The 72089-nt window shown below is 38.0% G+C and overlaps 1 protein-coding gene across 1 annotated transcript; it reads right to left on the reverse strand.

Moving 5' to 3' along the window:
• Window positions 1-14665: 14665 nt before the first annotated feature.
• Window positions 14666-41344, reverse strand: il1rl2 (interleukin 1 receptor-like 2). The gene is made up of 11 exons (XM_081367724.1): window positions 41250-41344; window positions 40709-40817; window positions 39517-39736; window positions 32527-32689; window positions 31533-31692; window positions 21228-21284; window positions 20799-20913; window positions 20562-20701; window positions 20344-20484; window positions 16232-16390; window positions 14666-15679 (listed from the first exon to the last, which is right to left on the reverse strand). The coding sequence occupies exons 2-11, from the start codon at window positions 40764-40766 to the stop codon at window positions 15300-15302; spliced, it is 1593 nt and encodes a 530-aa protein (XP_081223850.1). The 5' UTR covers window positions 40767-40817; window positions 41250-41344; the 3' UTR covers window positions 14666-15299.
• Window positions 41345-72089: the final 30745 nt, after the last annotated feature.

A 72089-nucleotide genomic window follows, 5' to 3' on the forward strand; every position in this document is an offset into this window, starting at 1 on the left:
ACCGTGTATAAGCTACAATGTGTATAACTTGCAATATAAAAAAAAAAAAAAAAAAAAAAGATATAAAAGATTGGATGACACGCAATTTTCTTTTATTAAATCCAGACAAGACAGAGGTACTACTTATCGGTTCAAAAAAACACCCACAAAACCTCTCACAATACAACTTTAACATAGTAGGATGTCCTGTTACTTTATCCCAGGGATGTCCAATCCTGCTCCTGGAGGGCCACTGTCCTGCAGAGTTTAGCTCCAACCCCAATTAAACAGACCTGAACCAGATAATCAAGGTCTTACTAGGCATTCTAGAAACTTCCAGGTAGGTGTTTTGAGGCAGGCTAGAGCTAAACTCTGCAGGACAGTGCCCTCCAGGACTGAGTTTGGACAACCCTGCTTTATCCTCTACAGCAGGGGTCAGCAAGTAACTTTGGCCGCGGGCCAATATTTTTTTTAGCCAGTAGATGGCGGGCCAGCTACACAGAGTAGGCCTATGGATACAAATTAAATAGGCCTATGATCGCGGAATATGATGGGTCGTCACAGTCCGTGGATCATTCGTTCAATCGTTTTTTCAAATTAAAACCAAAAATAAAAAGATGAAAAACGACTTGTTTTTCCATTCCTGAACTAAAATGAAAAAACGAATAATGACGGGTTTTCTGATTGTGCTCAGATCAAAAATAGAAAAAAATAATTACTGGATTAGACAAATTTTAATTTTGATTTTTAATTTTTAATTTAACACCTTTTAAACAGATCAAGTACTATTGTGGTAACAGATTACATCCATTTTAATAAAGGTGTGAATAGCAATCATGCCTCATTCGCTTACTTTGGTGACTTTTGAACTTTATTCCTTTTTTTTATTATTATTTATTTGGGACACACACATACACACCTAAGGTTTAAGGATGTCTGCGCGGGACTGTTTTTTTTTTTCCATCCCGCTCCCACGTTATATTCAGCAACCGCTTAAAATACACTCGTTGTTCACCCGCTTTATTTCCCTGACCTGACGGGTCTGCATAATTTAGATCTCGTTTCCATAATCTCATATTCAAATGTCTCTAAAAGAAAGTCTCGGAAAGAAGGAGATTAAGTAGCCTATAATAATTATAAATGCTATACAAAAATTGTGTTCGTGTCAATATAAATATTAGGCTATTTTAACATTGTAGGCCTACTGTCAGCAGAGAAAAAAAATGCCACAGAAAAAAATTATGAAATATAAATAACAAATTAAATAGGACAAAGCCTATCACTCAAATTTCTAAGCAACATAAACGAAAATCATATTGCCCTACTGACAAATGAAGCAGGCTATTTTCTTTCGAACTATTTCAAACATCCTTGCAAAAAAAGAATGTTGTTGACTGACAATGGTTTCAGTACCAAACAGCTCCTCAGAGCTGGTGTACAGGCGGTCAGAATGAAGTGCGGATACGCTGTCAAAAGATGTCGGGAGTGGGCTATTGTCAGTCAGACCGCCCGCTCCGTCCAAAGTACACCAGAGTTCTGACCGCTACCGTCTTTTGACGCGCGAATGAACACAAAGTGATAAAGCGTATAACTAGACGCGGCAGGCGCGAATTTGACGCGCTATTCGCGTCCGGTGGTATACTTTAAAATGTAATCCCGCGCCGCATTATTCCCTATGGGCGTTTCACACAATATGCGGCTGGTGAAATCGCCGCGCGACTGCGGCTTTTCTCAAGTAGTGGAAGAGTTTTGTGCAGCATTTAGGACTTCCAAAATATTCCGGCGGGCCAGAAAATATTGCTGGCGGCCCAGTATTGGCCCGCGGGCCGCCAGTTGTCGTTCCCTGCTCTACAGTAAAAGACCTGGGTGTTATATTAAACTGCAACCTGTCTTTTGAAAATCATATTTCATATGTTACAAGAACAGCCTTTTTCCACCTTAGAAACATTGCTAAGCTACGTAACATCAGTTTCTGACGCAGAAAAGTTAGTTCATGCATTCATGACCTCGAGACTAGATTACTGTAATGCTTTATTAGCTGGTTGTCCTGCAACCTCAATAAACAAGCTACAGTTAGTCTAAAATGCCGCCGCTAGAGTTCTAACTAGATCAAGAAAATATGATCATATAACACCGATTTTATCATCACTACATTGGTTACCTATAAAGTTCCGTATTAATTACAAGGTATTGCTACTGACTTATAAAGCCCTAAACGGCTTAGCTCCAGTTTATTTAACGGATCTTCTATCGCCCTATAATCCATCGCGCTCTTTATGATCACTAAATTCAAGGCTTTTGGTCATACCTAGGATATCCAGTTCCACCAAAGGAGGGAGAGCATTTTCACATTTAGCTCCAAAACTCTGGAATAGTCTTCCGGATACTGTTCATTGCTCAGACTCGCTCTCCCAGTTTAAAACTAGATTAAAGACGCATCTCTTCAGCCAGGCATTCATATAATACTTTTAATCTTACAGTTAAATCCGACCTCTAGTTCATAAACGCCAGAGGAGAACTGGCCCCCGACTGAGCCTGGGTTCTCCCAAGGTTTTTTTTTTCTCCATTAGGTCACCTGATGGAGTTTTTCGGTTCCTTGCCACTGTTGCCTTTGGCTTGCTCAGTTGGGGATATTTTATTTAATTAATCAATCAACAATACTATTGATCAGCATTACCAAACGTGGACGTTCCACTAGAAACAAACATTGATGTATTCTTTTAATTTAATACTGTGAAGCTGCTTTGATACAATCTATGTTGTGAAAAGCGCTATATAAATAAACTTGACTTGACTTGAAAGCTAATGCCATGCTTCCTAATGATATCTCCTAATGGTAGCATGTACAGAGTGAACAGCAGCGGTCCTAGCACTGAACCTTGTGGTATGCCATACTGAACTGAACTTAAAGACAGGCTGTGTTACAAATGTGTGTAGGAGTAACAGGAATATTGGAAAATTGCTCACAACAACTCAAAACTGTACCTCATTTTACACAATTTATGGTCAAATGAGAATTGAAAAACTTGGAATTATGGTTTAAGACTTAATTAAATTGGTGGATCATCCACCAACAAGTCAAGTAGCCTTCCATCAAGAATGGAGAATAGCAGCACATACAGCCTTTTTTCAGTTTACCAGGAGAATAATAATGCAGCATTAGTAATGCCATTAAGAGTTATTGCACAGAAGTTTAGTTTCACATATTACTGAAAATGGAAGTTGGCTGGGATCATGTTGTTTCTGTGTCCTCTGGCCGACTCCAGATCTCAGTAAAATCCAAAACTAGCTGGTGTGGCTGGTGCTGGAAAGAAGTCAGCACTGGGACACAACCTGAAACAACCAGACAGATGAAGAAAGGCATAAAAAAGATACTCAATTTTCTTGTCTCCACACAAGGAGTGCTTCATAACAAAGGCCGAAAATCTTGCAGAACGTATGCTCCATTTAAGTGCATTCTAGGATGTTGTTCTAGACGACTTCAGCTGAGAAACACTGCTATAAGAGACAAGCACTTAAAAAGCAAATTGATAAGAATAAATACATACTGGTTGCAAAAGAGGTAAATTAACAAACTGACATTAACAAGCAACCATCAATGTACCTATGATCACCATCCCTAAAGTTCTTTAGTGTGCACATTGATAAATGGATCTAATTTCAACTATTAACAATTTTGGGCCTCCCTTATCTACCTGATATCTGAGCTCCAGGGAGACAGACGCCTTTCATAGATAACATGAGTACCTGCCGGTTATGTCATGATCTCACTGGAACAAAAATATCAATTTAAATAAGTTAATTGATTAGAGGCACATTGGGCATATTTGGAATACATGCGTTTAAAAAGGTACACAATACATTGTAATGAGATAGTTAGTTGGACATGACATTTGAGATATTTTCACAAGTGACAGACACTGTCATTTTCTTGCCTGAACTTCCAAAGACCATAATCAGACCCCATTAGATCTCAGACTTATATAGAGAAAATGAAGGAAAAATGTTTAACAACTTTTGAAACCATACAATTTCCAAAATCTGTGTGTAAGCAGCAAGAGACAAAAGAAAAACATTTAAAGAATGGCGATACTTTGGCAGAGCCCAGCTGCTAAAAGACTGTTAAACACCCTCATTTATGCTACTTGGGGTACAACAAATTTTAAAAACATATTTTTCTAATGACATTATGAAGCAGCAGTAGCATAACAAGTGAAAAATCAACATTAAAACATTTCTCCCTCTCAATAATTTCTACCTTCAAGAGCTTTTTTCACAAAGTGACAGTACTGTGGATGTTCAGCTAGATGGCATTTATGGACACAACCAATGACAAACATGCAGACACCAGAAATTAAATTCACAAGATAAACAAACTTGAATATTACTTGCTTTTTGTAAGTTCTATAACACTTGTCTATAACACTTCTAAAAAAAAAAAATCCCCTTCAACCCCCAGTTTGTCTTCTCCCACCTCCCATGATGCACCACAGCATAGATATAAAAGACCATTAGAGATACCACTCTGGTTTTTCAACTGGCTCCAGCAAGCTGTCAGAGCTCTCAAACAGACTGATTTTGATTAGTGATAAGTAGAGCGAGGATTCATGGAACACAGAATAGTAAAACAGAAAAACTTAAGAAACAGTTTAAGCTAATGTGTCTTATGTAGAGGCACCCGTCTCCACGGTGTCACTTAGTGGTCAGAACAGTGGAAAGCAACAAAAACTCAGGCCAAACATGCATAAAACACCTTTTACAAACCCATTGCAAATGTTTTATTGAAAGTAAAATATAATCAAATGCAATTAATCTAATAAGTGTCTGTGTAATACGTGTTCTTTTATCAAGTTTCAGGACTTGTTTGGTTTGTTCCAGGGATTGCTAAGATTACAGACCAATAAGAGACTACTAACCCTTTTAATTATTTTTTTTTATTAAACATTTATTTACAAAACACAATTTACAAAATCTCTTGTTGTAACCCTTTTAATTACACTAATGTCTAATTTAAATGTGTACAAATGTATAAAACTGATCAGAGATCAGATAAAACTTGAGAACCACATGATTCATGGGTTCACAGCGATCGCCCACCAGCTGTGAACCATTAAAATTTCAAAACGTTTAGAAATAGTTATGACGTAACACAGCCTCGTTTACAGAAATCACGTGACTTTGGCAGTTTGACACGCACTCTGATCAACTGATTCAAAAGAAAAGATTCATAAAGTGTTTCTGTCAGGATGTACCAGCAGCGTAAATTACGTGACCGGGCAAAAAAAAAAAAAAAAAAAAAAAAAAAAAAAAAAAAAAGTTCAGAGTGGTTTTAATTCCCAAAGATGCAAAAACATCAATATATAAAAGCAAGTCAAATTATAATACAAAAGAAAATAAATTCAAGAAAGTATGCATGTTCTTTCCCTGTATCAGCCATGTAAGCTTTGTCACGTGACTTATGCATCATCACAAGTCCAAAATTTAAAGAGGCCAAGCTAGATTCACGCAAACACCTTCAGTAATTACATGACAGCCTTACCTGCCGATTTGTTTCCAGTTTTAATTTTTTTTCATGCAATTCCAAACATCAGCACAAAGGAGGCATCGGGCTTCTGCTTGAAGAGCACACCTTTGGAGACTTTTTTGGTTTTTGTTTTCTAATTAGACAGATATATCACATCTGTCATGATACAGAAGGAGAACACAGATAATATCCCAACTTAGTTTATTTAGAAACAAGATGCAAGATGGCAGGCAAGTAACTGGTTGGAAGATATTTAGTGTGCTACAGAATATGAACAGTTCTTATCTTGATTGTGGTTGCAGAGGATGGCTGGCAGGTGAACCAGAAGACTGGAGATGAGTAGCAGACAGAGGACTGAAGAAGTCTGAATATGGGGTAGTTCAGGACTGGAACATTCAGGTGTGTATCCAGAGGTAGGTAGTCAGGTTGGTGTTCAAGTTAGAATGACGAGACCAGACAAGGGTGAACTGAGGTAATTGTGCTTTTATGGTGCAGTGATGATTGGATGCACGAGGTGCTATTTAGTAATCAGGTGATTGGGAGTGTGCATAGGAATCTGATGCTTAGGGTGTGGCTGACTCTGTGACAACATCATGGCAATTTATTGTTGAATGGACAATACTTAACAATAGGCAATGTGAGTAAAATTAAATATTTTCAAGAAAGATGAATAAAGATGACTTGTTTTGCTAACAAAAACTAAATATGAATAAAATGAAAGAAAAAAATTAATAAAAAAAATCCAATGAATAAATAGTTATACACAAGTATTAATTTAACACAACATGAATCGAAACTTAAACTGCACAAATGTACTGTTCTAACAAAATATGTTCATATCAACAGATGGTGACCCCCACATCATCTTATTGCTATCTGAACAGAGCTGACCTCCGTTCTGACCACCTTCGTTCTCGTCAGTCCATTATGTCCCTCACTGCTGCAATTAGGCTGGATTCCGACCATGAAAGGGTCATTGAGGTGCTGCTGTTTCTCTTCCGGCTCGGTCATGCAAGCATCCTTCAGGGTGGTGTCTCGGTCCTTTGATATCCCTAGGTCCTTTGTGCATGAAGTTGTGCACAGAGTGAGCCCTGCAATCACCAGGATTTTGAGGAGGGTGATTGCTTTCCCAACCGGAGATGATCTAGTGGCCAAGGTGCCTAGAAGGTTTTACCATCTGCCTCATCACCCCATACAGAGAGCCTGTACTGAACCTCGCTCTGTTTTCTTAAAGGCCATGGAAGTGAGCCCTGGGTTCGTGCCAGAAGTCATTGCAAGGGCGTAGGTTTGATTTTGACATGAGTGGGGACATAAAAGCTGCAAAAATTTAAAATTGACATTTAGGTTTTTAGTCAGTATTGACTTCAATTAATCTGAGGATGAAGAGACCACAGTAAGGGCAGGTGGAGTGATGGAGGATCCATATCAGGATCCAGGATCCATGTCTGAGGACACTTCAGATCCTACAGAAATGTTACAGAATACAAAGTCACACATTTTAATTACACAATTTAAATAGTCATCAACTGTTGTATAGTCGTAACAAAATCATTAAACTTTATATTTCTGTTTAAGGTTTTTCCTTCTTTTTTCTTTTTTTTTACAAATGTTACTTTTGCCTGCTCCACCACAAAAGCTCTGCAACAAGTGATAAGAAATCAAGAATCAAAAACTGCTGTAATAACTCTGGTTAATATAACAACAAATATATATATTTTTTAATAATTATTTTCTATAGTATACTTTGATCACAGCATTCCTCTTTCCAGTGAAGAGAGCTTCATTAGCCACTGGATCAGGCTGTGTGTGTGTGTTCAGCGGTCCTTGTAACCAGCTCTGCTGCCGCTCCAGGCTAAACACGATCGTGCCGACCCCACGCCCCACCTCACACTCACAATTAGGTACAATCTTTTTATTAATCTTTTTACAATCTAATTACATCCTCGATTTAAATGTTTTCAGCAAGTTAGTGCTCAATTCGTAGACTGCTGATTGATGCTGCTGTAAGTGCCATGGGGTGAGGGCAGGGAGTTTTTATTCTAAATCAACGAACAATAACGGCCTGTTTATTCTAAGCTCGCACGCTGCGGTTTCAAAATGTGTATAACGTCATTGAACATGTTTTTGCTGTTCTTGTTGCATTTACATGTCTTAAAACCAACAGATGTCCTCAGCATGTTGAGTTTTGAGTGAAGCCAGCGCAATCAATCTAATAATCTAACAGTGAATTTAGATGACATAGTCAATATAGTGGAATAAAAACAACACCTTGTCTTTTTCAACTTCAAAGGAAGCAAGACAATATTGTTGAAGTGAGTGCTGGATACCTGAGGTGATACTTCTCACCATTTATTCAGAGGGTATGAATGATTGTTTTCCATATCAATTTTCAAACAGTGGTGGATTGTTCTGGACCTTGGCGATTAACTTCTCCACAATGTCTGCCATTTTAAATGTGCAAGCCTTTTAAATTCAAGTGGATTCTGATTGGCTGTCAGTATTCTATCGTTCGATAGCTGGGAAATTTTTTTTCTGAAAGTGATCCCAACTATATCGTTCCTCATATCTTTATCGTTATAGTTGTGGTGTGAACTCTGCTATTCTTTTAATATGGAGAACAATTTTTATCGTTTTCTTTATAGTTATAGTCCTTGGTGTGAAAGGCCCTTAACGCTCCTCCAGCATCTGCACTGATTCAAGCATCAGAGTTACTAATCTACTAATAAATATTAAGTTTATTTGATGTTGTGAGTTCCATTTTCAAGCTCCTGTCCATCTTGTTTCTTTGAAACTTGTTGATCCTACCCTGTTAATTCCACAATTAAAGTAATAAAGAATATTTTGATTGTATTGAACTGTCGCTCCCCATATTTAGCAGAAATGTTTGACTACAAATTCTGTTTTTGATTGACGTTGAAGTTGGTTTGTAAATCTTCTGCCTGCAGGGGTGATAGTAGAAAAAAATCCTGAGCCTGAACTTTTTTCCCTGGGAGGTAAGCGCTAAGCCAAGATATATGCCCTGATCAACATAATTGTCAAGCGGGATCCAGGGGTGTGCTCCCCAAGGAGAACATTTTGATAAATAGTCCCTTAAATGATAGAGTCTTGTGACTTTTGTGGATATAAATGGACATCATTCAGACATGAGATGAACAAACCCAATACAAGCCTATATTACAGTAGCAGGTTTTAGTAAGTCAAATTTAAGACCATTTTAAGACATTTTAAGACCATAAAGATTGAAATTTAAGACCTACGACGCATTGCCAAAAAAATATTCAAATCGAAGAATTCATTTTATTTCAATGAATTCATTCATTGAAAAAAGCATTTATTTAATTTACAGATAAAGCAATCACATTAGTAACCTTCCACACCCAACAATGCGAGTCAGGGAAAAGAACAGAATCAGATATAAAAAATGGGTAAAAAATATCGATTTCTCGATTTTAATCGATTCTCATTTTTACGAACCGATATCGATTCTTAAATCCCAAGAATCGATTAGTCATCCTGTTTTCAGTTGATGAATGAATATAACATGTTGCGCGCATCCCATCCAATAAATTGCAATAATCTTTGTGCTTTGTTACTACTGATATGAAACAAAGTCTCAGATTTCAAATTACGTACATTTTCTGATGAAATTCAAACACATATAGCCTACCATTTTGGCGCTGTGGCGAGAGATCGCTCTGGCACAGCTCAGCTCTAGAGAAGCAGCAGCGCACACATGATCTTCTCTTCTGCCTTAATAATACCAGTTACAGCGTGAAATAAACATGAATGAGAATCTGAAAGTTTGTTAAAAGGTAGAGTAAAACTTATCGAAATCCGTATCATGTGATATGGAATCGCTCAATCAGTGTTTCAACCATGGAAAGACATCAGTAAATCAGCTTGTAAACAATGTCATGTATCGTCACATTTACCTCAAAAAAACATATCCAGTGACCATATCCAGTATATATTTAGCAAAATGCTCCTCTCTAGAGTTAATTTTTCTAGCTGACTATAAAAATTAACTCTAGAGAGGAGCATTTTGCTAAATATATGCACCATATTACATATTCATTATAATATTTTAATGTTCTTCAATTTTTAATGCATGTTTGAATAAATCTGGCAGGTTTTTATGACAGCCACCATTTAAATGTTTATATTTCATATAACTTTATTATTATAAAAATAAATAAAAGTGTAATTTAAGTCTTTGTATACAAATCAGTTAATTTTTACCTTCATTAAAATAGAATTTTTACATTCAATATAATTCAATAATACAACTGACTCCCATAGTTTACAGCATTAGTTAATAGATTTGCCATGTATTGTACCAGATATCCAAAATAATCAAAATTGAATCGAATCGAATTGTGACATTTGTGTCAATAACCAGCCCTAATGAATGCCATCTCTTTTCAACAGGTCAGGTCTGCCCCAAAAACTTTTCCTATTGTCTATGAATTTTATATTATTTTGCAGACACCACTTAGACAACCAGCCATTGAGTGAGGACAATCTACTAACTATCTCATCACTCCTGCGAACAGGAAGGGGGCCAGAGCAAATTACAGTGCCTGACATCGTACTTGTGAGTTCAAACACCACTTTAACATTAATATTGGTGATCTCCGGATGGCGGAGTCAAACATCATTAGTGTCGACGTGAATAATAATCTTAGAGAATTTATGATTAGCATTAGCCAACACTTTTAAATTTGCTTTGATGTCAGGCTCTCTGGCTCCTGGCAAACATGTGACTATGGTGGCTGGTGTCTCTATTTTCACGGTCCGTGTAATACAATCGCCAATAACTAGGGCACATTCAACAGGATTCTCAGTGGGTGTTTCACTGAGTGGGGAGAACCTGTTTAATGTTGTTATCAGAACGGAAGAGCGGCATTTTGTCCCGCGACTACAGCGTCTCACAGTCACCCAATTGCCCTGCTGCGCGGGCTCTACTTCAGCCGGAACTGAACAATGTACAAAGTTCACCAAGCTAGTCGCATCCAAAGCAGTATCTAAAGCCCTTGCACTCTTACTATCCTCAATTAAAATTTGGAAGTCTCTAGTTCTGAAATCTTCTCCGTCAGTCTGACTATCTCCCTGTAATTATCACATGTAAACCCTGTGCTGACAGAGAAGGCTATGCTATACATGTGACACGAAGTGCAAGTGACAAAAAGAGTAGAAGATGACATGACTCACCGTGTTTGTTGACTGATCCTACTCACCACAGTTGTATGATGGACTTGTCATCTTCATGTATATAACGCTTTTAACAATGTAGATTGTTCCAAAGCAGCTTTACATTGATAATAGGAAATTTAAAGTAAAGTGTTCAGGCTTTACAGCAGCTCTAGAATAAAGTTATTGTCCAGATAAAGTTAGTTTGATTGATTCACTTCCATCGCAACGATCATTAGTTATTAACTTAGGGGCCGCTAACACAACACCGTTGTAAAAGGCGCGCGAGAAAAAATGAATAAATAAAGACGGCAGGCACGGATGGCGCGAGCACGCGAAAGAGAAAATATATAAATAAAAAGACAGCAGGTACGGATGGCGTGAGCGCTAAAAAATAAAAAAAATAAAGACGGCAGGCACGGATCTCAAGTTAGGGTTAGGGTTAGGCTACCGAATTACTAGCGTTTTGTGCTAGCGATAACAATTTAGATTGAAGCTAGCGATATCAGGTTAATGTGTGGTGATAAGTAAGTTATATTTAGAAATATAAACAACAAGGAAAGATAGTAAATAAAGATTCAAAACAGAAAGCTATGCGTAGCATACAGACGCAAACCACTCAGCAGCAAGGCAGTCAGGAACAATCGATCAGATATAAAGTATATACAGTATAAGTGTATATTATGTACAATACACAGCGTGGGGGGGCCCTTTCTATGGAAGCCCTAAGAGGCCATGAATTATAATTATTTTTCTTTTTTGTCTTCTCATTATCACAACTTAATTTTCTCGTAATCTCGAGATAACAAAAGTTGTTTTCTCATTATCACAACTTATTTTTCTCTAAGTTACCCAAATGTGCGAACAGGTGGCAGTATAGAACCAAATATAACTGACGGGGTGCGGTATATCTTACTGTGTTAGTTCATATTGGCCTAACCCCAGATTGTGCGCATTTGGGACAGACATAAAGATCTTACCGCAATAGCATTCAGTGCGATTCTAAACGTATTGCTTAGTAAAATTAATTTTGATGTCACTGTATAGTATTCTGTTTGCACCTTATTGTGCATCTTTAAGACGGCATTTTAATCATCGCAGTTTCAACTATTAGTTTACCTCACTGTTTCATTCAATGTATATTGATATGAAATATGATTTATAGCCTATGTAAAGATGTGTAGCAGCCTATTATTTAATTCAGTGATAGTGTGTAACCTATTGTATTTTCTACATTTCTTTGTAGGAAACCACACACATACAGATAAACACTCTTCTTAAACAGCATCCCAAGATTGTACTTGGTCTAAAATTAAGTCGTGATCATGAGAAAACAACTTGTTATCCCGAGATCACGTTCCATGGCCTTCCGTAACCCTCAGATGGCAAACACCCCGCAATGTCCACCTATGGCAAGGACATTAGACCTCTGCTAAAAGTGTCTGTCTGCATGTGTTTGTAAGAACTGATTTTCCTGCTAAAACAAAACGCACCCTGCAATAAAGCCATAAAATGCACCCTGGACAGCAGATAGCAAAGACAGAGCACAGAACCTTGTCTTGCCCAAACTTAAAGATCCCTTGTTTGACTTCAACTCATCCCCCCTCTCCCTCCTCTTCTCCCTCCTCAAGTCACTGAAAGTTAAATTAAGAATGTCTACAGTATATATCGCATATGGTGTATCTTGTGAATGTGTTGTTTTTTCCTTTTCATGTTTGGTATCATTTTAAAGCTTAAAAAATATTTGTCATAAACTAGCAATAAGACCCAGAATCTGCCCTACCTAAATGTACGGTCAGGAGCCACTACTTGCTGAAAAGAGTCTGTGAAGCTGTTTCATACCTATACATGACAAATGCTCTTTCTGGGTCAGAAGACAGGTCTGAATATTCACTGAAATTTTGTTAAAGGTTTAATAGACACAGGAGAATCACTGTATTTAGGAATAAGATTGCATGGATGTTTGAACTGTACCCCATCCATGTTTATCAGAAATGGTTACACACATCTCAGAACTGGAAGAAGTTGTGTGTCTACTTGTAGCTGAATCCTGAATAAAATATCATGGAGTCATTCTCCAAGTTCTGTGTGAAATATTGTGTAACAAACAGCAGTTTAGACTCTTCAGCCAAACGACTTAACCAAACGAACATAATGTATTTACAACTTATATTTATTGTTCAGATTCCAAATGATGTTTTATTAACAAAGTTCGGGAGGAGCACGTTCAGATAATTAACACGAGTGGAGAGCACTCAGCAATCAACGCTAAGAGGTGTATATATATATATATATATATATATATATATATATATATATATATATATATATATATATTCAGCAGTCTCACCTCAATTCATTGACAGTTTAGCAGCATCCCACCACCACCCCTTTTCCACACTTCTAGTCCTAACCATTTACATACGGGGGGAGTACTCTGGGTTCGGGCCTAACTTCGAGCTAGGAGCCCTCCCCCCGGACAGCACGCCGAATACGCATTAAACTTTACTCCTTCTAATTGTATGTAAATGTGAACTCGTGAACTGAACTGAGAACAGTCGGTTTCGGACATGTTCGAAATGATGAGAATTCACTGCTTAGGATTTCATAAAAATTTTGCAAAAACATACATAGCAAACCCCTTCTAAAGTAAGTATATTTATCAATGTTTGATCTGGGTCATTTAACAGTGGTCTAGTGGCAGTTCTTGATTCACCAGTGTATCTGATAATTTAATCAAATCAAGTTTGCAAAGATGCAGTTCTCTAAAAGATAGTGTCAGACACGTTCCAATGGTTATTGCTTGTTGAGGCAAGCATCACTATTATTATTAGGGCTGTCACTTTTATGAAAAAATCCTGTTCGATTTTTGAGACATAAGTGTTCATTGAATCGATTGTAAAATTGATAAATAAAACGCCATATATGGGCAAATCCACGGACAACTAACAGGCATTAGGACGAACGTAAAGAGGGCGCGCCGCGCCTGACGCGCACAAGTCTGCAATATTTCTGATGATTTATTGGCGTGAAGTTTCGCGCACAATGACTAGTGCAACATTCTCGAAAAGCAATAAGCATAGTGGACTGCCATAGCACGCAGCATATGAAAAACATTACCTCATTCTTCAACATGGCTGTGTTTACGATTAGAAATGCCAAACAAATTTCGCCTATGTAGGCGATAGACCGTTGCCCGAATCTGTATCTGAATGCATGAGACTGTCTGAATACCGGGAAAATTCACAGTTTTGTAGTAAAAAGAGACACATTATGCAGAAGGATCATTGCTGTTATGCGTGTTTGTCAGAGCCTGCAGTTGCAAATGACGCGCGTTCGCTGCGGGCATAACATGACGAGCTGGACGCGCTCCGATAAAAGACCGTTAAAATCGATTCCCTATTTTCGTTTTCGAAACTTGCGTTGGTTGGTCCGATCGATTGTGCAATCGATTTTCGAACGTAAAGTGACAGCCCTAATTATTATTGCTCATAATTATAGTGTTGATGATTAGAACAAACCCAAACTACTGCATAAGTTGACCTAAAATAAATGAGGATTGACTAAAATCATGTTTTGTTGTTGAAAGATGTGCTGTTCCTATAAGTCTAATTTGCAGAAACAGAAGCATTATAAAGTCTACTGCCATTGAAAATAAGACCATTTAGATTTTTAGTCATTTATATTCATAGTTTAGGAATAATTGCTTCTATTAGATAAATAATTTGTTCATTATTCATTCATTATTAGAGAAGTTTGGGAGCCATGGAAAGACAAAAAGCAAGAAGAACGAGAACTTCCTGTTTTCTCTTGGGGGCAAAGAAAGGTAATCTCAGTTACTAGAAAAGTGCAAAACACACAGTGACAGTGTTAATTTCCTACAGGTATGGCTGCTCTTAGACACGACGTTTAGTGGAAAAACACCCTGAACTCAGATGGAAATCACTAAAATACTTACTGCATTCAAAAAATCCAATAGTTACTTTTTTATTAATTATAATAAAAATTACAATATACACCTATGTCACCAAATAATTCCAAAAAATTCAGTTGGCAAGCAGCTATGACATGAATTCAGACGAAAAAAATCAGTGATTGTTTTTGTTGCATTGTTTTGTTTTGTTTTTCTCCAAAAAAATAAGAATTTACAGAAACTTTTGTCTGACATGAACTGTAGAAGCTGTAAAAGCTGACTATTATAAAAAAAATTGAAGGAAAAACAAATAATAATCATAATCAACTAAAAAATAAAGGAAAAATAAAAACAAACAAACAAATAAAACGAATAGAAAGGAATGGCTGTTGCTCAAACAACTGTAAACAGTGTTGAGGTTTTGACTGTGTCCCAGACTAAACTAAACACTGTCCCAGACTAAAATGCATGTTTGAGCTGTTTTAACTAAAAGCATATCTTAAAGATGTCAGTGCCATTGTTTTGTCTCTAGATTCAGACCAGTAATGTTTTTTTTTCTAGGGCACATTTACAAAATCAACTTAAATGCCCTAATAGAAATAAGGCCTAATCCTGGCTTAATCTAAATATAATCTAATCCTGTCTGTGAAACCAGGCCCAAATGTGCAGCTGCACTAGTTCAACATGCTGTATTTACCGCCTCTGAGCCGGAGGCATGTGGTAACGCACGTATTTCCAGAACCTCCTGTTTGCACGATCACTGGCGTTCTGCCTCCACCTGAGGATGCCTTTGGTGCGACGGATGAAGCGCAGAGACTCGGGCAGCAGATCTTCTTCAACACCGTCCTCCACCTGCACCAGGAGGACCTTCAGACCCTGCTTCACCAGAGCGTCATACAGACCAACTCGCTGCTCATACGCCGCACACATCTGGGCAGAGGACGATTTTTCCAATTGCACAGCATCGTCTGATATCAGTGATTTCTTGGTGGCATCAGTTTGAGACTGTGACGTAAGAACAATGATCAGCCTTCGACTTCGGCTCATTCTGTCAGCAATGACTTCATGCACCGCTGAAAAAGAGACTTGATTAGTGTCAAACTTTTGATTTTTAGCTGGATTGCACTACAAAATACACTCAAAAATATTTAGGTCTGAATTTAAGATTTGTGTATTTTTTGCATATAAAATTTCCATCCATTTGGATTAAAAAAATAAAAAACAAAAAACAAATAAACTTAACAAAATTCATATTTGTCAGTCATACATAATAAAACGGGTCAGAATTATGACAAAAAGAATCATGGCATAGTTTAAGAATAACTATTTGCATCTATTTCATTTATTTAAATAATCATATTTTCCATTTAGTGAAAAACGGTGTGAAAACATTCATTCATAATTTGAACAGGATGTTATTTTATTTTACTTCTTACATTAAACAATTTGAATGACTAATTTGATGAAATGATTGAGGGAATCATGGGGGGAGAAATCAAGTTATTTCAGAGCAAATACATAAATAGACATTCATACTGTCTAAAGGCTGAAAATGGTTGAGATACATATTTTTAGCTATAGACCGAGCAGACCCAGTTGCTGTGTTCATGTGACAAGATGTTTACCTTCCCCAGGAAGTTCATCACGGCCACTGATGAACAGTTTATAACCATAAAGATCTTCAAGCATCTCAGGAAGGAAATGCAGGGCAAAGGTCATTGCGGAAGATGAGATGAGTTGGTCACCATGGAGATAACTCACATACGCATCATATGACTTTCCATCTTAAATGAAGCATAAGAATAATCATTACACAATAAAATTACAATATAATTATAATTTGATGATTAATATTGATGAACAAGCAGTGCTATGCAGTTTTTGTCACTGATTGCTGATTGTGATTCAGGTCTGAGAATCAGGTCCCTTTCTGTCGTATCTGATACATGCTTGAATTGAACAATCAATGAGCTGTTCATCTTTGAGGCAGATTTTCAGTCAATATTCTATTGTTTATTGTGGAGATTTTGTCCACAACCCATTTTTAAATTTTAAACTAATATCAGGGCTATTATTTTCAGTTCATTTTATTCACATTACTGTAAAATGATTTGAAAAAAAAAAAGTATATTCTAACATAGTCAAGTCAAGTCATCTTCATTTATATAACACTTTTAACAATGTAGATTGTTCCAAAGCAGCTTTACAGTGATAATAGGAAATTAAAGTAACAGAGATTATTTTGGCTTTACAGCAGATCTAGAATAAAGTTATTGTCCTGCTAAAGTTAGTTTTGATTGATTCACTTCCGTCGCAAGATCATTAGTTATTAACTTAGGGGCCGCTGACACGACACCGTTTGAACAGAAAACTCTTCAAGTTCTCTCTGCACGAATTTTAAAAACGCAAACCTGTGGGAACTAGGGCTGGGCGATATATTGCATGACATTGTTAGGCACATCTCGTCAGTAAAGCCGGTTCCTTGATTAGTAGTAAATCGCCATCACCTGCTTTCAGATGGAGCGGCATTTACTACACAGAGCCGTAGTTCACTGACAAGCTGAGCCATATGGCATTAATTATCGCATTACTACTAATCAAGGAACCAGCTTTACTGACGAGATGCGCCTAACAATGTCATGCGATATATCGCCCAGCCCTAGTGAGAACGCTGACGGCGCACATGCGTATTACGAGTTCAGTCTATAGGTATGCACATTTGAATATATGTGCGCAGGCGTGTAGTCCTTCCCTACAAACCAACCCTCAACATACTACTTGTCTGGCCTTAAAATTTATAATACAGAATTTTTATCACTTCCGTGTAGCCATGCGAACCGGAATCATCCCGACAACGCTTTATCTGTAGAGCGGTAAAGGGAGGGGAGGGAGGCCTTCACATGGAAGAACCTAGTTGACACTTCAGGACTGCGTTGTCGTGCATTATGATACTATTATTTAACTGGCTTGCTGTAATTTATTAGCCTAGAAATCTAGACGCACCCTAGCGGCAGCAAAATGTATTTTGCAGCCAGGGTAGTCTAGCAACTCTCAATTGACTTTCGAGCTGCAAAAACCTAAATTGGGTCAGGCCAATCACATCGTGTATAGAGTAGGCGGGGCGGGCTTAACATAATGACGACATTTGCGACTGTTCCCTGCTTACGTTACTTGAAAACAAAGAATGGCTGCTGCTGCTGGAGAACAGTCTTTCGAATCGCTTTGGCCGTGACTCTGTCTGGAGGACTTGGAGTTTTTCTTTGAGAAAAGAGCAAAGAATGGCACTAACCCATTCTTAAAAAAAGGAAGATGTGTTCGTAGTTTTGCCGGCCAGATTCAAAAGTTGAATCTATCAATTAGCTCCGCTGTTGGGAAAACGCTGTGGTTGGTTGAAGCGCTCTCCTATTGCGTGCAGAGGGAATTTGAAAGACAGCCGTTTATCCCGCCCCTCGGATTGAGCCATGTCTATGGTGAGTTGCCAGACCTAACATCTTGATGTAGGTCTGGCTTGCCAGGCTAGTAATCTATAGTAATATCTTCAGAATTACTGAGAAGTCTTGTTTCAAATATAATACTTTTGAAGTGTTGGTGCTTAATGTAACACTACAGTATATAGTGTAAATGATAAATCAAACTTGAGATTTGTGCTGGCTACTGTATACAGGCCACCAGGGCACCATACAGACTTCATCAAAGAATTTGCTGACTTTCTATCAGAGTTAGTACTGGCTACAGATAAAGTCCTAATTGTTGGTGATTTTAATATACATGTAGATAACGAAAAAGATTGAGATTGAGATGGGATTGAGATTTAAAGACATTTTGAATCTGAATTAGAAAACAAGTGTCAGGACCTACTCATTGTCATTACTTTAGATCTAATATTATCACATGGAATCAATGTTGATGCCGTCGAAATTCTGCAGAAGAGCGATGACATCTCAGATCAATATCTAGTCTTGTGTAACCTCCATTTAGCCAAGGCTCCAAAGCCAACTCCATGTTACAAATACGTAACACAACCTATCACTTCTGCCACTAAAGATTGCTTTATTAATAATATTCCTGATCAGTTTCATCTCCTCAGCATCCCAGATAGCTTAGAAGAACTTGATATTGTGACAAAAAGCTTTTGACTCTCTTTTTTTCCAGCACTTTAGACTCTTTCTTTTAAAGAAGATTAAAGAAAATAGTCCAACGCCGTGGTACAACGAGCACACTCGGCCCTTAAGAGAGCAGCCAGAAAAATGGAGCGCAACTGGAAGAAAACAAAACTAGTTTTTTTTTCGCATTTCATGAAGAGAGAGCACGATTGCTTACAGAGAGGCCCGAAAAACTGCTAGATCTGCTTATTTTTCAACCGTATTAGAAGAAAATAAACAAAACCCTAGAAATTTATTTTAAACAGTGGCTAAATTAATGAAAAATAAAGCTTCAATCCCAGACTTTTCCGAGCAACACAGCAGTAATGACTTTATGAACTTCTTCACTTATAAGATTAATAATATTAGGGAGAAAATTATAACTATGCAACCATCTACTACAGTATCACATCAGTAAGTGCATGTAATGTCCCTAAGGAAAAAATGTATTTATTCATTGCTATTGAAGAGGAAGAATTTCTGGTTCTTACCAGAACCAGGAAGTATGACCATATTAACCCAGTTCTGTCAACACTGCATTGGCTCCCTATTAAACATTGTATAAATTTTAAAATATTGCTGATCACTTACAAAGCACTAAATGGTTTAGCTCCGCAGTGCTTGAGCGAGCTCTTAACGCATTATAGTCCTTCACGTCTATTGCGATCTCAAAATTTCGGCCAGTTGATGATACCTAGAATATCAAAATCGACTGCTGGCGGTAGATCCTTATCCTATTTAGCACCAAAACTCTGGAACAGTCTTCCTAATATTGTCTGGGTAGTCAGCCGGCTCCGGGCCATATCCAGATCAGATGGAGGACCTGCGCCTTTTTTTCTCCATTATGCCCTGATGGAGTTTTGGTTCCTTGCCACTGTCGCCTTTTTCACCTTTGTTGCCATTTGCTTTTGGCTTGCTTAGTTCGGGATAATAAATTTAACAATTATTTTAATAGTCAACAATATTATTGATCTGCCTGCATTGACACCATTATATGAGAACTGAACTGAGCTGGACGATGACATCACGGTTTTCTCCAGAGCGGCTGTGTATATATATATAAATTAACTAAATTAATAACTTTTTTACAACAAAAATTAAACATCACTGAACTTACTTAAGCTGGACTGTGACACTATTTTCTTCTGGAAACAAACTTTGTTGCATTATTTTCCTGTTACCTCTGTAAAGCTGCTTTAAAACAATCTGTATTGTAAAAAGCGCTATATAAATAAATGTGACTCGACTTAAATTTAGGCTGATTAAAAATGCTGTATTACAGTAATGATATTCTAACCAGACTATAAAAAGAACAGGAGTTAAAATAAAAAAAAACATTCAAATGCATTATGATAATGAGAATTTTAAAATGTGCTTAATTGTTATGAAAATAATGTTTTTTCAACAACAACAAAATTATGCAAAATATAATTTCTATTTTTTCAGTTGATTTTGATGTTGCTGTGAAATTCACCCACTTGTATTTCATAATAAATAATTAATGCATTTATGATCGAATCAGTTTGATTTTTAAACGAAACCATTGACATGTAATTGAAAGCATCTCTACAGAAAAATCAGAGGTAAAGACATACCGCTGCATACGGCAGAATACGAGCAAACATCCCTGTAAACCAGAACCAGATCGACTCTGAAGAAGAACGCCAAAGCGACCAGTAACATGACCAGAGCCACCAGACCGAGGCCGATCCAATAATGATGCTCCTTCTGACTAGCTGAGAGAAAAAGAGAAGGAGCAAGTTGGAAAAGGGGACATAATCAAAAGTATTGTCCAATGCAACCTAGACCTGACCTAGGATAAGCCGGACTATTCCAAAATCTGAACCTGCCGGGTGTTGAACGACACATTTGAGATCAATGTTCAGATATTCAGCTGTGACTTCTGAGATTGATAAATCAGAAAGTTTGTACAGCTGCTCGCTCTCCTCCTTGCTGGAAAAATAAGACATGCAGAAACAAAATGGTTAGTCACATCATAAACAAAACACTCTCTCATTATATAAAGAGCAAACGTATCTTTTGTCCTTACGTGAAGCTCTCGTAGCTCAGATCAAGAGAATCAGGGTCACTCATCCAGTATATCAAAGTTTCGTCCATGTCGTTCTCCCCAACAAGAGCTTTGCAGCTCAGATTGAAACTTTCACCTACGGTCACATGAATATATTATTGCGCTTTTCAAAATGTTTCGGTTTCATGACTTTTCTTTATATTGCAATTCAATAAACTCGTCTTCATATCATTCTAATTCAAATTCAATTTAATATGCTGTGTTTTTTTACAAATTCAATTTAAATTCACACTCCTATATAATTCCTAAATGCTAATATTTTTGCATTCGTTTTTTTCACAAAAGATCACAAAAACGCATAAATGGCCTCGAGTTAAAACAGTGCAAGTACTAACTCGATTTGACACGCACAGCAACAGAAGAGTTAAACGTGTCATCGCCGTCACTCACCTAGTGTTACGGTGTGTGTTTCTTGCTTTGGGAAGATGATTTTAGGCTGCGTCACCACTGTTACACACAGAGAAACATTCATCACATCATCCATCAGAGTCTCTCCATCAGCGCTGAACTGCCCTCAACTGTGTGTGGATGTTATTAGGGCATGCACTTCTCATTTCAGGTTCTTAATCATTTTACTATATCAAATTAAAGGATTTTGAAACTATGCAGGATTTTTTTTTAAAAATAAAATAAAATCAAATAAAATTCCCTTTATAAATCCCAGTCAGCAGAAGATTGTGCGCACATGTGTCTTCTCCCCAAAATAACCATATATGGAGCTTAGAACAAATAGTTTTACTATGCATATCCTCATCTGCATATCATTTGCATATAAATATTCATCCACATGATAACATGTTTAACGGTACAAGACATTTGGAAAACATGAGATACGGATGTGCCGTCACATTACACTGATAAAATCATTTAGTAGCCTATCCTTGCCTTTTTTTGTATAAATAAATCAAATAGTAAGCTATAAAATAGGCTACATTTCAGAGAAAGATTTTCTCAATCTGTTCCACTGACTAAATAATATTTTTAATTGAAACAGATAGGCCTTGTGCATTATTTGCAAGAAAATATTTTCTCAGACAATATGCTCTTATCATGATAAGCAATTATCTCTGTAGTTAAAACATTAAAACACAACACGCCACAAGAAAAGTGTTCAAATGCAATTGCATCCACTACAAATATTTCTATTTATTGAATATATAAAATGTTGCAACTTCTCAGTAATGATTTCATGTAATTTAAGTAAGTAATTTTAATTTATAAAGCACATTTACACAGCGCAAAACTGACCAAAGTGCTGTACAATGAATAACTAAAAGACAAGTAAAAAATAAAAACACATAGGGCCCTATTTTAACGATCTGAAACGCAAGTGTCAAAGCGCAAAGCGTAAGTAACTTTGTGGGCGGGTCTTGGCGCTGTTGCTATTTTCCCAGCGGGATAAATGACTCTTGCGCCAGGCGCAAATCTAAAATGGGTTGGTCTGAAGTAGCTTCATTATTCATAGGTGTGGTTTGGGCGTAACGTGAAATAAACCAATCAGAGCGCCATCTCACATCCCCTTTAAGAGCAGGCGCGCTTTGTTCTAAAGCGGATTCCTATTATAACGGCGGATTTGCCAGGCGCGCGCCAGGAGCGGTTCACAGCCAAGGAGAGCAACGCTCTCGTCAGGGACGTTGGGGATGGAGAAACCCACCCAAATTAACATCGGTTAAAAAGGCGTATGATAATTTGGGTAAATGTGTAAGCTAGATGTATGCTTTTATAATAAATTGTCTATCTATCTATCTATCTATCTATCTATCTATCTATCTATCTATCTATCTATCTATCTATCTATCATAATAATGTATGATTTGCAAAAATGAAAACTGCTGCTTCTGTGTAGATGAGAGAATCAAAGTGTATTCGCGTTGTGCACACGCTACATTGATTATGGCCAAGCATGCGCCCTTAAAATAGCATATGAATAACATGCGCAACGCGCCACTGACTTTAAACTATTTTTTCCTGGTTAGTGGCGCAATTGTTTTCTAAACCTGCAAAATAGCATGAAGGAACGTTTGCGCCGGAACACGCCTCCTTTTTTGCGCTGAAGGGAGCGCAAGTTCATTCCCTAGTTTAGCGACGTGCTTCTGTGGAGGGAAAAGCGCGCTTTGCGCGGGTGCAAAATAGGAATGATACATGCGTCGGTGTACAAAGTCAATTGTGCTGGGTGCAAGATAGGGCCCATAGAATCAATAATCATAATTATATAAAACATGAATAAAAAGAAAACCTTCAATATCAGGGCACACAACACAGAAATACAGAAAACAAACAGGAGTGCCAGGTTAGGGAACAAGGAAGGCCAAGGAATAAAACATTTTTAGCCTGGATTTGAATGCAGCAATGCAGGGGGCAGATCTAATATCCTGGGGGAGCTGGTTCCACAAACGTGGGGCAGTAACTGTAAAGGCTCTATCACCCCTCTGTTTAACCCTCTGGGGTCTAAGATGTTTTTGGGGCCCTTGGGATGTTTTGACATGCCCTGACATTTGTGCTTTTTTCAGTTATTTATAAACATGATAATGGCAAAGGTGTAAATTCACTCTATATGGCACAAACAGGGCTACCATAATATGCGAGCAACATGTATGTAGATGTTTGTATTTTTAAGAGAATAATGTTTATGCGTGGTTATTTAAAAAAAAATAAAAATGAAAGTTGCTGAAATAAGACCACAAAACTCATACTAAATATGTGTCCACAAGACTTTTGACTAATGGATGTTGTCGCTTCGAGTTCTGGCTTCAAAATTATGTGAAAATAGTCTTGCTTTATCGTTCACATAAAACAATTTATTAATTTAAATTGTGTAAGACAGGGTTAGGTAGTTAGTTAGTTCGTGACATCATCGCGTACAATAGAAGTCCCATTTCATTGGCAAGGTGCCAACCAATAAAACGGCTCCTTTGAACCCCCCGCTCCCGCCCCCCTTTCTCTCTCACCGCCTCTGAGTTTCAAGTGCACAAGTTAGTTTTGCACCTGATATATCGCGAAAAGAGTAGCAAAAGTCAAGGCGCGAAATTTGAAATTGCAGTGACAGATTTGAGAAGTTGCAAGTGCCTAATTGAGGTAGTACTGCGAATGTGAACGTAAGATTAAACGCAAAATATATATTACAAGTTTGTGTCTGTTGTTGTATTTCTGTGAATGGCATTTTACACATTTGTGTCTACTTGCAGTGCCGGCCCGAGCCTTTTGGGGGCCCTAAGTAGAATTTGATTTGGGGGCCCCCTCCCACCACGCGGAGTCACCTGTGCTTGACGATTATTGACACAATGTCACTCTATAATGTTACATTATAAATTTATACAATGAGGTTATGTATTAATACAAAATAAATAGCCTACTTAATAAAAAATAGATACTTTTTCTATAAAATAATATAACAATCACACAATGTACAAATCACAAAAAATGTTTTAACTTTTTCTTTACTCTTTTACTAACTCTTTGAAACTTCTGAAAACAAACTGTCAAAAAACATATTAAAAAAAAAATATTTGCAAAATATCCTCCAACGTTTTGCAACCCTTTGCAGTTTGAATGATGTCTTATATGAACATGACGGAGTATATGTTTATGTTTCCACTGTTCGATCGCGCCCGCGCCTCACACACACACACACACACACACACACACACACACACACACACACACACACACACACAACATATTCCAGCACTGCAATCTTGACATCGCAGCCTGTTCGTTATAGCCGTAATAAAATATAATAATAAAATAGTCAAACTAACATATACAAATTACACTGCTCTTTTTAAAGTCAGTAGTAGCCTACAATTCGTACCATTCAGCGCTGCGTAGCCTAAGCACCGCTCCACTGTGATGTTTCCAAGCACATTTTTGCGCATGTGAAGAGAATGATTTTTTCCCTCGATATTGGATTTCAAGCACATTTTTGCGCTTATGAAGAGGATGATTTTTTCCCACGATATTGGAACATGGGTGAAGTACAAAGAAGCCTATAATAAAGAATAGTTTACCATCCAAATCCATCGCGAATGTTGAAACATTTTGATTCTAATGAGAGAGATCCGCTTTCACTTTCGCTTTAAATTAATTCGTTTTGGCTTGTTTATAGTTATTTTTTTATTCTTGTTCTGTTCTGAATATCATTAAATTTAAAGGATAAATCATTGATCAAATCAAATTTGTGTGAAATGGCTTAACATTACCGTGACTTTGCGCACAAATTTTCTATGCACGCGAGGTTATGCGCATATGACTCAAACACTGGCAGAGACAGCAGCAGTTGTAGGCAGGTATATTGATCATGAAATCAGAATTTTCTTGTCTTGAATTATCCATTCATTAATTTATGTCACTTGTTTAATTTAATTAATATGTAAAAAAAAAAAAAAAAAAAAAAAAAAACTCGCCTGGGGGCCCCCTGGTGGCAAGGGGGCCCCAAGCAGCCGCTTAGTTCGCTTATGCCTCGGGCCGGCCCTGTCTACTTGTCTGCAGCTTCAGATTCAGAATACAGGTTTGTGACTATTGTATGCGAGTGCAAATTTCAACATTCAACTTCAGATTTTTATTTTACAGGTTTTCACATTGGAGCTGTGAGTGTAAATGTTCATGTACAAGTGCGAATATTTATTGTACAAGTTCTCAAATTCACATCTACGTGCTCTCGAGTTTTGCAACTCTTTTACCTTCATATCTTTGTTTCCAAACGCAATGACTTCAGTTTTGTCTTTGTTTACCTGAAGAAAGTTTTGGCACATCCAACTGTTGACTTCATCAATGCATTGGCACAAGGATTCAATGGGGCTGTAATCGTTAGGCGATAGGGCTAAGTAGATCTGTGTGTCGTCTGCATAGCTGTGGTAAGCAATTTGGTTCTTTCTCATTATTTGGCTCATTGGGAGCATATACAGGTTGAACAGGAGTGGTGCAAGAGTTGAGCCTTGAGGGACTCCGCATGTCATGGATGTCCAATCAGACTTGTGGTCTCCTATACTCACATAACCTCTCCCATCTAAGTATGACCTGAACCATTTTAGGACTATCCCAGAAAGCCCCACCCAGTTTTCCAGCCTGTCAAGAAGTAAGTTGTGATCGACAGTGCCAAATGCAGCACTGAGGTCAAGTAGTACCAGCACTGATAATTTGCCTGAATCAGTATTTAAGCGAATATCGTTTATTATCTTTATCTCTGTGCTGTGGTGCGGTTGGAAACCAGATTGAAAATTGTCAAAGTATCCACATTTGAGCATAAGAATTTGTTCAGCTAATTGAAGACAACTTTTTCAATGATCTTGCCTATGAAAGGAAGATTTGAGATCGGTCTATAGTTGCTTAATATGGTCTTAACCAGATTGCTCTTTTTCAGGAGGGGCTTGACAACTGCAGTTTTCAGGGAGTTTGGAAAACTGTTTAACTGTTTAACACACTTTTGAAAAAAGATGTGGGAAGTGTGTCAAGAGCACAGGTTGATGTTTTAAGGTGCTGTATGGTTTCTTCCAAAATTTTGCCATCACTTTCTTTGAAATCAGACATAGTTACTACTTTCTCAGGTGGTCTGATCTGTCTGACCCCAGTGCAACTCAAGGACGTGCTGATCACCTTTTTGATATTATTGATTTTCTCAGAGAGGAAAGAAGCAAACTCCCTGCACTTGCTGTCTGAGAGCATTTCACTGGGAATCTGGCTTGGGGGGGGGGGGTTGTCAGTCTCTCCACATTAGCAAAAAGAGTGCATGTGTTGTTTAAATTGCTGTTCATAATATTTGAGAAGAAAGTCTATCTAGCTTTGCCTAGTTCCATATTGAAAGCATGAAGGCTGTCTTTGTAGATGTTATAATGGACTACAAGTTTTGTCTTCTGCCACATGCGCTCTGCTTTTCTGCATTGTCTTTTCATATTTTGCACTGCTATTGACTTTCTCCAAGGTGCTTTTTGTCTGCCACTCTTCTTCCTGACTTTCACAGGAGCAACATAATCAATTACACTTTTAACTTTTGAGTTAAAAGAATCAAGGAGAAAATCAACAGAGTCAGCAGATATGCTTGGTGTTAAGGATATAGCCTTCATAAATAGTACACTAGTGTTCTCATTTAAGCATCTCTTCTTGACAGACACAGATCTAGCTTCAGTGGCAGGAGAGATCAATATATCAAAGAAAATACAGAAATGATCAGACAGTGCTACATCCTTAATAACAATCAATGAAATGTTTAGACCCTTACTGATACAGTAAGTAAATCTAGAGTGTGTCCATGATTGTGTGTGGGTCCATGTACATGCTGAGTCAGATCAAAAGTTTTTAAAACAGTTTTGATTTCTTTTGCCATATTGGTTTCTGCATTATTTATGTGAATGTTAAAATCTCCAGCAATGGCAAAACAGTCAAACTCTGAGGTAATTGTTGATAACAGTTCTGTAAAGTCAAAGGCTGGAGAGTATTTTGGAGGCCTTTAAATAATGATAAGTCAAATAAGTGATATTCGATACCAGACCCTTCTTTCGAATATCTACCCAGATATTCGAAAGACGGGTAATTCCCAAATTATATTTGCTTACATTGATAGATATCTTTAAAAAGAGCAGCTAGACCCCCACCTCTCTTAACAGCTCTGCAGACACTCATAAAAGTAAAGTTAGGAGGGGATGTTTCATTGAGGATTGTTGCACTGCAGCTGTCTTCTAGCCAGGTTTCATTTAGAAGCATACAATCCAGGTTGTTTGTGGTTATTAAGTCGTTGACTAGAAGTGATTTATTTTTAAGTGAGCGGATGTTTAAAAGTGCTAACTTAACAGTCTTACTTTTTGTCCCCACAGCAATCTTAGTTTGATGTGTAATAGGCACCAGATTAGTTGGGTTTGCTGTACCGCTATTGAAGGCCTTAGACTTTTTATCTTGTAATAGAGTTAAGTAGTAAGTTTCATATGTGATACTAAATTCCTCAATTCAGTGAGAGAGATGGGCTGAAATTGGTTAAAAGTAGCCAGTACCCCTGAATTTGGAGCGAGTGTATGTGAAAGGTGCTACAGAGTCAAGTATGGAAGAGCAAGATGAATGAAAAAGGGTAACTGATTCATCCGGATTAGAGGAGAACAATGCCGCTGTTGCAATAGTAGATGCAACATTTCCACTCAAAAAACTATCAGAAAACTGAACTGCAGTAAGAGAATGTATCCGGCGAGAGTGATGATCCTGAAATCCTGACAGTTTGCAGGGGACTGAAAAGGGTGATGTTAAATATAATGGGCTTATTATCAGAGAAAGTGTCCTCCTCAAATCACAATATTATCAACATTAAAACCATAAGATAACATTAAATTAAGTGTATGTCCCAGTAGCTTATGAACAATTAGTTGGGCAAAGTTCACTAAAAACAGACGACTGGCCAACTCCAGCGCTAATCCATGTCTCGGTTAAAAACAGAAAATCCAGATTGTGACGAGAAAAAAAAAGTAATTCAGAACGAAAGTCTTGTTAGACACTGACCTGCTATTGACCAGGGCCACTTTTGCTTTTGAGTAAACCGCAGCCTGGGGGCAACAAGAGTATTCCAAAGGGCGGATGTTCAGCGAGTTTACCCCACCGCTATGGATACGCAATCTCGGTTGAGCAGGGCTAACGGGCATTTGGGGTCGATGCAGGGTAATGTATGTGACAAGAGTACCTCAGATCCCACGAACGTAGAGCCAGGTAGTGATCTTTCCGACCTAGAATGTCTGCAGAGAGCTGGCAGGGACCTAATTTTGTGGGAGAAGCACTCGCTCCTCTCCTGAACTTCACCCGGACGCCTCCACGTTTGCCTCGGCGCCTCCGAAGCTTCCTCCGGTTAGATACAGCAAGGTAGCCGAATGATGCACTCAGAGATGGGGTAAATAAACGGAGGGTGACATCCGTCGTAAAGAACAGGGGTCACCAGTGCGTTTCTGAGATCCAACAAACTATTCCGATCATAGGACCTTGTAGCAGCAACAGTAGCAGCAACAGAACAGTACCGACATAGCGAAAGTGACAACACAAACAAACATAGTAGAAGTTGACGGAGCTGACCATAGATATCATATATAAACGCTAGATGTCTCGTGCGCGCTGCTGGCCAATGGAGGTCGACGTCAGCACATGGCGGCCATCATGCCACAGGCAGCTCGCTCACTCGTTTAATGGTGCATGTACATTTAAATAACCATAACTTGCTCAATTTTCTACCGATTTTCAAACGGCTTGGGATGTTCTAAATGTCAGAGGTGTAGTAATGACACTGCATACATACACTGCATACATATGAATAATTATAACATACATGTTCAAGCATTCGTAATTATAGCCACGTTAATAACGTTTGTAAGAAACCAAACCGTTTGTAAATCCGTCAAGATTTCAGCGAGATATGAGGATTTGTGTGCGTGCTGATCATTCACTTTACATTAAGCCTGCCTGTGACAAGATGGCCGAACCGTGATGCCGGAAGTGACTGCGCCATAAGACATCTAGCGTTTATATATGATATCTATGGAGCTGACGGCAAGCCGACAAACACACTGGCGCCATCTTGCTCACGTCACATTAATGACGTGAGCAAGATAAGATTTAAAATGTAAGTGTTTAACCCCATTAATGAGAATGGCATATTTCATCTAAATGTTTATATCAGAAGTAAAATATAGTTTAAATCATTCTTTTATTTTAACTGTTATTGTGAACATGCACTGTATTTATGATTAGGACTCAGAATGAAGATTTATGGTTTTACTTCATCTGCCATTATATATGCCGTCAGTTTCACTAAACGGCCCAACGCGCTCGCTGGCACGGACATTTAAGAAGGGATGGATATTTGCTTCATATGATAGGCTTGGTGAGTGAAATTATATTTGCATTATCTTTCTATATATATATATAATTTTCGTTAAATTTTCTGTCTAAAAGTGACCAAAAAACAACCGTAACTTCTGTTGTGTGCAATTCGCAACCTCACCACTAGATGCCGCTAAAAATTACACAGTGCACTTTTTCTCCAGAGCGGCTATAAATTAACTAAATTAAAAACTTTTTTACAACAGAAATTAACCATAACTGAACTTACTTAAAGGTGCTGTAAGTGATGCGACGCGTTTTTTATCACATACAGCAAACATCTCCTCACTATCCGCTAGCTGCCTGTCCCCTGAACACACTGTAAAAAAACACGGTCTCTCTAGACACCACAGGCTCCACAAACGGCAACAAAAACAAACTGGGCTCACCCGCACCACGAAACATAATAAACAGAGTTCCAGCCAATAACCGACAAGAAGTATTGGAGGGTGGGGTTTGGGGGGTTAGTGCGCGTGCACGTGAAGGGGGTGTGGAGGAGAGAGAACAGAGAAGCATGAAGAGGGAAGTTTGAATTATGGCCGACACATGACCAAAGAGACGACATTCCGATGAACAAATTGCAAAGAAGAGGGACAAGGATGAGGGACAAGGATAAGAAACACACGAAGTACCGAATTTACATCGGAAAAACCTTCGAAAGGTGGCGAGAACTCCGCCGGCAGAAGGGCTTCCAATCCGACATAGTTGCTCTGTTTTTGCAGAACAGGTAAATCCATTTTTCTTTCTAAATTGACGTTCATGTTCGCCAAACCAACACAAGGATGTAATTAGCTAGATCTACGCAGTCAGCGTTAACTTTGGTGAATACAACATGTATGTTTCTAGCAGCGATCAATCTCTATTGTAAATGATCAAGCAAATTCACAGTAGGGCGACAATTTGTGTGAATGATGTTTTCACCCACTGTTTGTTATGAATTTGAATTTGAATTCATAGGCTATTGACAACATTGACTAAATTTGTTTACGAAGCCGCCGTTGTTTATGCTCACTGGGAAACGCGAAGCTAACGTTATCATGCTATTATTGCGTCCTTGTATGGGAGCTATTTCTAACCTCAGGTGGCGAGACGATTTTAAGATAATGTTTCTTTTTCTGCATTCTGTTCTGCAATATATAAAAGCATTTATCTAACTTGGCGACATTACACATTGAATGAAGTATCAGTAAAACTGAACTTTGGAGGAATACCCTAGCCAATGGTTCTCTTACTGCTGTTAGTACCGGGATAAAATCCTCATAGCCATTGTGAGACCTTATGCTGGTCCTGGAGCATGATAATGCCCAGCCTCATGTGGATAGAGTGTGTAGGCAGTTTTTAGATGACGAAGGCATTGATGCCATTGACTGGCCCTCACATTCCAGACCTAAATCCAATTGAGAACCTCTGGGACATTATGTATCAGAGCATCCAAAGCCGCCAAGAGTGTCCAGGAGCTCACTGATGCCCTGATCCAGGTCAGGGAGGAGATCCCATCGGACACCATCTCATCAGGATGTCTCATCCCAAATGTTGTCGTGAGCGGATATAGGCTCGTAGCCATTCACGCCACTGACCTACATTATGAGTTGTTGTGATGAACTTCATGCAAGTTGGATCAGCCTGTAACTTCTGTTTTTTACATTGATGTTTGGTATGATTTTGAATCCAGCCCTCAGTGTGTTGATGACACAAAATTTGGTTCTTAACAAATTATAGAATGTATAAATATTTTCAAATGTAATATTTCATTCATTAAAATCAAATGTGTGTTTTAAGAGTTCCCTTATTTTTTTGAGCAGTGTATTTTGAGTGCTGTAATTTTACTATAAAATGAATTGAATTGTCATTTACCAAAATCTGAAGGCAGGCTGTAGAGATCTGTAGTTTGGGCAGCAGAGTAGTTCAGCCCTTCAAAAGTAAAGTTCACAAAGCAAGTAAAGAGTCCAACCATCTCATCTGATCTGTTCACCGGGAAAACCCTCCTGTTTTCCCCTTTGAGTGGTTCGCAGTTCTACAGAAGGAGAACAGAGAGATTATAATGAGCATGTACACACACGCACAGGCAACGTTTAAAAGTTAAAGTGAATCCTTTAAATGAGAAGACCATGTACTGTACATAAGCTCAACATATTGATGACTAAAGCAATGTTTTGCCATTTACAAAACTTGTTTGACATTTGCTATTTTTGATGAAAGTAATATTAACCACCAGATGTATTAAAGTCAAATGATTTTTAGTCATTTTTAGCATGCTGAGCTAAGCTGGTCTTTTCAGCAATGCACACTTCAGTTCTGTTTCTGCTACACAGATCTTGTGTAAATGTGGTCACCACTTCTGTAAATAAATAAACTCAGTGTTTTAACAGAACAAGAACGAGATGTGGGCGGGGTCTCTATGCAAGCACACTGCACTCACAACAAAATTGATAAGCACATAATCATATTTTTTTTATTATTACACCATTTTCATATGATTAAAAATACATACTGAGTGACTGAAACAGTATGTCATAGAATACACTTGTTGCGTCAGTTTGAATGTTCTTTCATTTATTTTCAAGATCTGAGGTGAATTATCCATTGTTGCTTTAAGTACGGCTATAAATGACATTCAAACTCACATTAGACACTTTTAACATTAAATAAAGCACATAATCTGAACCTGAGATAACCATTGTCATAATTTGTATGACGTTGTTCCAGCCATGACGTTGCAGAAATAGAAACCGTTTCTAAAATAGAAATTGCATGTTGCGGCGTGTCCGGTCAGGAAACTGTGTTACAACCATATTAACCTGTAGTGTGAATATGTGTTTCACTTATGGTTTTTGCAGGCACCCCTTACCTTTCGCCAGGTCACTTGAGCTCCAGGGTCTAACTCAAAGACATGAGGAAGGAAACATATGAGTTCCTCTGTGCTCTTTACGTCGTCTATTCTGTTCCTTTGGGGGCATGTTTCATTCTGAACGGAGACCTCAAATATAATTTCCTGGGTTTCATTGCCATTTCTGCCACACAGAACACAAGAAGAACAACCGTTGGGATGAAAGAATGGCCGATATGGAATTCTGAACACAAAACATACAGTGCCAGTGCAAAGCTGTTTTTATTTTATGTTTGCATATTTACACTCTACACCTTGGTTTTTATTTGATAATTCTCAGTTCTCAATATTTGGTTTAGCACTAGAACCACCAGGGACGTTGTATACATAAAACCACCTGTGGGTAAAATGTATCCATACAAATGACTACTGTTTTGATATGGCTAAAAAAACTCATTATGCCACTGTCTTTACAAAGTAAAGTCTAGAGTCATGAAATTATTGTTTTTGTCCTGTTGTTTTATGTTCAAGACTATTTTAAGCAGGCTAATCACTTTTCTTAATGGTGAATATAGGCTAACCCAGCCTGCAATGACAACGAGAATTAGAAGGAAATAAATACATATTTGGGTGGTGTAATATTATAATAAAATGTCATTAATCACACATTAAAATTATTTAAATGACTAAAATACCCTAAATAGACAATAATGAGCTATAATAATTCACCGCACAGCATAGGATGTATGATGCAACGACAAATTCAAGCGCACAGTTTCACCTGATTAATTATTAATTTGTTTAGTTATATCATTTATAATCTGAATATAAGAGAACAACACCAATAAACTTGGGTTTATTATAACAAAAAGTTCATTACATCATAGATTGGAAATATTTTTTTCAGGAAAGGGTCAGACTTGAATAAATAGCAAGATGCTTTTACTCCAAACTCACTTCATAACGTCAGTTGAGCTCCTCCTTCTGTGAGATGATGAGCTTCTGACACAGAATAAGGCAGTCGTGTGTTTATTAGTCATGTTTAATCGATCAAATCGTTTCAATCTTCTGTTTATTCAGATACAGATAGTGTGATGCCCGATAGGAATTTCCTGGAATTATGTGTGTTATCGTACTTCAGCGGGGCATATTTGGCGTGTGTGTGTGAGACGCCCTCTGGTGTTCAGAGGGATATGTGGTGTGTGTGTGTGTGTGTGTCTGACGCCCTCTGGTGTTCAGATGGAGTGTGTGTGAGACGCACTCTGGTGTTCTGAAGGATATGTGGTGTGTGTGTGTGTGTGTGTGTGTGTGTGTGTGTGTGTGTGTGTGTGTGTGTGTGTGTGTGTGTGTGTGTGTGTGTGTGTGTGTGTGTTTGTGTGTGTGTGTGTGTGTGTGTGTGTGTGTGTGTGAGATATGCCCTCTGGAGTTCAGGTGGAGCATTTACTACCGTTCAGCCGCTGCACTGACAAACTGAGCATAAAATAATCACAGCCTTTGCCAAATCGCGTGCAGTTTCATTGTGATTAATCGCGCAGCCCTAGTAGCGACTAATTAACAATAAAAATTACATAATTTTAAAATTAATAATTAATCAAAAGTTTGAACATTTATGAGTAGGCTAAAACACCTTCATTTGCGCAACACAGCGCAAAAATAAAGGCATTATATTGGTTAATTTGACCTGCTGGCGGTTTAAGGTATATTTTAATATACCTGTGTATATTAAAATATACCTAGTGTCGGCCCACATCTGGCATGCATTGAATCCACATGTAACTGATGTGGCCCGGATCTGGGCCGACACTATGTTGCTGTCTGAGGGGAATTGTAAATAACACAATTTTAGTAAAGTCATTGATTGGGCGATTTTATTTTAAAAGCTGTTATGTACATTCGAAAAACAGCCATGGATAAATTTTACCCTGTGGTGGTTCTAGTGTCAGATTCTTCTGATGAATCCTCCACTACGTTAGAAAGAAGAGTTGGATATTTGTTAAAGAACCCTGATCATTCCGCCATTTCATTTTCATTTAAAAAAAAGACTTGTTAATACCAAGAGACTGTTAAAATGACTCAGTTCCATTTTGAATGACCAAAAGAGTATGAACATTTTCAAGTCAAGTCAAGTCAAGTCAAGACAACTTTATTTATATAGCGCTTTTCACAATACAGATTGTATCAAAGCAGCTTCACAGTATTAAATAAAATAGTACATCAGTGTTTGTTTCTGGTGTAAAACATCCACTTTTGGTAATGCAGATCAATAGCACTGTTGAATCGATTAATCAATTTAAGTATCCCCAACTGAGCAGGCCAAAGGCAACAGTGGCAAGGAACCGAAAAACTCCATCAGGTGACCTAATGGAGAAAAAAAAACCTTGGGAGAACCCAGGCTCAGTCGGGGGCCAGTTCTCCTCTGGCGTTTATGAAGTAGAGACCGGATTTAACTGTAAGATTAAAATATTATATGAATGCCTGGCTGAAGAGATGCGTCTTTAATCTAGTTTTAAACTGGGAGAGCGAATCTGAGCAACGAACAGTATCAGGAAGACTATTCCAGAGTTTTGGAGCTAAATGTGAAAATGCTCTCCCTCCTTTGGTGGATCTGGATATCCTAGGTATGACCAAAAGCCTCGAATTTAGTGATCTTAAAGAGCGCGATGGATTATAGGGCGATAGAAGATCCGTTAAATAAACTGGAGCTAAGCCGTTTAGGGCTTTATAAGTCAGTAGCAATACCTTGTAATTAATACGGAACTTTATAGGTAACCAATGTAGTGATGATAAAATTGGTGTTATATGGTCAAACTTTCTTGATCTAGTAAGAACTCTAGCGGCGGCATTTTGGACTAACTGTAGCTTGTTTATTGAGGATGCAGGACAACCAGCTAATAAAGCATTACAGTAATCTAGTCTCGAGGTCATGAATGCATGAACTAACTTTTCTGCATCAGAAACTGATAGCATGTTACGTAACTTAGCAATATTTCTAAGGTGAAAAAAGGCTGTTTTTGTAACATATGAAATATGATTTTCAAAAGACAAGTTACAATCTAATATAACACCCAGGTCTTTTACTGTAGAGGATAAAGTAACAGGACACCCTACTATGTTAAAGTTGTATTGTGAGAGGTTTTGTGGGTGGTTTTTTGAACCGATAAGTATTACCTCTGTCTTATCTGGATTTAATAAAAGAAAATTGTGCGTCATCCAATCTTTTATATCTTTAACACACTCTGTCAATTTAGATAATTTAGCGTTTTCATCCGGCCGTGATGAAATATATAGTTGAGTGTCATCAGCATAACAATGGAAACTAATTCCATGTTTCCTTATAATATTTCCAAGTGGCAGCATATATATTGAGAATAATAGAGGGCCTAACACAGATCCTTGCGGCACTCCATAGTTTACTGGAGTTATGATCGATTTTTCTCCGTTTAAATAGACAAAATGGTAGCGGTCAGATAGGTATGATCTGAACCAGCTTAATGCTTGTCCTTGAACACCGGTATAGTTTAAGAGTCTAAGAGTATTGTGTGATCTATAGTATCGAACGCAGCACTAAGATCAAGTAAAACTAGTATTGAGATACAGCCTTGGTCAGAAGCTAAGAGTAAATCATTTGTGATTTTAACAAGCGCAGTTTCAGTGCTATGATGCGGCCTGAACCCAGACTGAAACTTTTCATAGGTGTCATTTTCTTGCAAGAAAGAGCCCAGTTGGGCAGACACAACTTTTTCTAATATTTTGGACATAAAAGGAAGATTTGAAATGGGTCTATAATTTGCTAGGTTATTTGGGTCTAATTGTGGTTTCTTAATGAGAGGTTTTATAACTGCCAGTTTAAATGTTCTTGGAACATGACCTAAAGATAAAGACGAGTTAATAATATTGAGGAGAGGCTCTTCCACTATAGGTAACACTTCTTTCAATAGTTTAGTTGGTATGGGATCTAATAAACATGTTGTTGTTTTAGAGGAAATGATAAGTTTATTTAACTCTTTTTGTTCTATAGTTGTAAAGCACTGTAATTGTTCTTGCGGGGTGATAATCGAGGCTGAATTATAAGGCGCGATTGAAGATTGAACGTTTACAATTGTGGATCTGATGTTTTCTATTTTCTCCGTGAAAAAATTCATGAAATCATTACTACTAAACTGTAACGGAATATTTTGTTCAGGTGACGCTTGTTTATTTGTTAGTCTAGCCACGGTGTTAAATAAGAACCTAGGATTGTTTTGGTTATTTTCTATTAGTTTGCGGAGGTGCTCAGCCCTGGCCGCTTTTAGGGCCTTTTTATAGCGTGACGAACTGTCTTTCCAAGCGATTCTAAAAACCTCTAAATTAGTTTGTTTCCATTTACGCTCTAAATTACGGGTTTCTCTCTTTAGAACACGAGTAGTATTGTTGTACCATGGTGCTTTAATTTTCTCTCTGACCTTTTTTAGTCTCATAGGTGCAACAATATCCAATTTTCCAGAGAGAATGGTGCTCATAGTGCTGGTTAGTTCGTCTAGTTCATCTGTTTGTTTAGGTTCAGGCAGCAGCTGAGACAGATCCGATAAGCAATTTGAAAAATTATCCATGGTGGATGGAAGGATTGTTCTGCCTAAACGATAACGCGGCGCAGCATGATATATTACCGGGGTACGTAATATGCAAGTTAACATGTAATGGTCAGTTACATTATCACTTTGCGGAATGATATATATATCGGTTGGATCGGTTCCATGTGATATAATTAAATCGAGTGTATGATTAAAACGATGAGTTGGTCCGGTAACGTTTTGCTTAACCCCAAAGGAGTTTAATAAGTCTATAAACGCAGCCCCTAACGTATCATTTTGATTATCTACGTGTATGTTAAAATCTCCAACAATTAATATTTTATCGACATTGACCAATAGATCTGAGAGAAAATTTGCAAATTCTTTTAGGAAATCAGCGTAAGGCCCTGGTGGTCTATATACGGTAGCCAAGGCTAAAGATAATAGGGATGTTTTTCTATCATCTAAGAGCGTAACATTTAGTACAAGTACTTCAAATGAAATAAACTTATAACCCGTTTTCTGAGTAACATTGAGAATATCTCTATAGATAGTTGCAATACCGCCGCCACGACCAATCAGACGGGGCTCGTGCTTATAGGAGTATCCTGATGGAGTAGACTCATTTAGACCGAAATAATCATTTGGTTTAAGCCAGGTTTCAGTAAGGCAAAGTACATCGAAGTTATTATCTGTGACTATTTCATTTACAATAACTGCCTTAGGTGTGAGTGATCTAATGTTTAAAAGACCTAGCTTTAGAAATTGTTTTTGTTTACTAATAGCAACATTTTCTGTTTTAATAACAATTAGATTTTTCCTAGATCCTGCAGTAGATTTATTATTTGATCGCACTAAACGAGGAATAGACACAGTTTCTATGCAATGTTCTACACTAGTATTTATATCAGTTAATTTGGTGCAGCAGAGACTATGATTTGGACTTTTGGTTACTAGTCAAAAGGTATTTAACATTTTGGAGATGTTATCTGACAGAAGATCCGATCCGAATCTGTTTGGGTGTAAGCCATCAGCACGGTAAAGCCTAGGACGCTCCCAAAACAGATTCCAATTATTTACAAAGAGCAGTTTCTGCTCATTGCACCATGACATTAACCATTCATTAAGCGCAAATAATCTACTAAACTTGTCATGTCCTAGTCGGTACGTGGGAAGCGGTCCTGACACAATGATCGTTATATCAGGCGATGTGCTGCGTACCGTATCGATCAGATTCCTGAAGTCTTTCTTCAGAACTTCCGTCTGGCGCAGCCTGATGTCGTTCACTCCCGCGTGCAATACCAAAGTTCCGACGCGCTCGTTATCGTTCAGAATCTCGGGAACGCGAGCAGCAATTTCAGAAACACAAGCACCAGGAAAGCAGTGACTGTGCACCTTATTTTTACCTGATGTAGCATGGACGTGCCGAACAATGGAATCACCGATGATCACAGCATCGCGTTCTGTTTCGCGAAGAGCGGAGAAGCGGTTTTGTGTGGATAACTCGAAAACCGGGAGGGTCGGAGAGGGTCTTGGTCTAGACCTGACTCGCGTCTTCCGCTGCGGAAATATCCAGGCTTCTTGGTGGCGTGTTGGAGCCGGAGTGAACGAGACCATGGCTGATCGCGACCTTGGCGCTTGGGACCGATGCCGAGTAACGCACGGAGTAGACGAGGTCGGAGTCAGCGGGTTAGTAAAATTAATCTCTGATTTGTGAGCATCAGCGCATGATGTTTCAAGAGCCAAACGCCGGTCTCTCAGCTCGGCCTGTCTCACTAAAAGGTCGTGGATCTGTTTCTCAACAGCTTCCAGCTCAGACTGTACCGCGTGCAGCTCAAATGTGTCCTCACCTGCACCAAAAGGTAGACTACATACATCTGATATATTCGCCATTTTAACAGATGGACAGTAAGTTAGCAACGACACTACCAGTGATGCTATCTATTAATCCTAATTTCTGACAAGCGTCTTAGATATAATCCGTCTTTTAAGTGGTACGGGTGTAGAGTAGACGCACGATAGGTGAAAAATGTTTGTAAGTGAGTGTTGAGAAGACGCGTTCAGCCGTGATCCCCGGGAGTAACCTATAAGAGTGTCCAGCGTTGGATCACTAACAGGCTTGAGACACGTCTGCTCAACAGTCCGCGTTGTAACTATGAGGTTTGAGCAGTAGTGCTTCTCAGTGAGGAAAAGTGGAAAATGTTTGTTGTAAGTGAGTTTAAAGAGTAAAATCAAGAATTATAAATCAAATTGATAGAGCTCCAAAGACAACAACGCGTTCAGACGCGACGCATGCGCATTCGACAACAGGAAGAAAAGTAAATTTTCAACTTTACTAACATTGTAAATGGACCTTAGCAGGAAAAAAACAACATGGTTTGTGGATAAACAAGTGGGCTTCAGTATTCAGTATGCACGTGTCAAACCCAACTCATAGAAATGTAGTGAACTGAAGCAATACCTGCTGAAACAGGAGTACTCTCCGCTGTGGATGAGGTCAGCTGGAAGGAACCACAGCATGTTGTCCTTAATGATTATTCCAGTGATATTTCCCAAGCTCTGACTGGGAACACGACTCCAGCTCACACTCACATTCTGACCGTTTCTATTGCACTGAAGATTAAATACAACACCAGCAACAAAGTTCTCTGATCTGCGTTGCGTCATGTGCATCTCCATCTCTTCAAGAGGAAAACATGAAAAGAAATTTGTCAGTGAGGGACTAATTACTGTTTTAATACAAGTGTAGAGGACAGTTTTCAAATGACAGGAGTACTAGTTATTCCATGTCAATTAACCCTGAATTATGTTTGCACTTATGGTTAGCACAACAGGTCAAAGATCATCAGGGTCAGGACAAATGTAGGGTTGCTGACATTTCTGTATGAAACAGTGTTGTTCTATATGAAACAGTGTTTTGTATGAAACAGTGTTGTTATATATGAAACAGTGTTGTTATTCTCACACAGAACGGAGTTTGTCCCATAGAGTAGCTTAAGGTATATGCACATTAAAGGGTATATTAAAGGGATTTTGTGTATGCCCAACCATTTTATACCTCAAACACCACTAGCAGACCATACTAATTCTCAGAAATCTGAAAAATAATAATTTAATACAAAAATTACATGGTTCTAATTTTTAAGTGCCACTGTTTAAAATAATATCATTGAGCATTGTTGAACATGTCTAATCGAAGCTGTTGTAGAATTAAGTTGCAAAACAAATGTGTTCATGTGTACTTATTTTGAGTGTCTCTTTTACTTATATTCTTGAGTCACAATTAGCGAAGTCTGAACTTTGCTTCTGAGACGTTAAAGAACAGAAAGTAAAAGGGGCAAAGGCTGATTTCAGTTCAGCTGAGGAGAACACAGAACGCGTTTTAAGGTCAGCATGTAAAAGACACTGAACGTATGAATTGGGGAAAATTCTACATAGTTAACGCCTAGAACTGAAACTTCAACATCATCACAAACTATGGTAAATGATGCAATAGATAATATCTAATCAATGCATAGATATTATTCATTCTTTCCCGTTGAACAACAGCGAACGCGACAGAAACAAACTCGAACTGTAAGTCCAAACTTTCCTCATGGAGCAACATGATCATAAATCGAACCATTAAATTCACTGAAAACAGATACCCTTACCTGCAAACCAAAGGGTGGATAGTAAAATCCACTGAAAATAAACTGTGAAAAAGCTCATATCGGGTTTTCGTGGCGTTTAATGTGGTTTGACCGGTTCTAACAGCAGCGCCTGCATTGACAACAGAAAACAGAGACAAACACAATATTCATTACAGGCTTTAAAACACTGTCTGACAGAAACTTCATCCATTACGAAACTCAATTACAAAGCATGTCATATTTCCCGTTTTCTCCTGAGAAACATAACAAAAGTCATGCATTTCAGTTATGAACGCAATATTCTCTGTGCAAGTTTAACTATTAACGGTTATAAAACTATCATAAACGATCAATAGGAATTAAAACTTCAAAATGATGCTCAGTCTCTGGTTTTCCGTGTGATGTTCGTGTGTCAGGGATGATTGCAGGAAGCATGAGGGATTTCCCCGAAGAAATATGCGTGTGTGGGACAAAGTTTAAAGTCGATATTTAGACTATAATAACACACAAAAGTATAGACATACAGTTTTCTTACTGAGAGTGAAGGGTTAGTGAGTCTTACCTCAAGCAGCTGATCAGACAGTAAGAGCTCAGAAACAGCGCGCTTCTCGGAATCTCTTCCAGACTGCCACACACTGCCTCACACACACACACACTGACCACGAAACACTATTTCTGCTGAACATGCGGTTTAACACGATCGTGAAGGGAAACGCTTCCCAACGCTTCAGAAACACAAACACCTGCCAATAACCGTCAGTCTCAGCGCAGCATTGCTATTGCACTTTTATGTATTCTCTATTACGCATAATGGAAATCATTTCAGTTCATAATGGAAATCATTTCAGTTCATAATGAAGTGAACGTGGTGAATTTTTCTCTTTTGATTTGAGTGTAATATTTGAATTATATGCCCTAAATTAAACCCAGTCACTTTTTTTAAGTGAGTGAAAGAATAAAGCCGCCTCTAATGATACAGATGAGCACAGATGTTTAATTTCACTTTATTTTTAAAATGAGCCTGAGTGTCTGTCTGATCTGAATGAAGTCCGAATGTCACAGAAACTGGCAGCATTGAACGGAAACCTGTGGAAGAGAATCTGGGTCACTCTTTGTGGTCGTTGCCTTTTCTGAAAATCTTCTCATGTCATTTTCTGTACTTCTAGCAGCCAAAGTGAAGAAGGGCTAACCAATGCCTGTCCTTAAACAGGTTTCGTCAGCTATTGGTCAGGATGAACAGATACTCACGGGTGCTCAAACAAACAGAGTCAAGTCAAGTCAAGTCATCTTCATTTATATAGCGCTTTTAACAATGTAGATTGTCTCAAAGCAGCTTTACAGAGATAAGCGTATAATTTAAGGTAACAGAGATTGTTTCGGCTTTACAGCAGAGTTAAGTTATTTCCATCTAAAGTTAGTTTTAATTGATTTGGTTCCGTCGCAATGATCATTTGTTATTAAATTAGGGGCCGCTAAGACGACACCACTCTCTCTACACAGACTTTAAACGCGACCCTGTGAGAAACGCTGATGGCGCTCACATGAGCATTTAGAATGGGTTCTATAGTTATGTGCGTTAGAATATACGCAGGTTTGGAATTCCCTACAAGCCAAGCCTAAACAAAATACTTGTCTTTCCTTATAAATTTTGATAAGGAATTTTATTTTATTTGTTGCTTTGGGGTAGACCGCGAGACGAATTTTCCCGACGCCTTATCTGTAGAGTGGTAGTGGGATCCTCCATAGGGAGAGACTAGTTGGCACTTCAGCACTGCGTTGTCATCGGTCCAGGTGAAGGTCCTTCGTCAGATCTGGATACGGCCTGGATCCGGCAGGATCAGGAGCAATGTAAACAGAGCAATGTTTAAGAAATGTCACAGTGTTACACTTTTCAGAAAGTCAAACTACCAAAGGATTACTTACTGAGAGGTGGTATTTTAACATTAAAGTGCCCCTATTATGCTATTTTTGCTAATACTGTTTTGGAGTCTCCTACAGCAGGCTTACATGAAGGTCAAGGTCAAATCCAAGGTCAAAAAACATGTTAACCTTTTCATAATCTCCACTGCAGCATCAGCTCTTTCCTCTCAGTGTCTGAAACGCTTAGATCAAGGATTCAGTCTCTCTAAACCCCGCCTCGCTGAGATCTACTCTGCTCTGATTGGTCAGATGGCTCAGTTTGCTGTGACTGGTCGGGAACCAAACACTCATTAGCATATCTGAGTCTCAGGGTTGCCCAGGTCTGCACATCAAAACCCTGCACATGCGTATTACGAGTTCAGTCTATAGGGATGCACGTTTGAATATATGTGCGTAGGCGTGTAGTCCTTCCCTACAAATCAACCTTCAACAAACTACTTGTCTGGCCTTAAAATGTAATGGATGCAGGTCCTTCATCAGATCTGGATACGGCCTGGATCCGGCGGACTGCGGTAAACCCCGCGATAAACAGAGAGACTAATATTAGCATAGATGCCATTCTTTTTCTAATGTAACGAGTATATCAGGATTTATGGGAAGTATTCCCAGTTCCGGCTGACTTAATCTATGCAGCCTAACATTGAATTATAGAAGTCTATAATGTGTTATTTGTATGCTAGATCAAAGTGTGTCTGCTTCCCCGACAATGGTAGGAAGACTGTTCCAGAGTTTTGGTGCTAAATAGGAGAAGGATCTACAACACATCACTGGGACACATCATACAGGCACACGGCTTCTCCTACCACTGCTATGCTGATGACACACAGCTCTTCCTCTCGTTTCAACCAGATGATCCCACAGTAGCTGCACGGATCTCAAGCTGCCTGGCAGACATCTCGACGTGGATGAAGGAACATCACCTGCAGCTCAACTTGGCAAAGACTGAGCTACTCGTCCTCCCTGCCAATCCGTCTCTACAGCACAACTTCACTATCCAGCTAGAGTCATCATCAATCACCCCATCAAAGTCGGTGAGAAATCTTGGAGTAACGTTTGATGACCAGCTGACCTTCACAGATCACATTTCAAAGACAGCTCAATCATGCAGGTTTGCACTGCACAACATCAGGAAGATCAGGCCTTTCCTAACTGAGCATGCAACACAACTTCTCGTCCACCTGGTCATCTCTAGGCTTGACTACTGTAATGCTCTTCTGGCCGGACTTCCAGCATGTGCAACTAAACCCCTACAGATGATCCAAAATGCTGCAGCCCGTCTTGTCTTCAACGAGCCAAAGAGGGCCCACGTCACTCCTCTGTTCATCTCTCTGCACTGGCTACCTCTCGCTGCTCGCATCAAGTTCAAGGCATTGACGCTTGCTTACAGATCTATCACAGGCTCAGCTCCCTCCTACTTTCACTCACTCCTACGAGTCTACATCCCTGCCAGAAGCCTACGATCGGCCAACGAGCGACGTCTCGTGGTTCCATCCCAGAAAGCCACAAAATCACTTTCCAGAACATTCTCATTCACAGTTCCATGCTGGTGGAACGCTCTCCCCACCCTCATCCAGAATGCAGAATCCCTGACAACCTTCAAAAAACATCTGAAAACCCATCTCTTCCGGGAGCACTTAACCTCATAAAAAAAATAAAAAAAAATAAAAAAAAAAACTCCCCTTTCCTTCTAAACCTCACTTATCGGGCTTATGCTACTCTGAATAATGCCTGAACTTTGTATCTTGAGCACTTCTTGCACTGTTTTTTGTTTTTTGCCTCTTCATGATGACTCGCTTAATCTAGTCCTACTTTGTAAGTCGCTTTGGATAAAAGCGTCTGCTAAATGACTAAATGTAAATGTAAAATGTAAATGTACCGCCAGCAGTCGATTTTGATATTCTAGGTATTATCAACTGGCCGGAATTTTGAGATCGCAATAGACGTGAAGGACTATAATGCGTTAAGAGCTCGCTCAAGTACTGCGGAGCTAAACCATTTAGTGCTTTGTAAGTGATCAGCAATATTTTAAAATGTATACAATGTTTAATAGGGAGCCAATGCAGTGTTGACTGAACGGGGCTAATATGGTCATACTTCCTGGTTCTGGTAAGAACTCGAGCTGCTGCGTTTTGGACCAGCTGTAGTTTGTTTATTAAGCGTGCAGGGCAACCACCCAGTAGAGCATTACAGTAATCTAGCCTTGATGTCATGAACGCATGAACTAATTGTTCCGCATTTGTCAATGAGAGCATATGACGTAATCAGGGCTTGACATTAACACCCGCCAACCCGCCAAATGCGGGTGGATTTTGCTCGTGGCGGGTAACACAGTCACTCCAACTAGCCACTTTGGCGGGTTGAATAATTGTAGTCTTTTCAAAAGGCATCTGAAATAAGTGTGACACTACGACACTACAACTCCCATAGGGCTGTCAACGAATATTCTAAATTCGAATATATATTCGAATAGTTTAAAAAAACAGAATTTCGAAGGTGAAAATTAATATTCGAATGTGGAAAAACGCCGCGGTAGCAGAGGCGCGGCTGTCTGCTTTGCGCTGCCTGAGGGGTCATTTTATTTAACGTTAAACAGAAACATTACTTAAGTGTAGGCTACTGTACTGACTGAATAGATATTGCATGAATAAGGTAGGCTAGATAGCCTACAGCAGTTTCATGCACTGCAGGCTTCCACTGGTTTGATTATTTACTGTTTCATGTCAAGGAAAAGTTCCATGTTTACCACAGCACAGCTCGCTCGGAGCGTTCAATGTCGGTTAGGCCTATATATACTGTAAAACTTCAATTAATGTTAATAATATTTGTTTCAATCACTGAATGAAGCCTGCTATAAGAGTCGCGACCTTAAATTGCTTGCACAAAACTCTTGATCAGCACTCAACATTTGCTTATTGTTGTTGTTCATTTAAACTGTTATGCACAGAGCGCGTGACGCCTCATTCGCGCCGCAAGACCTCCAGACGCGCGTAAACGCGTCTTTACACTCGCGCCAGACGCTCTATTCGCGTTTGGTGCTGAGGGTGAGGGCGAGAGAGAGAAAGAGTGCCTGCGAGTGAGCGAGCGAGAGTGAGTGAGGTCTGTGGTCTTGGCCATTAGTTGATTTACTTGTTTTCGTGTAGGTAAAACGTTGTCAAATATGTTTAAACTTAAATAAACTACCTATACAAGTAGTTATGTCTCTTTGTATTAATTTGTCCTGTTATTGACGTAATGCGCGTCATTGACATGCGCAACCAGATGTTCGAATAGTTCGAATATAAGCTATGTGTTTTTTTTAGAGGGAATATTCGAAGGTCATTTTTGAGCAATTTTGACAGCCCTAATGAGTATTGTCGCTAGTGACCGACAACAAAGAATCGAAGAGACAGCTAACTGCCCTGCTGGAGTTATGTCGTATGCTGTATTATACATAATACATGGTTTTATGTAAAAAAAAGGAGCTTTACACACAACCTTATCAGAGCTAATGATAATGACCTGTATTGTTATATATTTATGTAGTCTTTATTTTGGTGTGTACAGTGGTTTTACATTTAAAAGGGTTGTAAATCTAGTTCAAGTAAATTTTAGCACGCCATAGTCAACTTTTATCAGGTAATTTCTCAACAACAAAAATGTGGCTAGTAAAAATGCTGTGTGGCTAGTAACTTTGGAAAACCACTAGCCACATTGGCTAGTGAGCAAAAAAGTTAATGTCAAGCCCTGGACGTAATGTATATATATTTTTAAGATGGAAAAATGCGTTTTTACAGATACTAGACAAATGAAAGATTGGTATCAAAGAGCACACACACACACTCACACACACACACAGGTTCCTAACCGACGACAAAGACTTAACAGAGCAGCCATCAAGTGTTAGACAGTATTCTTGGTTATTACTTGAGGAAGTTTTTTGTCCAATAATTAGAATCTGTTTTTTCAGAATTAAGTTGTAGAAAATTACTAGTCATCCAATTTTTTATATCAGCTATACATTCCGTTAATTTTGTGAATTGGTAAGTTTCGTTAGGTTTTGAAGAAATATACAGCTGAGTATCATCAGCATAACAGTGAAAGCTAATGCCATGCTTCCTAACGATATCTCCTAATGGTAGCATGTACAGTGTGTGTGTGTGTGTGTGTGTGTGTGTGTGTGTGTGTGTGTGTGTGTGTGTGTGTGTGTGTGTGTGTGTGTGTGTGTGTGTGTGAGGGTAGCATGTACAGAGTGAATAGCAGCGGTCCTAGTACTGAGCCTTGTGGTACGCCATGCTGAACTTGTGATCAATGAGACATCTCTTCATTTACTGCTACAAACTGATGAAAGGCAGATTAGTGTGATTTAAACCATGCTAATGCAATTCCACTAATGCCAACATCATTTTCGAGTCTATTTAAAAGAATGTTGTGGTCAATAGTATCAAATGCAGCACTAAGATTGAGTAACACCAATAGCGAGATATAACCACGATCAGATGACAAGAGCAAATCATTTGTGACTCTAATGAGAGAAATCTCAGTACTATGGTACGGTCTAAATCCTGACTGAAAATCCTCGCAGATTTAATTTCTTTCTAAAAAGGAACATAGTAGTGAGGATACTGCCTTTTCTTGTATCTTTGACAGAAAAGGTAGATTTGAGATCGGCCTGTAATCGACTAATTTCAAGTTGCGTTTTTTTACAAGCGGTTTAATCATAGCCAGCTTAAAAGTTTTTGGTACGTATCCTAGTGACAAAGATGAATGAATGATATTAAGAAGATGTTCTATGACCTCTGGAAGCATCTCGTTCAGTAGCTTAGTCGGTATAGGGTCTAACATACATGTTGTAGATTTAGATGATTTAACGAGTTTAGTAAATTCTTCCTCTCCTATAGCAATGAATGAATCAAATTTTTCCTCAGGGAGACTACAATGCACTCCCTGATGCGATACTGTAGTAGACGGTTGCATAGTTATAATTTTCTCCCTGATATTATCAATTTTACAAGTGAAGAAGTTATAGGGCCCTATTTTAACGATCTGAAACGCAAGTGTCAAAGCGCAAAGCGCAAGTAACTTTGTGGGCGGGTCTTGGCGCTGTTGCTATTTTCCCGGCGGGATAAATGACTCTTGCGCCAGGCGCAAATCTAAAATGGGTTGGTCTGAAGTAGCTTCATTATTCATAGGTGTGGTTTGGGCGTAACGTGAAATAAACCAATCAGAGCATCATCTCACATTCCCTTTAAGAGCAGACGCGTTTGTTCTAAAGCGGATTCCTATTGTAACGGCGGATTTGCCTGGCGCGCGCCAGGAGCGGTTCACAGCCAAGGAGACCGGCGTTCTCGTCAGGGACGTTGGGGATGGAGAAACACACCCAAATTAACTTCGGTTAAAAAGGCGTATGATAATTTGGGTAAATGTGTAAGCTAGATGTATGCTTTTATAATAAACTATCTATCTATCTATCTATCTATCTATCTATCTATCTATCTATCTATCTATCTATCTATCTATCTATCTATCTATCGTAATAATGTATGATTTGCAAAAATGAAAACTGCTGCTTATGTGTAGATGAGAGAATCAAAGTGCATTCGCGTTGTGCACACGCTACATTGATTATGGCCAAGCATGCGCCCTTAAAATAGCATATTAATAACATGCGCAACGCGCCACTGACTTTAAACAAATTTTTCCTGGTTAGTAGCGCAATTGTTTTCTAAACCTGCAAAATAGCATGAGGGAACGTTTGCGCTGGAACACGCCTCCTCTTTGCGCTGAACCGCCCCGGGGAGCGCAAGTGTATTTCTTAGTTAACCGACGTGCTTCTGTGGAGGGAAAAGCGCGCTTTGCGCGGGTGCAAAATAGGAATGATACATGCGTCGGTGTACAAAGTCAATTGCGCTGGGTGCAAGATAGGGCCCATAAAGTCATTACTGCTGTGTTGCTTGGAAACTTCTGGGCTTGAAGCTTTATTATTTGTTAGTTTAGTCACTGTTTCAGATAAATACCTAGGGTTTTGTTTGTTTTCTTCTAATAGGGTTGAAAAATAAGCAGATCTAGCAGCTTTTAAGGCCTCTCTGTAAGTAATCGAACTCTCCTTCCATGAAATGCCACTTTTCTATCGTTAGCAACTAGTAACCTTGTTTATTTCTTATGTTAAATGTAGATGTGACAATATATTTTCACATTTATTCATTTGAGTCTAAATTTAAAGTACATCACATTTTAGTTCAACTCAATTTCATCTCAGAGGCAAATATTGTACTTTTTAAGAAAAACTGACATTTTAGACATCATGGATATTACATTTGGTTAGACTAGTGCAAAATGCCTGTGCAAAAGTTTTTCGGTGTGTTTTTAGTAATTGTTGGTTTGGTGTGTTTGAGTGCTCATTGTTACAATTGCACAGCAAAAGTTCAGTGACATTTTTATTTGTGCATGGTAGAAAGCAAATACTGATACTGACATAATGACATACAATAAATGTGGAACACTGAACTACACGATTAAGGGAGCAGGCTTCACAGTGAACTCCAAGCTACTTAAGCTCCACTGCTTTCTTCGACCCTCTCTGTGAGGGTCAAAAGCCAGAGTGGCTAGAGCGGCAAAAGCCAGTGTGTGCTTCTTTTACTGATATATATTTACCGATATTTTTTGCATTTCTAATCCAAACAATGTCAAACTTGGCACTGCACTTACTCGTGCCCGTAGCAAGACACCTGTCAAGTTTGAAATCCATAGGAATAACGGTTCGAGAGATATGCGAATAACAGACACACACGTTCCCGTAATTTATAGATAGATATAAAATACAGAAGTAGGGGAGAGGGGGGTGATTTGTGCCAGGGGGGGGGAAGTAGTTCCACCCCTTGTTCTGGAAAACCATAGAATAATTTGGTCATGTGACCACATAATTTTGAAAAGCAATCAATTTTACTCATCCTCCAAAGAAGAGAGATACATGGCATGAGAGTTAAGCAAATTTTAGTGCAAAAAACTGTTTTTTTTCCCACACAAAGTAAATTTTCTATGATTAAGTTTTTTTGATTGTAGTGTCTGGACAATTATAGACAAGTTTGAAAACATTTCACACATGTTTTAGTGCTTTAGTAGTCTACACAATGAGTCTATACAGTTAGCATGATGTTAGCTCTTAACTGCTGGATCATGCTAATTATTCAAACTTGTGGGTCTGGGTTGATTTGTGCCAAAGGGCATGGGGTAAGTTGTGCCAGATCCAGACCACCTAGAGACCTACATACTCACAGGGGATAATCTTGAGAAGTGAGGAGATGGGCATGCCTCATCAGTGTTTGACTTAGGCCTACCTGCTATTTGTTTAATTTAGCTAACACTGATTTCAGTTTTGAGTTTGCACTATGTTATTAAAGAGAAGTTTTACTCAGTTTTTAAGAGGCTAAGTCACAATAGGATGTTTAGAAATTAGCCCAGTAACTTTATTCTTATGTTACATAATTGACAGACAGTGCTATGTCAACAGGCATCTATTGCCAAAGCCTTTTTGCCTGAAATGATTCACAAATATCATATATTGTGTTGCTATGGTGCTCTAAATGGTTGCTAGGGCGTAGCTTGATAGCTTCACAATGATCCTGAGAGACTGATTGGTCGTCTGAGTAAAATGAGCCTTGTCTCTGTGACACTGTGATCCAGAGTTGTGTTCAATACAAAATCCCTATGCAATTGACCATAGTAGGAAAAACGCATGCTATGGTATTCCAGAGTGACAATATCTAAATAAACCTTAAATTAGTAATTTTGTATTGAATTTGTCTTGCTTTCATATAGCATACGGTTCATAACAGTAAAATGTTCTGTTTTACTTCAGAAAGCACTGACACAATTTACCCCAACATATTTCCCCAAAAGGCACAACTTACCCCGCACCAGGGGCAAGTTGTGCCATGAGACCACTTTTTTCCCAAAAGCTATATTTCTGAAACTATTTATTTCAGATCCAAAGTTATTATTCTCAGGGATGCACAACATCCTGAAATACATGTACATCCTTAAGTTGAAGGCATTACTGTCATGGCCTCACTTTAAAGTCACTTTGAGTAAAAACTGGCACAACTCACCCCACTCTCCCCTAAACGGCGTAGGTGAATTACAGATTCCAGAGAGCAGGCTACACAGTGAACTCCGAAAAAATGCTACGCTTGAGCAAACAGTTTGTGAATAGGTTAAATGATGGCCGTAAATAAAATATAATATTCAGAAGTAAACAGTGTAGCTTATCAGAATGTTTATTTTTAAACCACAACCTTCTAAGTGCTTCTTTTACTGGTATTTTTAACGATATCTTTTGCATTTCTCATCCAAACAATATCAAACTTGGCACTGCACTTACTCGTGCCTGTAGCGAGACACCTGTCAAGTTTGAAATCCATCGGACTAACGGTTCGAGAGATATGCGAATAACAGACACACACACAGACAGACAGACAGACAGACGTTTCTGTAATTTATAGATAGATATTACACATTGGTTAAAAAATGTGAGCACTACAGAAACACGAAAAAATGTTGTGTTATTATGATGTATTGCTGTAGATTAAAGTAGCCAAAAGTATATAAAGTAATAAAAGAGAATAAAAGTTCAAATGAACCACCCTAAAACATGTGCAGAAGTAAAATGCAAACAGACACTGCATGTTTTAACATACGCTCGTCCATCATTCCAGAGCACAGTGCATAGATCGAGCTTTAGAGATGATGAAGTCTAGGTTTCAGGACATCTTCCTGCAAATATAACTAAACTGATGAAACGCAGTGAACAGTGTAAATATGTTAGAAACGCAGTGAACAGTGTAAATATGTCAGAAACGCAGTGAACAGTGTAAATATGTCAGAAACGCAGTGAACAGTGTAAATATGTTAGAAACGCAGTGAACAGTGTAAATATGTTAGAAACGCAGTGAACAGTGTAAATATGTCAGAAACGCAGTGAACAGTGTAAATATGTTAGAAACGCAGTGAACAGTGTAAATAGGTTAAAAAACACAGTGGACAGTGTAAATATGTTAGAAACGCAGTGAACAGTGTAAATATGTTATAAATGCAGTGAACAGTGTAAATATGTCAGAAACGCAGTGAACAGTGTAAATATGTTAGAAACGCAGTGAACAGTGTAAATATGTCAGAAATGCAGTGAACAGTGTAAATATGTTAGAAATACGTTGAACAGTGAAAATAAGTTAGAAACGCAGTGGACAGTGGAAATGTGTTAGAAACGCAGTGAACAGTGTAAATATGTTAAAAAACACAGTGAACAGTGTAAATATGTTAGAAACGCAGTGAAGTGTAAATATGTTAGAAACGCAGTGAACAATGTAAATATGTTATAAATGCAGTGAACAGTGTAAATATGTCAGAAAAGCAGTGAACAGTGTAAAAATGTTATAAATGCAGTGAACAGTGTAAATATGTCAGAAACGCAGTGAACAGTGTAAATATGTCAGAAACGCAGTGAACTGTGTAAATATGTTATAAACGCAGTGAACAGTGTAAATATGTCAGAAACGCAGTGAACAGTGTAAATATGTTACAAACGCAGTGAACAGTGTAAATATGTTATAAATGCAGTGAACAGTGTAAATATGTTAGAAACGCAGTGAACAGTGTAAATATGTCAGAAACGCAGTGAACAGTGTAAATATGTTACAAACGCAGTGAACAGTGTAAATATGTTATAAATGCAGTGAACAGTGTAAATATGTTAAAAAACACAGTAGACAGTGTAAATATGTTATAAATGCAGAGAACAGTGTAAATATGTTAGAAACGCAGTGAACAGTGTAAATATGTTATGAATGCAGTGAACAGTGTAAATATGTCAGAAACGCAGTGAACAGTGTAAATATGTTAGAAACGCAGTGAACAGTGTAAATATGTCAGAAACGCAGTGAACAGTGTAAATATGTTAGAAACGCAGTGAACAGTGTAAACATGTTAGAAACGCAGTGAACAGTGTAAATATGTCAGAAACACAGTGGACAGTGTAAATATGTCAGAAACGCAGTGAACAGTGTAAATATGTTAGATACGCAGTAAACAGTGTAGATATGTTAGAAATGCAGTGAACAGTATAAATATGTTAGAAACACAGTGGACAGTGTAAATATGTTAGAAACACAGTGGACAGTGGAAATATGTTATAAATGCAGAGAACAGTGTAAATATGTTAGAAACGCAGTGAACAGTGTAAATATGTTAAAAAACACAGTGAACAGTGTAAATATGTTAGAAACGCAGTAAACAGTGTAAATATGTCAGAAACGCAGTGAACTGTGTAAATATGTTATAAACGCAGTGAACAGTGTAAATATGTCAGAAACGCAGTGAACAGTGTAAATATGTTACAAACGCAGTGAACAGTGTAAATATGTTATAAATGCAGTGAACAGTGTAAATATGTCAGAAACGCAGTGAACAGTGTAAATATGTCAGAAACGCAGTGAACTGTGTAAATATGTTAAAAACGCAGTGAACAGTGTAAATATGTCAGAAACGCAGTGAACAGTGTAAATATGTTACAAACGCAGTGAACAGTGTAAATATGTTATAAATGCAGTGAACAGTGTAAATATGTTAGAAACGCAGTGAACAGTGTAAATGTGTTATGAATGCAGTGAACAGTGTAAATATGTCAGAAACGCAGTGAACAGTGTAAATATGTTAGAAACGCAGTGAACAGTGTAAATATGTTAAAAAACACAGTAGACAGTGCAAATATGTCATAAATGCAGAGAACAGTGTAAATATGTTAGAAACGCAGTGAACAGTGTAAATATGTTATGAATGCAGTGAACAGTGTAAATATGTCAGAAACGCAGTGAACAGTGTAAATATGTCAGAAACGCAGTGAACAGTGTAAATATGTTAGAAACGCAGTGAACAGTGTAAACATGTTAGAAACGCAGTGAACAGTATAAATATGTCAGAAACACAGTGAACAGTGTAGATATGTTAGAAATGCAGTGAACAGTGTAAATATGTTAGAAACACAGTGGACAGTGTAAATATGTTAGAAACACAGTGGACAGTGGAAATATGTTATAAATGCAGAGAACAGTGTAAATATGTTAGAAACGCAGTGAACAGTGTAAATATGTCAGAAACACAGTGGACAGTGTAGATATGTTATGAATGCAGTGAACAGTGTAAATATGTCAGAAACGCAGTGAACAGTGTAAATATGTTATAAACGCAGTGTACAGTGTAAATATGTCAGAAACGCAGTGGACAGTGTAAATATGTTAAAAAACACAGTGGACAGTGGAAATATGTCAGAAACACAGTGGACAGTGGAAATATGTCAGAAACGCAGTGAACAGTGTAAATATGTTAGAAACGCAGTGAACAGTGTAAACATGTTAGAAACGCAGTGAACAGTGTAAATATGTCAGAAACACAGTGAACAGTGTAGATATGTTAGAAATGCAGTGGACAGTGTAAATATGTCAGAAACGCAGTGAACAGTGTAGATATGTTAGAAATGCAGTGAACAGTGTAAATATGTTAGAAACACAGTGGACAGTGGAAATATGTTATAAATGCAGAGAACAGTGTAAATATGTTAGAAACGCAGTGAACAGTGTAAATATGTTAAAAAACACAGTGAACAGTGTAAATATGTTAGAAACGCAGTAAACAGTGTAAATATGTTAGAAACGCAGTGGACAGTGTAAATATGTTATAAATGCAGTGAACAGTGCAAATATGTCAGAAACACAGTGAACAGTGTAGATATGTTAGAAATGCAGTGGACAGTGTAAATATGTCAGAAACGCAGTGAACAGTGTAGATATGTTAGAAATGCAGTGAACAGTGTAAATATGTTAGAAACACAGTGGACAGTGGAAATATGTTATAAATGCAGAGAACAGTGTAAATATGTTAGAAACGCAGTGAACAGTGTAAATATGTTAAAAAACACAGTGAACAGTGTAAATATGTTAGAAACGCAGTGAACAGTGTAAATATGTTAAAAAACACAGTGAACAGTGTAAATATGTTAGAAACGCAGTAAACAGTGTAAATATGTCAGAAACGCAGTGGACAGTGTAAATATGTTAGAAACGCAGTGGACAGTGTAAATATGTTAGAAACGCAGTGGACAGTGTAAATATGTTAGAAACACAGTGGACAGTGTAAATATGTTAGAAACACAGTGGACAGTGGAAATATGTTATAAATGCAGAGAACAGTGTAAATATGTTAGAAACGCAGTGAACAGTGTAAATATGTCAGAAACGCAGTGGACAGTGTAAATATGTTAGAAACGCAGTGGACAGTGTAAATATGTTAGAAACACAGTGGACAGTGTAAATATGTTAGAAACACAGTGGACAGTGGAAATATGTTATAAATGCAGAGAACAGTGTAAATATGTTAGAAACGCAGTGAACAGTGTAAATATGTTAAAAAACACAGTGAACAGTGTAAATATGTTAGAAACGCAGTAAACAGTGTAAATATGTTAGAAACGCAGTGGACAGTGTGAATATGTTATAAATGCAGTGAACAGTGTAAATATGTCAGAAACGCAGTGAACAGTGTAAATATGTCAGAAACGCAGTGGACAGTGTAAATATGTTAGAAACGCAGTGGACAGTGTAAATATGTTATAAATGCAGTGAACAGTGGAAATATGTCAGAAACACAGTAAACAGTGTAAATATGTCAGAAACGCAGTGGACAGTGTAAATATGTCAGAAACGCAGTGGACAGTGTAAATATGTCAGAAACGCAGTGGACAGTGTAAATATGTCAGAAACGCAGTGAACAGTGTAAATATGTCAGAAACGCAGTGGACAGTGTAAATATGTTAGAAACGCAGTGGACAGTGTAAATATGTTAGAAACGCAGTGAACAGTGGAAATATGTCAGAAACACAGTGAACAGTGTAAATATGTCAGAAACGCAGTGGACAGTGTAAATATGTTAGAAACGCAGTGGACAGTGTAAATATGTTAGAAACGCAGTGGACAGTGTAAATATGTTATAAATGCAGTGAACAGTGGAAATATGTCAGAAACACAGTGAACAGTGTAAATATGTCAGAAACGCAGTGGACAGTGTAAATATGTTAGAAACGCAGTGGACAGTGTAAATATGTTAGAAATGCAGTGAACAGTGTAAATATGTTATAAATGCAGTGAACAGTGTAAATATGTGGACAGTGTAAATATGTTAGAAACACAGTGGACAGTGTAAATATGTTAGAAATGCAGTGAACAGTGTAAATATGTCAGAAACGCAGTGAACAGTGGAAATATGTCAGAAACACAGTGAACAGTGGAAATATGTCAGAAACACAGTGGACAGTGTAAATATGTCAGAAACGCAGTGGACAGTGTAAATATGTTATAAATGCAGTGAACAGTGGAAATATGTCAGAAACACAGTAAACAGTGTAAATATGTCAGAAACGCAGTGGACAGTGTAAATATGTCAGAAACGCAGTGGACAGTGTAAATATGTCAGAAACGCAGTGGACAGTGTAAATATGTCAGAAACGCAGTGAACAGTGTAAATATGTCAGAAACGCAGTGGACAGTGTAAATATGTTAGAAACGCAGTGAACAGTGGAAATATGTCAGAAACGCAGTGGACAGTGTAAATATGTTAGAAACGCAGTGGACAGTGTAAATATGTTATAAATGCAGTGAACAGTGGAAATATGTCAGAAACACAGTAAACAGTGTAAATATGTCAGAAACGCAGTGGACAGTGTAAATATGTTAGAAACGCAGTGGACAGTGTAAATATGTTATAAATGCAGTGAACAGTGGAAATATGTCAGAAACACAGTGAACAGTGTAAATATGTCAGAAACGCAGTGGACAGTGTAAATATGTTAGAAACGCAGTGGACAGTGTAAATATGTTAGAAATGCAGTGAACAGTGTAAATATGTTAGAAACACAGTGTAAATATGTTATAAATGCAGTGAACAGTGTAAATATGTTATAAATGCAGTTAACAGTGTAAATATGTTATAAATGCAGTGAACAGTGTAAATATGTTACTAATGCAGTGAACAGTGTAAATATGTTACTAACGCAGTGAACAGTGTAAATATGTTACTAATGCAGTGAACAGTGTAAATATGTTATAAATGCAGTGAACAGTGTAAATATGTCAGAAACGCAGTGAACAGTGTAAATATGTTAGAAACGCAGTGAACAGTGTAAATATGTTAGAAACGCAGTGAACAGTGTAAATATGTTAGAAACACAGTGGACAGTGGAAATATGTTAGAAACGCAGTGAACAGTGGAAATATGTCAGAAACACAGTGGACAGTGGAAATATGTCAGAAACGCAGTGAACAGTGTAAATATGTTAGAAACACAGTGGACAGTGGAAATATGTTAGAAACGCAGTGAACAGTGGAAATATGTCAGAAACACAGTGGACAGTGGAAATATGTTAGAAACGCAGTGGACAGTGTAAATATGTTATAAACACAGTGGACAGTGGAAATATATTAGAAACACAGTGGACAGTGGAAATATGTTAGAAACGCAGTGAACAGTGGAAATATGTCAGAAACACAGTGGACAGTGTAAATATGTCAGAAACACAGTAGACAGTGTAAATATGTCAGAAACACAGTGGACAGTGGAAATATGTTAGAAACGCAGTGGACAGTGTAAATATGTTATAAACGCAGTGGACAGTGTAAATATATTAGAAACACAGTGGAGAGTGGAAATATGTTAGAAACACAGTGGACAGTGGAAATATGTTAGAAACACAGTGGACAGTGGAAATATGTTAGAAACGCAGTGGACAGTGGAAATATGTCAGAAACACAGTGGACAGTGGAAATATGTTAGAAACGCAGTGGACAGTGTAAATATGTTATAAACGCAGTGGACAGTGTAAATATATTAGAAACACAGTGAACAGTGGAAATATGTCAGAAACACAGTGGACAGTGGAAATATGTTATAAACGCAGTGGACAGTGGAAATATGTCAGAAACACAGTGGACAGTGTAAATATGTTATAAACGCAGTGGACAGTGTAAATATGTCAGAAACGCAGTGGACAGTGGAAATATGTTATAAACGCAGTGGACAGTGGAAATATGTCAGAAACACAGTGGACAGTGGAAATATGTTAGAAACACAGTGGACAGTGTAAATATGTCAGAAACACAGTGGACAGTGGAAATATGTTATAAACGCAGTGGACAGTGGAAATATGTCAGAAACACAGTGGACAGTGTAAATATGTTATAAACGCAGTGGACAGTGTAAATATATTAGAAACACAGTGGACAGTGGAAATATGTTAGAAACGCAGTGAACAGTGGAAATATGTTAGAAACGCAGTGAACAGTGGAAATATGTCAGAAACACAGTGAACAGTGGAAATATGTTAGAAACAAAGTGGACAGTGTAAATATGTTAGAAACACAGTGGACAGTGGAAATATGTTAGAAACGCAGTGGACAGTGTAAATATGTTATAAATGCAGTGAACAGTGTAAATATGTTAGAAACACAGTGGACAGTGGAAATATGTTAGAAACGCAGTGGACAGTGTAAATATGTTAGAAACGCAGTGGACAGTGTAAATATGTTATAAATGCAGTGAACAGTGGAAATATGTCAGAAACACAGTGGACAATGAAAATATGTTATAAATGCAGTGAACAGTGTAAATATGTTATAAATGCAGTGAACAGTGTAAATATGTTAGAAACACAGTGGACAGTGGAAATATGTTAGAAACGCAGTGAACAGTGTAAATATGTTATAAATGCAGTGGACAGTGGAAATATGTTAGAAATGCTGTGAACAGTGTAAATATGTTAGAAACGCAGTGAACAGTGGAAATATGTTAGAAACACAGTGAACAGTGGAAATATGTTAGAAACGCAGTGAACAGTGGAAATATGTCAGAAACACAGTGGACAGTGTAAATATGTTGGAAACGCAGTGAACAGTGTAAATATGTTAGAAACACAGTGGACAGTGGAAATATGTTAGAAACGCAGTGAACAGTGGAAATATGTCAGAAACACAGTGGACAGTGGAAATATGTTAGAAACGCAGTGGACAGTGTAAATATGTTATAAACGCAGTGGACAGTGTAAATATATTAGAAACACAGTGGACAGTGGAAATATGTTAGAAACGCATTGGACAGTGTAAATATGTCAGAAACACAGTGGACAGTGGAAATATGTTAGAAACGCAGTGGACAGTGTAAATATGTTATAAACGCAGTGGACAGTGTAAATATATTAGAAACACAGTGGACAGTGGAAATATGTTAGAAACGCAGTGGACAGTGGAAATATGTTATAAACACATTGGACAGTGGAAATATGTTAGAAACGCAGTGGACAGTGTAAATATGTTATAAACGCAGTGGACAGTGTAAATATATTAGAAACACAGTGGACAGTGGAAATATGTTAGAAACACAGTGGACAGTGTAAATATGTTAGAAACACAGTGGACAGTGGAAATATGTTATAAACGCAGTGGACAGTGGAAATATGTTAGAAACACAGTGGACAGTGTAAATATGTCAGAAACACAGTGGACAGTGTAAATATGTTATAAACGCAGTGGACAGTGTAAATATATTAGAAACACAGTGGACAGTGGAAATATGTTAGAAACACAGTGGACAGTGTAAATATGTTAGAAACACAGTGGACAGTGGAAATATGTTATAAACGCAGTGGACAGTGTAAATATATTAGAAACACAGTGGACAGTGGAAATATGTTAGAAACACAGTGGACAGTGTAAATATGTTAGAAACACAGTGGACAGTGGAAATATGTTAGAAACGCAGTGGACAGTGGAAATATGTTAGAAACGCAGTGAACAGTGGAAATATGTCAGAAACACAGTGAACAGTGGAAATATGTTAGAAACAAAGTGGACAGTGCAAATATGTTAGAAACACAGTGGACAGTGCAAATATGTTAGAAACACAGTGGACAGTGGAAATATGTTATAAATGCAGTGAACAGTGTAAATATGTTATAAATGCAGTGAACAGTGTAAATATGTTAGAAACACAGTGGACAGTGGAAATATGTTAGAAACGCAGTGGACAGTGGAAATATGTTAGAAACGCAGTGGACAGTGTAAATATGTTATAAATGCAGTGAACAGTGGAAATATGTCAGAAACACAGTGGAAATATGTCAGAAACACAGTGGACAGTGGAAATATGTTAGAAACGCAGTGGACAGTGTAAATATGTTATAAATGCAGTGAACAGTGTAAATATGTCAGAAACGCAGTGAACAGTGTAAATATGTTATAAATGCAGTGAACAGTGTAAATATGTTAGAAACACAGTGGACAGTGCAAATATGTTAGAAATGCAGTGAACAGTGTAAATATGTCAGAAACGCAGTGAAAAGTGAAAATATGTCAGAAACGCAGTGAACAGTGTAAATATGTTATAAATGCAGTGAACAGTGTAAATATGTCAGAAACACAGTGGACAGTGTAAATATGCTATAAATGCAGTGAACAGTGTAAATATGCTATAAACGCAGTGAACAGTGTAAATATGTTAGAAACGCAGTGAACTGTGAAAATATGTCAGAAACGCAGTGAACAGTGTAAATATGTTATAAATGCAGTGAACAGTGTAAATATGTCAGAAACACAGTGGACAGTGTAAATATGCTATAAATGCAGTGAACAGTGTAAATATGTTAGAAACACAGTGGACCGTGGAAATATGTCAGAAACGCAGTGAACAGTGGAAATATGTCAGAAACACAGTGGACAGTGGAAATATGTTAGAAACACAGTGGACAGTGTAAATATGTTATAAATGCAGTAAACAGTGTAAATATGTTAGAAACGCAGTGAACAGTGTAAATATGTCAGAAACGCAGTGGACAGTGGAAATATGTTATAAATGCAGTAAACAGTGGAAATATGTTAGAAACGCAGTGAACAGTGTAAATATGTCAGAAACGCAGTGGACAGTGTAAATATGTTATAAATGCAGTGAACAGTGTAAATATGTCAGAAACGCAGTGGACAGTGGAAATATGTTAGAAACACAGTGGACAGTGTAAATATGTTAAAAAACACAGTGGACAGTGGAAATATGTCAGAAACACAGTGGACAGTGGAAATATGTTAGAAACACAGTGGACAGTGTAAATATGTTAAAAAACACAGTGGACAGTGGAAATATGTCAGAAACACAGTGGACAGTGTAGATATGTTAGAAACACAGTGGACAGTGGAAATATGTCAGAAACACAGTGGACAGTGTAAATATGTTAGAAACACAGTGGACAGTGTAGATATGTTAGAAACAGTGGACAGTGGAAATATGTTATAAACGCAGTGGACAGTGTAAATATGTTAGAAACACAGTGGACAGTGGAAATATGTTAGAAACACAGTGGACAGTGTAAATATGTTAGAAACACAGTGGACAGTGTAAATATGTTAGAAACACAGTGGACAGTGGAAATATGTTAGAAACACAGTGGACAGTGTAAATATATTAGAAACACAGTGGACAGTGGAAATATGTTAAAAAACACACTGGACAGTTGAAATATGTCAGAAACACAGTGGACAGTGGAAATATGTTATAAATGCAGTGGACAGTGTAAATATGTTAGAAACACAGTGGACAGTGTAAATATGTCAGAAACGCAGTGAACTGTGTAAATATGTCAGAAACACAGTGGGCAGTGGAAATATGTTAGAAACGCAGTGGACAGTGTAAATATGTTATAAATGCAGTGAACAGTGGAAATATGTCAGAAACACAGTGGACAGTGGAAATATGTTATAAATGCAGTGAATAGTGGAAATATGTTACAAATGCAGTGAACAGTGTAAATATGTTAGAAACACAGTGGTCAGTGGAAATAAATATATTAGAAACGCAGTGGACAGTGGAAATATGTTATAAATGCTGTGGACAGTGGAAATATGTTAGAAACACAGTGGACAGTGTAAATATGTTAAAAAACACAGTGGACAGTGGAAATATGTCAGAAACACAGTGGACAGTGGAAATATGTTAGAAACACAGTGGACAGTGTAAATATGTTAAAAAACACAGTGGACAGTGTAAATATGTCAGAAACGCAGTGGACAGTGGAAATATGTCAGAAACGCAGTGGACAGTGGAAATATGTTAGAAACACAGTGGACAGTGGAAATATGTCAGTAACGCAGTGAACAGTGTAAATATGTTAGAAACACAGTGGACAGTGGAAATATGTCAGAAACGCAATGGACAGTGGAAATATGTTAGAAACACAGTGGACAGTGTAAATATGTTAGAAACACAGTGGACAGTGTAAATATGTTAAAAAACACAGTGGACAGTGTAAATATGTCAGAAACACAGTGGACAGTGGAAATATGTCAGAAACGCAGTGGACAGTGGAAATATGTTAGAAACACAGTGGACAGTGTAAATATGTTAAAAAACACAGTGGACAGTGTAAATATGTCAGAAACACAGTGGACAGTGGAAATATGTCAGAAACGCAGTGGACAGTGGAAATATGTTAGAAACACAGTGGACAGTGGAAATATGTCAGAAACGCAGTGAACAGTGTAAATATGTTAGAAACACAGTGGACAGTGGAAATATGTCAGAAACGCAGTGGACAGTGGAAATATGTTAGAAACACAGTGGACAGTGGAAATATGTTAAAAAAACACAGTGGACAGTGGAAATATGTTAAAAAACACAGTGGACAGTGTAAATATGTCAGAAACACAGTGGACAGTGGAAATATGTCAGAAACGCAGTGGACAGTGGAAATATGTTAGAAACACAGTGGACAGTGGAAATATGTCAGAAACGCAGTGAACAGTGTAAATATGTTAGAAACACAGTGGACAGTGGAAATATGTCAGAAACGCAGTGGACAGTGGAAATATGTTAGAAACACAGTGGACAGTGGAAATATGTTAGAAACGCAGTGAACAGTGTAAATATGTCAGAAACACAGTGGACAGTGGAAATATGTTATAAATGCAGTGAACAGTGTAAATATGTCAGAAACGCAGTGAACAGTGTAAATATGTCAGAAACGCAGTGGACAGTGGAAATATGTTAGAAACACAGTGGACAGTGTAAATATGTTAAAAAACACAGTGGACAGTGGAAATATGTCAGAAACACAGTGGACAGTGGAAATATGTTAGAAACGCAGAGGACAGTGTAAATATGTTATAAATGCAGTGAACAGTGTAAATATGTCAGAAACGCAGTGGACAGTGGAAATATGTTAGAAACACAGTGGACAGTGTAAATATGTTAAAAAACACAGTGGACAGTGGAAATATGTTAGAAACACAGTGGACAGTGGAAATATGTTAGAAACACAGTGGACAGTGGAAATATGTTATAAACGCAGTGGACAGTGGAAATATGTTAGAAACACAGTGGACAGTGGAAATATGTTATAAACGCAGTGGACAGTGGAAATATGTTAGAAACACAGTGGACAGTGTAAATATGTCAGAAACACAGTGGACAGTGTAAATATGTTATAAACGCAGTGGACAGTGTAAATATATTAGAAACACAGTGGACAGTGGAAATATGTTAGAAACACAGTGGACAGTGTAAATATGTTAGAAACACAGTGGACAGTGGAAATATGTTATAAACGCAGTGGACATCGTAAATATATTAGAAACACAGTGGACAGTGGAAATATGTTAGAAACACAGTGGACAGTGTAAATATGTTAGAAACACAGTGGACAGTGGAAATATGTTAGAAACGCAGTGGACAGTGGAAATATGTTAGAAACGCAGTGAACAGTGGAAATATGTCAGAAACACAGTGAACAGTGGAAATATGTTAGAAACAAAGTGGACAGTGCAAATATGTTAGAAACACAGTGGACAGTGCAAATATGTTAGAAACACAGTGGACAGTGGAAATATGTTATAAATGCAGTGAACAGTGTAAATATGTTATAAATGCAGTGAACAGTGTAAATATGTTAGAAACACAGTGGACAGTGGAAATATGTTAGAAACGCAGTGGACAGTGGAAATATGTTAGAAACGCAGTGGACAGTGTAAATATGTTATAAATGCAGTGAACAGTGGAAATATGTCAGAAACACAGTGGAAATATGTCAGAAACACAGTGGACAGTGGAAATTTGTTAGAAACGCAGTGGACAGTGTAAATATGTTATAAATGCAGTGAACAGTGTAAATATGTCAGAAACGCAGTGAACAGTGTAAATATGTTATAAATGCAGTGAACAGTGTAAATATGTTAGAAACACAGTGGACAGTGCAAATATGTTAGAAATGCAGTGAACAGTGTAAATATGTCAGAAACGCAGTGAAAAGTGAAAATATGTCAGAAACGCAGTGAACAGTGTAAATATGTTATAAATGCAGTGAACAGTGTAAATATGTCAGAAACACAGTGGACAGTGTAAATATGCTATAAATGCAGTGAACAGTGTAAATATGCTATAAACGCAGTGAACAGTGTAAATATGTTAGAAACGCAGTGAACTGTGAAAATATGTCAGAAACGCAGTGAACAGTGTAAATATGTTATAAATGCAGTGAACAGTGTAAATATGTCAGAAACACAGTGGACAGTGTAAATATGCTATAAATGCAGTGAACAGTGTAAATATGTTAGAAACACAGTGGACCGTGGAAATATGTCAGAAACGCAGTGAACAGTGGAAATATGTCAGAAACACAGTGGACAGTGGAAATATGTTAGAAACACAGTGGACAGTGTAAATATGTTATAAATGCAGTAAACAGTGGAAATATGTTAGAAACGCAGTGAACAGTGTAAATATGTCAGAAACGCAGTGGACAGTGGAAATATGTTATAAATGCAGTAAACAGTGGAAATATGTTAGAAACGCAGTGAACAGTGTAAATATGTCAGAAACGCAGTGGACAGTGTAAATATGTTATAAATGCAGTGAACAGTGTAAATATGTCAGAAACGCAGTGGACAGTGGAAATATGTTAGAAACACAGTGGACAGTGTAAATATGTTAAAAAACACAGTGGACAGTGGAAATATGTCAGAAACACAGTGGACAGTGGAAATATGTTAGAAACACAGTGGACAGTGTAAATATGTTAAAAAACACAGTGGACAGTGGAAATATGTCAGAAACACAGTGGACAGTGTAGATATGTTAGAAACACAGTGGACAGTGGAAATATGTCAGAAACACAGTGGACAGTGTAAATATGTTAGAAACACAGTGGACAGTGTAGATATGTTAGAAACAGTGGACAGTGGAAATATGTTATAAACGCAGTGGACAGTGTAAATATGTTAGAAACACAGTGGACAGTGGAAATATGTTAGAAACACAGTGGACAGTGTAAATATGTTAGAAACACAGTGGACAGTGTAAATATGTTAGAAACACAGTGGACAGTGTAAATATGTTAGAAACACAGTGGACAGTGTAAATATATTAGAAACACAGTGGACAGTGGAAATATGTTAAAAAACACACTGGACAGTTGAAATATGTCAGAAACACAGTGGACAGTGGAAATATGTTATAAATGCAGTGGACAGTGTAAATATGTTAGAAACACAGTGGACAGTGTAAATATGTCAGAAACGCAGTGAACTGTGTAAATATGTCAGAAACACAGTGGGCAGTGGAAATATGTTAGAAACGCAGTGGACAGTGTAAATATGTTATAAATGCAGTGAACAGTGGAAATATGTCAGAAACACAGTGGACAGTGGAAATATGTTATAAATGCAGTGAATAGTGGAAATATGTTACAAATGCAGTGAACAGTGTAAATATGTTAGAAACACAGTGGTCAGTGGAAATAAATATATTAGAAACGCAGTGGACAGTGGAAATATGTTATAAATGCTGTGGACAGTGGAAATATGTTAGAGAAACAGTGGACAGTGTAAATATGTTAAAAAACACAGTGGACAGTGGAAATATGTCAGAAACACAGTGGACAGTGGAAATATGTTAGAAACAGTGGACAGTGTAAATATGTTAAAAAACACAGTGGACAGTGTAAATATGTCAGAAACGCAGTAAACAGTGGAAATATGTTAGAAACACAGTGGACAGTGGAAATATGTCAGAAACGCAGTGAACAGTGGAAATATGTTAGAAACACAGTGGACAGTGTAAATATGTCAGAAACACAGTGGACAGTGGAAATATGTCAGAAACGCAGTGGACAGTGGAAATATGTTAGAAACACAGTGGACAGTGGAAATATGTCAGTAACGCAGTGAACAGTGTAAATATGTTAGAAACACAGTGGACAGTGGAAATATGTCAGAAACGCAATGGACAGTGGAAATATGTTAGAAACACAGTGGACAGTGTAAATATGTTAGAAACACAGTGGACAGTGTAAATATGTTAAAAAACACAGTGGACAGTGTAAATATGTCAGAAACACAGTGGACAGTGGAAATATGTCAGAAACGCAGTGGACAGTGGAAATATGTTAGAAACACAGTGGACAGTGTAAATATGTTAAAAAACACAGTGGACAGTGTAAATATGTCAGAAACACAGTGGACAGTGGAAATATGTCAGAAACGCAGTGGACAGTGGAAATATGTTAGAAACACAGTGGACAGTGGAAATATGTCAGAAACGCAGTGAACAGTGTAAATATGTTAGAAACACAGTGGACAGTGGAAATATGTCAGAAACGCAGTGGACAGTGGAAATATGTTAGAAACACAGTGGACAGTGGAAATATGTTAAAAAAACACAGTGGACAGTGGAAATATGTTAAAAAACACAGTGGACAGTGTAAATATGTCAGAAACACAGTGGACAGTGGAAATATGTCAGAAACGCAGTGGACAGTGGAAATATGTTAGAAACACAGTGGACAGTGGAAATATGTCAGAAACGCAGTGAACAGTGTAAATATGTTAGAAACACAGTGGACAGTGGAAATATGTCAGAAACGCAGTGGACAGTGGAAATATGTTAGAAACACAGTGGACAGTGGAAATATGTTAGAAACGCAGTGAACAGTGTAAATATGTCAGAAACACAGTGGACAGTGGAAATATGTTATAAATGCAGTGAACAGTGTAAATATGTCAGAAACGCAGTGAACAGTGTAAATATGTCAGAAACGCAGTGGACAGTGGAAATATGTTAGAAACACAGTGGACAGTGTAAATATGTTAAAAAACACAGTGGACAGTGGAAATATGTCAGAAACACAGTGGACAGTGGAAATATGTTAGAAACGCAGAGGACAGTGTAAATATGTTATAAATGCAGTGAACAGTGTAAATATGTCAGAAACGCAGTGGACAGTGGAAATATGTTAGAAACACAGTGGACAGTGTAAATATGTTAAAAAACACAGTGGACAGTGGAAATATGTCCGAAACACAGTGGACAGTGGAAATATGTTAGAAAAACAGTGGACAGTGTAAATATGTTAAAAAACACAGTGGACAGTGGAAATATGTCAGAAACACAGTGGACAGTGGAAATATGTTAGAAACGCAGAGGACAGTGTAAATATGTTAGAAACACAGTGGACAGTGGAAATATGTCAGAAACACAGTGGACAGTGGAAATATGTTATAAATGCAGTGAATAGTGGAAATATGTTAGAAACGCAGTGAACAGTGTAAATATGTTACAAATGCAGTGAACAGTGTAAATATGTCAGAAACGCAGTGAACAGTGTAAATATGTTAGAAACGCAGTGGACAGTGTAAATATGTTAGAAACACAGTGAACAGTGGAAATATGTTAGAAACGCAGTGAACAGTGTAAATATGTTACAAATGCAGTGAACAGTGTAAATATGTTAGAAACACAGTGGACAGTGTAAATATGTTAGAAACACAGTGGACAGTGGAAATAAATATATTAGAAACGCAGTGGACAGTGGAAATATGTTAGAAACGCAGTGAACAGTTTAAATATGTCAGAAACACAGTGAACAGTGTAAATATGTTACAAATGCAGTGGACAGTGTAAATATGTTAGAAACACAGTGGACAGTGGAAATAAATATATTAGAAACGCAGTGGACAGTGGAAATATGTTAGAAACGCAGTGGACAGTGGAAATATGTTAGAAACGCAGTGAACAGTTTAAATATGTCAGAAACACAGTGAACAGTGTAAATATGTTAGAAACGCAAAAATGTTAGAAATGCAGTGAACAGTGGAAATGTGTTAGAAATGCAGTGGACAGTGGAAATATGTTAGAAACGCAAAAATGTTAGAAACGCAGTGAACAGTGGAAATATGTTAGAAATGCAGTGGACAGTGGAAAAATGTCAGAAACACAGTGAACAGTGGAAATATGTTAGAAACGCAAAAATGTTAGAAACACAGTGAACAGTGGAAATATGTCAGAAACGCAGTGAACAGTGGAAATATGTTAGAAACATTTTAGAAATGCAGTGAACAGTGGAAATATGTTAGAAACGCAAAAATGTTAGAAATGCAATAAACAGTGGAAATATGTTAGAAACTCAGTGAAAATATTCCCTGATCCCAGAATAGTGTCCCACCGGAAGAGGCTTTACCAGCGTCTCCATTGAGGAGCTCATCCTGATCTCCTGCTCAGCTCAACGAAAGTGTTTAAAGATCTCTTCTGTTTTATGTACTGTTAATTTATATTTTTATGTTGTTTTTCTGATGATTAACATAAGGTATGTTGTAAATACTTGTAAAAAGTACTTTAAGTAATATATAGAACAATGTGATTTAATTTACAAAATTTATGTGACAAAAAATAAATGTATTGAAGAATCTGTTTCATGTAAAAATTATAACTTGCATTACAAAAATAAACATGTACAGAACAATTACTTCTCTTTTATTTACACATTCCAAGTTACATAACAAATAAACAATGTACAGAAATTACTTTACAAATAACATACATTACAAAAATAAATAATGTATAGAACAACTGTTTCATTTTTAACTTGCATTACAAAAATAAACAAATGTACAGAAATTAATTTGTTTCATTTACAAATTATAGGTCAAATTTTTTTTTTATATATATAGAAAAATTGTTTGAATTTTAATACATAAATGTTATTTCTCTACCAATCTCACAAGAAGAGAAAACAGTCTGTCCATCATCTGATTCTCTCAAACCGCTCATGCTCTCGGTCTCTGTTTATCCGGCTCCTGTCAACAACAACAACAACAACAACAACGTTACGGGCAGTCGGACACCACCCCTAAATGATTACTTTCTCAAAAGGCTCACTCATGGCAGGTATGGGGTACAACGGTGCAGGTGGAACTATGTCAGATTTGGTTTACCACTAATCTGGTGGACATGGCACGTTTTACAATACGCCGCACATCACGCTTCAAGCCCAGGCCAGAAAAAGTGACGAAGAACGCAGTTGAATGTTTTAGTCACACCTAAATGACCAGAAACACAGTCATGTGCGACACTCAGAATAGCGAGTCTGTTTTCAGACGGCATAACGTTTTGCTCAATGTCATTCCACTCATTACTTTTCCGAGGTCTCCACCTCCGCATAAGTAAGCCGTCTCTGATGAAATAGGTCGGACCCTCGCTTGCACAGTCCAAAACAGATTCAACTGCATTAAAACATGAAACAAGAGTGGGGTCTTTTTGTTAGGGTTAGGGTTAGATAAGTTTATGAGCATTAGTAAGTTTCTCTCATGATAACGAGACATTTGATTGTTTTTTCTCTCTTATCGTTCACTACAGGCACAGGACTACTGCGGCACTGAGTGAAAGCGGGTTCAAAGAGCCTCTCACACTCTGCAGGGTGAGCGGGGTGAGCGACGAAACTGTCACTCAGGTCGACGTCATTGGGAGGTACTGCATCCCTCAACCTCTGAGTCTGCGACCTAGTGACGACACTAGTGGGAAAAACCTTGAGGAATTTTTGTGCGCACTCATCGGGGCACTCTTGAATGAGCGGCACAGACACAACCTCGGGTGGGACATCGCCACGGCTGCACACGTTTCCACTGGCTAGGTCATTGCCAAGGAGAAACGTGACACTGGGGATTGGCAAAGAGTCTTGAACACCAACAACCACATCACCACACACCAAATCTGAATCAAGATGCCCGTAATGAAAGGGGACATCGAGAAAACCCATCTTGATTCCTCGAACAAGGACACTACTACCAGTTGCAGTCTTTTCAGACAACGGCAACAAGCCGCGAAGGAGGAAAGCCTGCGCAGCGCCCGTATCTCGCAAGATGCACACAGCAAAAGCCTCCTCACCAGGCACAGATACGGTCCCATTCGTCAGAAAGGGCTCGTACATGGACTGGGTTTTCTCTGATTTTAACTCTGCACGGAGGACAGGCAACATTTTCTTCGAAGAAGAACTAACGAGACCCATTGGTTTCGTGGACTGTTTTTTTTTTTTTCAATATTAAGCACTCTGCCACAACATGCCCGGGTTTTTTACAATAAAAACAGTGTCTGTCATCTTGTTTTACTGCATTCTTTTTCGTGTCTACATCAGTGGTCATAGAGGGATTAACTCTTAAGCGAAAACGTTCTCTGGCGATGTTATGCATTAAAACATATTCGTCAGCAAGTATAGCAGCTTCAGAAATAGACTCGGCCTTCTGCTCAGCTAAATAGGTTGCCACAGCGGTTGGCAGACAGTTCTTGAATTCTTCTAAAAGAATTAGTTCACGGAATTTTTCCTGACTATCAACCCGCTGTGATGAGCACCAACGATCAGCTTTTTTTAAGTTCCTAAACTTCTGTCGGTATGCTTCAGGGATCAGCTGATAGCACCTCAGAACTGACGCTTTCACAACATCATAGTCACCGCTCTGCTCCACTGTTAGCGATGAGTAAACCTCCTGCGCCCTTCCCACTAAAACACATTGCAGGAGGAATGCCCATGCAGTTCTCGGCCAATTTAAATTGGTCGCGACTCTCAAAGTGTGGAAAATATTTTTCCACATCTCTTTCCACAAAAGGTGACATCAAATGAATTAGGGTCAGAAGGAGCGACACCTTCCCTCTGGGCCTCGATTTCTAACTTTCTCAACGCCAGTCGGTTTTCAAGTTCATACTCACAGGCCTGTGCTTCCATGTGCTCACGGTCAAACTCAATTTCCTTCTCTCTGATACTTAACTCTCTTAACCGAATCTGCAGCTGTCATGCTTCTGTAGACACGGGAGATTGTTTCTCTACAGGCAGAATGCCCTTACTAACCAAAGCAGCTTGTAAGACGGCCTTGATTGTATCTTCGGTGCGCTTTTTAGCAGAAGTGAGCTCAACCTCATAAGTTGCAGCCAAATTAGGCAACTGCTCTTTCGAAAATTTCAAAAATAATTCAGTTGAGGGTTCTTTAACGAATGCTTCCTCTGTTGTCATTTTAATGCGTAAAGACGCTTAAAGCGCGCACAAAATCAAGTACAAATAATCACTCACCAAAGCAGTTTAACTGCGACAATGCTACAAAGTAGTGAATATCTAAAGTGGTCAAACGAAAAGCACAATATAGGCTACAAACGACCACTAATTTTAATGTCCACCCACAAATTTAACCAATACACTAGTACAATCAGAGTACCAGCGCTCACTAAATAGACGATATGCCACAATAAATCACAAGCTATATGACTAAACTAAAAGGTATTCTGATAGGCAAAATGTTGTCCAACTTCTCTAACTATACACAAAACCAAAACAAAATCCTAAAAACCTACGCAATCTTCAGTGGCTTACTCAGCTCGAGGAATCTCCTACGTGTCCCCTCCTGAGATATCCACCAAAATAAAATAAACTTTCCAGTCGACTAAACAAAGGAACAGACAATCATAATTGCTCACCAGAATACTCACCAAAATGTTGTAGCATTCAAAAGTTCTGCAATTAACACTAAAGTCCGATTTATTAATCTCGGACGAGCCTCCACTATGTTACGGGCAGTCGGACACCACTCCTAACATAAAGGAGAGAGGCACACAGATCAGCTCGTATCAAAAATAGGGGTATGTTTATTTAACAGAATGGGTATCAAATAATAGGTATGTTAACAATACAATCAACTACAAAAGCGGAACACTTTCTACTGCCGGGTGGACAGCTAGATGGCAGTCACTCAAAAGACAGAAAGCACGGCTGGGCATCGACTGTTCTGAGTCTCTGTGTACGGTCCCAGAAGCCTTTTATAGCGCAAGTAGGCTTCGCTCAGGTGCGGCTCATCTGTAATTAAGAAAAGGGGAAGAGACACTGCACTCAAACACATTAATAGGAACAAACACCAGAGCTGGGGGACGTAACAACAACAACAATACATTTCAGCATAGATGTGTCAATTAACTTGCTTGCTTTGTTTTTTAAGGTCTCCCCCTTTTATTTTTTACCACAAGGAAGTGACGATCCCCAGCAGGACCATTTTCTCCATAATTGTCCTAAGACAAGAGAAAAAGGAAACACTTTAGAAAAATATTAAGACATGGAAGCAAT

This window comes from Scardinius erythrophthalmus, assembly GCF_964197995.2.
Source record: "Scardinius erythrophthalmus genome assembly, chromosome: 6".
NCBI classification, from domain to species: domain Eukaryota; kingdom Metazoa; phylum Chordata; class Actinopteri; order Cypriniformes; family Leuciscidae; genus Scardinius; species Scardinius erythrophthalmus.

Bases quoted from the DNA above. Each gene is read 5' to 3' on its own strand.
- il1rl2 (XM_081367724.1), bottom strand. From the start codon at position 40,766: ATGAGCTTTTTCACAGTTTATTTTCAGTGGATTTTACTATCCACCCTT. The intron at 20,702-20,798 runs GTAAGGACAAAA...TTATTTTTCCAG, and splicing joins CTGAGCTACGAGAGCTTCAC to CAAGGAGGAGAGCGAGCAGC. The intron at 16,391-20,343 runs GTATGTCTTTAC...GCTTCATTTAAG, and splicing joins GTATTCTGCCGTATGCAGCG to ATGGAAAGTCATATGATGCG.